Source organism: Salvelinus sp. IW2-2015, linkage group LG15, assembly GCF_002910315.2.
Source record: "Salvelinus sp. IW2-2015 linkage group LG15, ASM291031v2, whole genome shotgun sequence".
Classification (NCBI taxonomy): domain Eukaryota; kingdom Metazoa; phylum Chordata; class Actinopteri; order Salmoniformes; family Salmonidae; genus Salvelinus; species Salvelinus sp. IW2-2015.
In genome coordinates, this window is record NC_036855.1 from 18,373,033 (window position 1) to 18,445,121 (window position 72,089).

The window sequence follows — 72,089 nt, forward strand, 5'->3', positions numbered from 1 at the left end:
CACACACACACACACACACACACACACACACACACACACACACACACACACACACACACACACACACACACACACACACACACACACACACACACACACACACACACACACACACAGGGAAAAAGAGCATAAAAGTGCGGTGATTCATCTACTGTCCTTAACACCATGACAGCTCCTGTCCTCTGAGGTCTGCTCAAACTCCTCCTCCCCCAGGTTTAATGGGACCAGCCATTATGACCCTCAGAGGTTTCCTCTGTGCTGTGGTTTCTGGTTTTATGTCATGCCACAAAAATCCTTCATCCTTAGCTTTGCATTGACCCACAGTGAAATCCTCCAATCCCTCTCTAACACTCACACTCATAACTACAATGACCTATTACTCTGTTCATGTCTGTGATCAGCCTGATCTCATAGACTAGACGTAACATAGTAAATGTAAATCCGGGACACTCAAATTAGTATATGTTCTGTTTGGTATGGTTATATAAGACAAATGGTTATTCAAGGCAAAAACGAAAGTAGGGTGGTTGGTCAGGGTGGAGGGGTGGGCATACAGTATAACATGGACGTCTAACGATCCAAAGGTTATGATTTTGAATCTCATCACAGACAACTTTAGCTAATTAGCTAACTTTCAACTACTTACTACTTTTTAGCTACTTTGTAACTACTTAGCATGTTAGCTAACCCTTCCCCTAACCTTAACCCTTATAGCTGAACCTTCCCCTAACTCTAACTCTAACCTTAACCCTTTAACCTAACTCCTAAACTTAACTCTAACCTTAACCCTAACCCCTAACCCTAACCCCTAGCCTAACTAACTTTAACCAGGTCATTTGTTTTTGATGGAAGAGGGAGGTGCATGGGAGAGATGGTAGAAAAGCAATGATAGACGCTGCCGTCGGTTTTCTGAAAAAAAGTGCCTGATAAACCCAATGCTGACACCACAATGCCCCCTTGCGGTGCATCAAATAATTGCATCGCTCTGACAGCTATTCTGTTCCTTTGAACAAAGAGTGTTACCCCTTTACTATTAATGTGTATTGCTCTGTGGGGGAGTAATCTGTTTATGACTGATAATAGCACGTAACACAGGGATGAGGAGAAAACAATCATTTGGATCCTACACAACACATTGTTGTTGTACCTAAATAATTCCGCAAGAGGGCGACATATATTAATTTCTTAAAACCCTCTAACCTCTACTGCGCACCTCCAAAAAAAACTATAGTGACGTCATATACGCCTTCTGTCCATGACGTAGCCGACTAACTAAAAGTCGGCGTCTGCAAAAATGCTCTTTTATCATAACTCAACTTGAAAGTAGCCAAACCAAAACAGTCAATGACATGCTTTTCGAGATATAAAATTAGCTATGGTGGAAGAAAAGGTAAGTGAAATATTGGGGAAGGTAGAACATATTTTACAGTAAGTTTAAAGTTGTTATCACCAATTTGGTATGATAGGCCTTTGGCAATCCAAGCTTTTGGGTTCGTACTCAAGGCTACTTGGTTTAGGCCTGGCTATAGCCTAGGGATACACTCCAATAATATCTCCCTTCTCCTGAAATGTACACTCTCGTTCGCTTCTTCCTACAAATCTAAAATCATTGTATTGGTGGAGGCATGGGCTAGAGAGGAATATGCTACCAAATAGCACCTTATTCCCTAATGTAGGCCTACTTTTAAGTAGTGCACTATAAGGAATAGATCAATCAACTGGCTCACTATTTCGGTTGGGTACCGAAATAAATCCACAAGAGGGCGACACGAAATTAGACTAGGTTTATTTCTGTTTTGACCTGAGTCGCAGTGCTTAGTGAAAAGATTTCAATGTGGGCCTAGCTGTATCGAAAACGGTTGACGGGGAAATTGTGTAATCTGATCTGATCAATATATTTCCCCCCCAATATTAATGAGAGAATGGGAATGTGCAATTAGCCCCTGATGTCGTAAAGGTCTAACATTCCTTGACGTGGTATGTAGTTCTTAATTAGTCAGTGGCTGCAATAGTGTCCTCAGTAAACTCAACATGAGTGAAAACAACACAGACAAGAACAAGTTTTTCGAGATAAAAAATACTGTGTGCTATTATGGATGAAGAAAAGGTAGGTTAAATGACACAAAATATTTGGGAATGTAAATAAGGAAAACGTCATAACGCAGGCTATTGCAAAACAAATGTATAATTCTCTCTAAGTCAATCACCAGTTTAGCTCTGATATGGCTGTAGCTCTATGATGTCCTTTGCAAGAATCTAATCTGACATTGACATGAAATTCATATGTCCTTCAGGTAGTACAGAGAGATTATGATGTTCCCCAGAGGGAGGGGAGGAAGGTTGTTGAGGAAGAACCAGTGGCCCAGCTCAAGAAGGAGCCCAAGAAGACAGGAAAGGTAAAATGGCAGGAGTGACAGGGCAACTACTAGACTAGTAACACTCAATTGTCACAATAGCTGCATTGACCTGATGTAACATGTCTATTATTTGTGATCTGGAATCTATCCTATTATATTCTATCCAAGGCGAAGAGGAAAAGTAGTGCCAAGAAGTCAGGGGAGCAGGGCACCGATACGGATGCAGGTCATACATTTTTCCTCTGTAGTATGTTGGTTCTCTAAACCTGCATATCATAGATAAAGGCCATGTTAGAAACTGGAGTCAAACTGGAGTCAGTAAGAAATGTTCCATGGATAGTTTTATTGAATAGTACTATTGTAGCAATTTTATCGAAGGATTGTATTAAGAGAAAAGCGTCTGACTTATCTTGAATTCTCCTATACGGTAATAACATATTTAGGATTGAGGAATAAACACCTGGACAGAGGATCTGTTATTGAGCTCTTGGAGAAGAATGCTCTTAAGGCTGCATTCGGCCCAGGCAACAAAGATGAGATGGAGGACTGCTACCCAATCCTCATCTCATTCATGCGCAATCTTACTGATGAGTATGTTAGGCCCATGTTTTGATCTAGCCTCACATATTTCACATGTCTAAACTCTTGTGCAGAAGGAAATAAAAAGTAACTTAAACTAAAACACATTTATTTTTTATTTTCTAGGCAGTGGCAAGTGATCTACAAAGGATTTAAAAAACCTGTAAGTTTCTCCATCAGCCTTTGACCTTTGATTTGGGAATGTTCTGTTGCATCAAGAGAGAGGAATTAACCATAGCTCTATTCTGCTATTACATTCATTAATCTGTCATACTTCATCCAACTTTGAATTCAGTCACAGATAAGAAAAACGATGTTGATAAAATGCATTCTGTTCAATCTAGAATACTTTACATCAGAGTTTCATTGCCAAACCTGCTGTGCTCTGTTTTGTTTGTGCAATGCAGATGACAAAGGAACAGCTTGCAAAATTGTGCAAGACCATTGTCAACTTCATTGCACAGACCACCCTGCAGATCCTGCTGCCGGCCCTGGCCCGCATTCTAGGGGTGACAGGCTTTTATGACAACGCTGACTCACTCAAGAGGGGCAACAGTGCAAGATCCTTCACTGCCTTTGAGCAGAAAAGACTGGAGCTCATCCAGGAAGTTAAATATTTGGCGAAGGAGATGTGTAACTGTGGCGGCAGGGCTCTCCGACCAAGGTCTAGCACACCCTCTTCCAAGAGGTACTGTATGTTCCCAATAATGTGTGTGTGTGCAGTTAATCCTAACCCTCAAACTGATGAACAATCATTTCTCCATTTAAATATTTTCCGGCTTTCTAGCAGGTGTGTTTTGCAATATCTAATGCATATAAATTACATTTAGAATACTCAATTATAATGCTTGTTAGATTTGTTAGCAGTAAGAGATCGATTTGCCAACTTCAGACAGCAATTTACATGCTTTGCTTGTTCATTTTAAAGTTCCCAGACCTCACTGAAAGTCCACCTGGGAATGCCAGAGGACAGTATCATCAGCAGTGTCCAGGAGCAACTCTCTGACCATGAGATTTTGGCCTCTTGTCCACCTGAGCTGACCGTTGGTCTTATCAAGGAGGTGCTTGAACAGCTCAACTTGGCCCTCTCTTTGACCATCAGTAGAACCATTTCAGGGCGGTCGTCCCCCATTGCCTCTGGTACTCAGGCCGCTGAACAGATGATTAACATGGTCCAGAAGTTTTTCTATGATCACACTGCTCCAGAGGACCAGTTAGATGTTGATTCCTACATTCCATCTGCAACAGAAGAGGTGATCACTGTTATTGCAGACATGGTGGATGAATTGACAGGAGAAGATGCAGACTCGGTTAAGCTGCTTCAAGAAGTGGCTGTGAAAGTTAAAATGTTGGCATCTGGCAGTGACCTTGCAGTGGAGCACCTGGACGATGAAGACTCTTCTTTTCCAAAGGAGCTGAACTCGTGTATATCTTGCAAGGCATTGGTGAAAAACCTTGACATTCTGTCAAGTGACAAGTTCAAGACCAAAGCCTCAAAGGCTGTGAGCGAGATTCTAGTGAGATGGTTCCCCAGGGGAACCTCTGGTTTGGTTCAACATTCCCATTCATTTACTGCCACTCCCAGCTTGATGAATGTGTCTGACCCTGACACGATCCATCATTCCGTGGCCACTGTGCTCATACATACCAATATGGATTCGGAGGCGCCAAATATAATTGATAGCTTTGTTGAAGATGTCAAAGGCATTGTGAAGCAAGCTGAATTAGATAAGCCAACAAGCACCCAGAGAGATCCGCAAGTGGGACACTGTATGCCAAAGCGAAAACCATTTCACACGTCTCGTAGACTCTACGACAGGCTCCAGGCAAAGATAAAAGAATTATTTCACAGAACGGGTGGAGCTGCATTCCAAAGGGAAGAACTTCTGGAGCACACTGACTCTAGTGTTCTGCCTGGTTCAATCCTGAACTCATCTTCAGCAAGTAGGAGTGAATCACCCATAGCAGAATGCAGTTCATCTGCTGTCCCTAGTCGACATGATTCATCTGGCTCTGGAGAAGAGAAACCATTTGAAACCAGAGCAGATTGTACTCATGGTCAGAACTCTCCTCTACTCAGTAAGAGTGAGGCCATACTGCAAGAGGTCAACTCAACTGGACGTGGTGCTCTCCGCAAATGCCAGAGTGAGAACTCCCAACCTTTACTGGTTCTCTGTGATCCAAACCTGGAGCCCTGCACCAAAGAGGTCTTATCTCAGATTGTGACTGTGTATAGGTCCGAGATGGCAGATTTGGAATCAACGTCCAGTGTTGTAGAGAGTTCCTCTTACAACTCCTTTGAAGTCTGTGACTTTTTGGATGGTATCATGTCTTACCTAGAAGACATGCCTGTGTCCAGTTCCTCATCATTGGAGGGAGTAAGTGTTACTCCAGCCTCAGTCATTGAGCAGCTTTCGAGTGAAGTGTTTCAGAAGAAGGCAACCAACAAAGTCAGAAAAATACTGACCAAATCTGTCAATCTCTTCCCCAGCGAAGTCGGTTCAAGCCAGACAGATTCTCAGATGTCGCCAGCATTATCCACCATTTCCTCGAAGCATACAGATTCAGTTGCTTTTGAAATTGTTGGATCAATTGCAAATGATATGAAGAGCATTTTCCTGCTCACAGAGTCTCCTACTACTCTATGGCAGGCAGACTCTATGCTTCAACTGAGTGATGAGAAATCCTCAGAAGCCACTAAGGCTGCAGCTGTAAGCCCCCAGACTGGTGTGGAAGTATCTGAGAAGAAAATCTGGATAACTGCAAAGACTATTTACCACAATGTGAAGGCAAAGATGAGGAATTATTTCTCATTGCAAAGACAAGCCAAAGCAACGAAGGCTCAAGCCAAAAAGACCCTCAGCCATATTCTGGTTTCCATTCAGAAAGAACTTTGGAAATCTGACCAAATGGTGGCTGCAGGACAGCTTTCACAAATAGATAAAGTGGTTGGAACTATGCTGGAGAACATTGAGAAGATAAGCAGCGAATGTGGCGAGGAATTGGTCTATCAAGAATCACTGCGGTCTTCCTCCTCGTTGTCATTCTCAACTGCCAAATCACAGAAGACAGAGTGGGAATTTGCACTCCCTGGCACTCCCATTCCTTCTGAGTTACCCGAGAGTACTGCTCAGCCCATTGTAAGATGCTCAGTCATTGACATGAGTGAATCTACTAAGCTAAAAACATTGGTGTGTGATGCCAGAACAAGCATGTTTGCCATAGCAGATACCATCATGAAGAAGGTATATCCAGAGGCAGAAGGGCAGGTTACATCTCACTCTGATCTAACAGATGCAATAGCTAGACTGGAGGAGCTCATATCTCAGGGTAGGATTGGTGCTCTCTCCCGTGATCTCAGTCACCAAGTCAACCGCATCATTTCTGATAGCAACTTGACCCCTCTTGTACTGACAGTGGCGGCTGGAAAGAGCGCATCTGATACCGTCCTTTCGAAGCTGAAGAGGAATGACAAGGTGGGGAAGCCCACAACTTACGAGCTGGTTCAGCTGTTTGTAGAGGAGTCTGTTAAGTGCCTCCTGCTTCCTAGTTTTGTGCCCTATTTAACTTCAATGAGTTTGGCTCAGGGACCCAAGGTGTTGGCTAGAGTGTCTGAAGATAGAATTTCATGCTCTTCTTCTTCATCAGTATTAAGTGACACAGTCAGTCTCTTTACCAAAGTTATGGTAAGCCAGGTCATGGACTCTGTGGTTTCTGATGCACAAAGTAGAGGATCCTCTCCAACTGAATCTCTCCAAACATCTGAAACCACTATATCTGATGTAGGCAATCTATTGAGTGGCATGTCCTCCCCTCGGTTGTCTCCTGGCGTCATTATGGCAACAAGCGAGACCTCCAATGCAGCACAAATCTTTAAGGCCAACATTGATGGAGAGGAGGTGGATACCACCAGTCATTCTGGTGTAGCTCAAAACATTGTCAGGGACAATATGTCAACCAGCCCAGACATGGTCAAAGATGTCCCACTTCCAACCCCATCCTCTGATAACTTGGGCAGTGATGATGACTTCACCGGCCTCATCAGCATGTTAGTGGTGAGAATTCTAATAAACATCCAAAACTCAACAGAAGATTACCCAGTTGATGTCACACGCAAGTCACAAGACCTGATCCCCAAAGTTATGGATGTCTTCTGTGCATGGTCAGGCTGCTCTGAGACACAAGCCTATCCAGAGAACCTGAGGATTCATAAAGTCTACAGAGCCGTCTACAAAAATCTGTTGGAGGAGTTTGGCTCGGAGAAAATCCTCCAACAGGCCATGTCGACTCAGGACTCTTCATTTGATAGGATTCTTGTCAAGTCTTTGAGTGAAGCGCTTCTCCACAGATGTAATGAGGCATTGAGGGCAGCCTCAAGAACATCAGTCAAAACCACCGGGCCTAAGGCTCTTCCGCTGGCTGAGGATGTGAGGGCTAGCAGCGGGAAATTATCTTTCCTACAAAGGCTGGTCAGGCTGACAAGCAACTTAAAGGTACAGCAAACATATTTAAATGAACAGTTGTGGGAGATAATGTGAGTAAACAATGCTATTCAGTGTAAAAAATATAAAACATTCCATTCATTCCAAAACCAATCATAAATGTTGTTGTGCTGGTGTGGTAGGCGTGATTGTTATCATCATGAGGTTGTTCAGCTGTGACATTTTTTTTAACATGTTTTTCTATTTAAATACTTAGCTATTCAAGAAGGGGAACAAGAAGGATTCCCACCGCTCTGAATCAGAACAAGTACAGACCACTGCTGAAGATGGCATGCGTAAGTTCACACAACAGGACATTGATATTGTTGTACAAAGAAATGCCATTTCAAAATAACCTTACAAAGGTTATATACGCAGTCAGTAGTCATCTCTTATGTAAAAGTAATTATATTCTCCTCAAGCTGTTGGTTCTCATTTATCAGTGTCAGTTATGTTTGAGTTGTAACATACATGACATCATTTCTAAATTAAAGTGCATGTCAACTCTCTCTCTTCTGTAGTGCCCAGCATAGTGCCACATGCTGCCATGTCTGCACTGCCAAAGGATCTCCCCGCCAGCTCCCAACAGGAGACGCCTCACAAACGTCCACTTCTTGTTAGGATGTTTTCTGCCATCTCCAAAGGCCTGTTCAAGCCCTTCAAACAGTCCTTAAAGACCAAGTAACTTAAGACAATTTATTAAACGTCATTCATTGCATTAAATTGGCCTTTGTCTTCTTATGTGCTCCCGTTAACAAACCAGATTACAATACTGGTCTTTTAAATGTTAGCAGTGATAGCAACATTAACTATAGTGGTGTTTATAGCCCTTCTACACAAAGTCTGACTCTGACACTGTGTGACATGCCCTCTGATCCAGTGATCCAGGATCTTCTGAGTGGCTTTAGGCCTGAATCTCTGCCCTCCTGCCCAAATAAATGTTTTCTCTTCTGACATATCTGCCACTGTCAGCAGCCAGCAGGGGAAACAGACAGCGCTGTTGAGAGCTTTCTTTTATCCCTCATGACTAAAACACTGAGAAAGGCTTTTATATATTGCAGCATATTCCACCTTTTGATTTAACCTATTATACAGTAGTAGTACCCATTATTTCCCAACGGTTATGTCACAGGAAGGGTGTTATAAAAAGTAAACTTACAATGCAACCCGGAAAGTATTCAGACCCCTTGACTTTTTCCACATTGTTACATTACAGCCTTATTCTAAAATTGATACAATTAGTTTTTCTCCTCATTAATCTACACAAAACACCTCATGACAAAGCAAAAAGTTTAGAACATTTCAGCAAATTTATTAAGAATAAAAAGAGAACTTTGCTATGGGACTCGAAATTGAGCTCATGTGCATCCTGTTTCCATTGATCATCCTTGAGATGTTTCTACAACTTGTTTGGAGTCCACCTGTGGTAAATTCAATTGATTGGACATGATTTGGAAAGGCACACAGATCTGGGGGAAGGGTATCAACAAATGTCTGCAGCATTGAAGGTCCCCAAGAACACAGTGGCCTCCATTCTTAAGGAACAAGTTTGGAACCACCAAGACTTCCTGGGAAAGATGAACGGAGCAAAGTACAGAGATCCTTGATGAAAATCTGCTCCAGAGGTTCACCTTCCAACAGGACAGCGACCCTAAGCACACAACCAAGACAATACAGGAGTGGATTCGGGACAAGTCTCTGAATGTCCATGAATGGCCCAGCCAGAGCCTGGACTTGAACCCGATCGAACATCTCTGGAGACCTGAAAATAGCTGTGCAGCGACGCTCCCCATCCAATCTGACAGAACTTGAGAGGATCTGCAGAGAAAAGTGGGAGAAACTCCCCAAATACAGGTGTACCAAGCTTGTAGCATCATACCCAAGAAGACTCGAGGCTGTAATCGCTGCCAAAGGTGCTTCAACAAAGTACTGAGTAAAGGGTCTGAATATTTGTAAATGTGATATCAGTATTTTATTGTTGTACATTTAAAAAAAAATAATCTACAAACCTGTTTTTGCTTTCTTATTATGGGTTATTATCTGTAGATTGAGGGGGGGGAAACTAATCAATTTTAGAATAAGGCTGTAACGTAACAATGTGGAAAAAGTCAAGGGGTCTGAATACTTTCCGAATGCACTGTATGTAATGAAAATATTAGCTGGTTGCCACTATAGATAGCTAGGTTATCCAGTGCAGTGGTAATACTGCCTGCCTTGGGAGATAACGTAGGATGCGTGCTTACCCGGGTGCCAGAGACACAATCACAAGCTTTCTTCAGACTACATAGCTCAAACTTACAACATAAAGATATTATCATTACTTAGGTCAGACCAGATATTGTGTATAAAAACAAAACACTTTATTACAATTAAGCTGAAAAAATCCAATGAAAACACAACTACTTTACAAGTACAAATGTTTTCCTTTTTCATTGTTATTTACAGTTTTTCTTCTTCAACATCAATAAAAAAACGGCATATTTATGAGAAAACACAAGATACTAAAGTACATGTTTACAGTGTATTTGTTACATAAACATAATCGACTGAAGGAACATGCATTATTATCCATTAAATATCTGAAGGTTACAAAAAAAACTACATGTTACATTCAGATGATTTCATGTGTGTTTTCAGTGGTCGTTATAACTGGGATACAATCACGATTGGGGCAGTTTTGGACCTGGCAAGCTCCCTCTTATACAAACAATTTAAGGAGCTAACTTTTAGGGACACTTCTGTCAATGTTAAATTGATACATTGAACAAGGTTGTGTGTTTCTATAGGTAGAAATGCATTCACTAATGACTCATGGCTTTGATGTCTGTGAATAACTTTCACAGGACTGAAGTCCTCCCACCTTTATCATTCTGGTAGGCAATGCACCTGTACTACTGAGATGTAGTCTCATATGCATTACTTTATCAAGATACCTTTTTTTAACTAGAAGGGTGTTTTCTATATCTACCAACTATGAAATTAGACATCATAAACGGTAAGCATGAGAATAATATCATCAAGGCGGACAGGGACAATGTATGAATACACAAAACATTATTCAAATGGACATTCCCCAAATGAGCTATGCACCAGCCCATTGCCACAGGATATCTATGGAGTAACATTAACATATTCATCAATTTAAAAAAGGCATGAATATTATTTTTCTGCTTTTCTGATCTTATATTAGATGTTGGTCCAGGGGGGAGGTTTCCTCCAGGGGAGACCTTCTGAAACAGTCGAAGGAAACAGCCGACAGTTACAGAACTGTGTTGAAGATAGATGATACTCTTAAAAGACATGTAATTCCTTTACATGGAGCAGTTCCTTAAACCAGGTTAGATTCAACACAGCCACCTCAGACTGGACTCCACCACTCCTTCATAACGCTGGATCTCTTCATAACACTGCTCRTCAGTCACTGAGTGCATTTACACTGATGAGATGTCCTGCTTAGCCTAGCTGAGAGGGGAGCTCTAACTAGTCCTGTGGGCACCTAGCTGCTGCCCCCGCTGGGCTTGGCCTGGGTCTTGCCCCTCATGGCCCCTCCGCGAGCCTGGCCCTTAGCTGGCTGCTGCTGTACTGGGGACTCTGCTGCAGTGGAAACTGGGGCCTGTTGGGCCAGGCTGTGAGGAGGGGGGGTCTGTATCTGAGGCGAGGCAGCTGCAGTCACCACCTGCTGCTGGAGGAGCTTCTGCTGAACCACCTGGGCTGTGGCTGTGCCTGCTGGAATCATCTGGACCTGGGGCTGGGCTGAGGATGTAGTCTGGGTCAGGGCCACCGTCTGGGGCTGGATCTGTTGGGAGACAGGAAGAGGGTCACATTAAATCAAACAGAAGACGACATGTTATAAAGTGTAAGTTGATCGCTCGTGGTTGTAATCTTTATTTGTACGAGCATAAGATTCAACAACTGAGACAAACCGAACAAGTGCCACAGGCATGTGACTAACAGAAACTGAAAAATGTGTCCCTGAACAAAAGGGGGGGGGGGGGGGGAGGAGCAAAATCAAAAGTAACAGTCAGCATCTGGTGTGGCCACCAGCTGCATTAAGTACTGCAGTGCATCTCCTCCTCATGGACTGCACCAGACTTGCCAGTTCTTCCTGTGAGATGTTACCCCACTCCTCCACCAAGGCACCTGCAAGAGGGGGGGGGGTTGGCCCTAGCCCTCACCATCCGATCCCAGACGTGAGATTGAGATCCGGGCTCTTCGCTGGCCATGGCAGAACACTGACATTTCTGTCTTGTAGGAAATCAGCCATAATGCTCATTCTGTGCGTGGTGGCATTGTCATGCTGCAGGGTCATGTCAGGATGAGCCTGCAGGAAGGGTACCACGAGGGAGGAGGATGTCTTCCCTGTAACGCACAGCGTTGAGATTGCCTGCAATGACAACAAGCTGAGTTGGATGATGCTGTGACACACCGCCCCAGACCATGACGGACCCTCCACCTCCAAATCGATCCCGCTCCAGAGTACAGGCCTCTGAAACGCTCATTCTTTCGACGATAAACGCAAATCCGACCATCACCTCTGGTGAGACAAAACCGCGACTTGTCAGTGAAGAACACTTTTTGCCAGTCCTGTCTAGTCCAGCGAAGGTGGGTTTGTGCCCATAGGCGACGTTGTTGCCGGTGTTGTCTGGTGAGGACCTGCCTTTACAACAGGCCTACAAGCCCCCAGTCCAGCCTCTCTCAGCCTATTATTCAGTCTGAGCACTGATGGAGGGATTGTGCGTTCCTGGTGTAACTCGGCAGTTGTTGTTGCCATACTGTACCTGTCCCGCAGGTGTGATGTTTGCATGTACCGATCTTGTGCAGGTGTTGTTACACGTGGTCTGCCACTGCGAGGACAATCAGCTGTCCATCTTGTCTCCCTGTAGCGCTGTCTTAGGCGTCTCACAGTACAGACATTGCAATTTATTGCCCTGGCCACATCTGCAGTCCTCATGCCTCCTTGCAGCATGCCTAAGGCACGTTCACGCAGATGAGCAGGGACCCTGGGTATCTTTCTTTTGGTGATTATCAGAGTCAGTAGAAAGGCCTCTTTGGTGTTCTAAGTTTTCATAGTGACCTGAATTGCTTGCCGTCTGTAGCTGTTTGTGTCTTAACGACCGTTCCACAGGTGCATGTTCATTAATTGTTTATGGTTCATTGAACAAGCATGGGAAACAGTGTTTAAACCCTTTACAATGAAGATGTGAGAGGTTATTTGAATTTTTACGAATTATCTTTGAAAGACAGGGTCCTGAAAAAGGGACGTCTCTTTTTTTGCTGAGTTTGTATGTTTGTTTTCTTGCATGTATATATTATTTATTTTTTCCTCCCAATTTCGTGGTATCCAAATTGGTAGTTACAGTCTTGTCCCATCGCTGCAACTCCCGTATGGACTTGAGAGAGGCAAAGATCGAGAGCCACGTGTCCCCCACACGACTTGCCAAGCTGCACTGCTTCTTGACACACTGCTCGCTTAACCCGGAAGCCAGCCGCACCAATGTGTCGAAGGAAACACCGTACAAGGAGTCGCTAGAGTGCGATGGGACAAGGACATCCCAGGCGGCCAAACCCTCCTGTAACCCGGACGACGCTGGGCCAATTGTGCGCCGCCTCATGGGTCTCCCGGTCTCGGCACAGCCAGGAATCAAACCCGGATCTGTAGTGACGCCTCTAGCACTGCGATGCAGTGCCTTAGACCGCTGTGCCACTTGGGAGGCCCAGAGAGGGGTAAAGATAAAGATTTTGCAAAAAGGCAGTCTCTTCTGCGTGTCTGGTAGAGGTACTCTAACCTACCATTTTCCTATCAGCAGGGTTAATACCAGCCTGGCACCCCAACAAAATCTTTATCTTTACCCCTCTTTAACAATACCGCTACAATGTTACCAGACTATGCTGCCCTCTTGGTACCTCTATTCACTGTCATAACATTTCACAACAGTTTATGGGAAATTACCTAAATGTCACAACGCACAAATTAATTGTGCAATTTAACCAAGCTGACTTGTATTCAAGTCATGAAGAAGTGAATAGTCATGAAAGGTTAGACACAGGAAGCAGAACCTGTCGTCTCTCATTCCATACTCCTCATAAAAATCCTGCATGATACTGCCCTTCTGTGTGGGTTAGTGCTCTTACCTGCTGTGGAGATACGATCTGCTGGATGTTGGCCACAGTGGATTGCCCCTGCACTATCTGGGGGAGCTTAGCCACCTAATATACAAGGGAAAGCAGTTAGCATTCCTCACACCTCTGGATAATAGCTCTATACATTTAAGACCCAGTGCCTGAAGGCCAGTGGGTTGGAGTATCTGAGTAGGAAGACGCGAGTGTCTACCTGGATTTGCTGGGCCCCAGTGGGTTTCCCAGCCTGGGCGATGGAAGCAGTGAAGAACTGGGTCTTGATGCTAGGCTGTAGCTGGGTGGTGGCAGCATAGGTGACCTTCTGCTGCTGGGTAGTCGGTACTGTCATCTGCTGGGTGCCCAGCTGATGGAGGACACAGACCACAACTAGACTGAAGATTGATTCTTCTGACAATAATTCATGGCGCACATTTTCTTCGTAATCAGATTTCCAACTATGGATAGACTGGGTTGTAGTTTCAAGAGCACCACTTTCGGTTGAGATTTGAAATGCACCTCTGACCAGCCCATACCCTTACAGTAACAACAAGAGAACACCAGCTCTTTACTTGTAAATGTGTGTGTGGTTGCGTAGACTGTGATGGTTCGGTTTTCCCCCAGAGCCCCACCTTCTGCTGCACAGAGGCTTGTCCTGGCTGTGGCTGCACTGCTTTCTGCAGGGCTGCGGCAGCCTGCACGGCTGCCTGCTGCTTCTTCATCTGGAGCAGCTGCTGAACCTGCATCTGGGGGAACGGGGGCGTCAACACTGGCCCACCTACAAGAGAGTAAGCAAGATCAGGGACAGGACAATCTCAGGACATGTAACCGAACAGAGGGAGTGTGAGGGTATGTGTGTGTTATCATTGGTAAAGAATGCATGTTTGTGCTAAGAGGAGCCGATTATGAATGTTTCAGTCTAATTAGTTGCTGAGAATAGGAGGGTTTTCCCACCTGTTTTCTGGGCCTGTCCAATGGCTACACTGATGCCAGCCATAGTGACGGGCAGGGTGGTGACGCCAGCGGAAGAGACCACYGCGGGCACAGAGACCACGGGGGGCTTGGTGAGGGTCACCTGGGCTGTCTGCCCTGGCTGGGCCTGGATCTGACCCTGGGRGGGCAGCCGTGTCTGGACACAGGTAAAGACACACTGTCATAAACACTTTCAATGGATCATTAATTATGCTCAAACTGGGTTACCTCTAGTAGATCATTATTCAAAATGGACACATCTCAGCAAAGGCCTTTACCAGTCTGAAAGTAGTAAAGATCAGCACAACACAGTGGTGCATAATTCCCTAGGCCAGGCTATATACTATAGAAAAAAACAAGAGAAGGTGATAAAGTTGGTCCTTACCAGTCTGGCCACCTGTAAGTTAGCTACGGTGGTGCCAGCCAGCACGGCTCCGGCTCTGGGACCGGCAGCTATAGCGGCAAGCTGGGGGTTGGCCTGGGCTGCGGCTGGCTGCACCTGGACAGGCTGCTGGCCGGCTCCTGCCTGCTGCTGGGCCATCTGCAGCTTCTGCTTGTGTATCTTCAGAAGCTCCTACAGCCAAGGAGAGAGTTAAAGGGTCAGTTCACTGACTGTCTGTACTGATTAATCATTGGAGGGTTGGCTGAAATGCATGGTTTCTTTATTTTTACAAGACAAAACGGCTAAGTAGTATTAGTCACAGAGTGTGAGTAGTGGGTGAGCATCAGAAGAAGCTAATTCTAGGAGGCCATAGAGTAAATGAAAGGGTTCTCTGTACAGTACCTGGGGTTTTCCCACAGCCTTGATGCCTTGTGGCGAGGTAGCCTGCTGTTGTTGCTGCTGGAGCTGCTGCTGTCGGAGCATGTGGAGGTGGGCCTGGGTGATGGGCTTGCCCTGGGGTAGCTGCATGCCTGTGGCTGGGGACAGAGAGCGAGAGAGGAGTCGTATCACAAAACCAGTGGACATGGCACTTCATTAACTAAGTAGTATGTTGTTATGTCTGTTGTATGCGTTCAGTGTAGAAACAACCGACATGTTATGTTATTTGATAGGTTACTATAAAGCACTTAAATGATAAATGTTGCTGTCAAAAGCGCTATATAAATACATTTAATTGATTGGGTGTTCAGTGTGAACAATGTGTGCAGTACCTGGTGTGACCAGGGAGCGGGTCTGGGACTGCACTGGGGTCAGAGTGGTGGTCACCACCGCAGAGGCAGTCACCGGGGTAACGGCCCTGACACCCTGACCCGTAGCTATGGCAACCACCTCCCCAGGGGCGGCAGTGGCAGGTACGGCTCTCTGCTGGGAGTGGACCACCTGTGCACCTACTGCACTGGCAGGCTGAAGGACGGACAAGAGCACAGGGCCTCATGATACCTAAACCAGACCAACACCTCCTAAGACCATTCACTCTGTCAGCAAGACTTCTGAATACTGTACCCTCAAACAATGGTCATTGTGTGTTATAATACAAAAACTGGGAAAGAGTAGAGTGACGCAATGGCAGAGGTAATAAATAGTGACTTACAGACAGGGTTCCTGGTATGACTTGACCTGGTGATACCAGCCGTTTGTTGGCCTGGAACGGACTTGGAGGAACTCCAGCCACTGTGTTCACAATCAGGTTCCCCCCTACGGTGGCTGAAAGGATTTAAGAAATGACTATTACTTACTGACTTTATTGTCCCCATGGGGAAATTTTGTTGCAGTGTCATGTACACATGTAAACTGGCGTTTAAATACAAAACAAAATTGACAATACAACTTTCATAACAGTTACATACCATATACATTTTTTTTTTTAAAGACTAGCCTGCTGGCCTTGCTGAGCAGACAGGAACATTAGTCCGAGCTATTTAGGAGGGATATCACACCTGGCACAAATGATTGTCTAGTTCTGTACAGAGGGGAGTAGTTCAAAGTCCGGGTACAGGGGGTGGATTGGGTCTAAAAATMATTTTGTGAGCCTTGGAGGGCCCTGACCTTAAAATTCTCCCCCAGGCCTGTCCGTTTGTCTCCAAGTACCTTGCTTGCTGTGGTGATAATCCTTCTCAGCATATTTCTCTGGCTGACAGTGGCATTGCCAAACCAACAAACAATTGGATTACAGACTAAATGTTTTGTAATGATCAATGTGTGTGCCATGAAAACCCACCAGCTTGAATGGTTGTTCCCACAGCAGCATTCTTTATGGCTCCAGCCTGAAAAACACAACATTCTTTAAAAATATATATTTCTAAATTATGCAATTTTACTCATTAGACAGCTCTTTTTTTTACCACAAAGAACAACTTGGTTTGACATAAATTCCAACGTTTTCCCCATTCTCACCAGGACAGCGGTGTTGGGTACAGCCATAGCGCCAGCCACTGCAGGGGCCTGGAGGACCCCCGGGGCCTGGGCTTGGCCTGCAGCGGGAGCCCCAGCCTGGGGTTGGGCAGCACCGGCCACGGCCTGGGGAGCTCCTGCCTGCTGAGCTAGCTGCTGAGCCCTCTGCTGCTCGGCTAGGGCCTGACAGGACACACACAGAAGATCAGAGTGCATACCACCATGACAACAGACCTGACTGTCACACTGCAAACTTAGCCATTAATCAAAATCCAGAGAGAATATACAGTAAACCGTACACACCTTCTTCTCCTTGGCAATCCTCTCAGCACGTTGAGATGCCACCTGAATGGGAGGGAGGGGCTTGTCGTAGCTGATCCCACTTTCTGCCAGGACGGAGGCATGTTTGGGGTTCTTCTGGAATGGGTTCATCCCCAGACTGAAGAAGCAAACATTGAATTAATAGTTTAAACACTGAGCATGTTTATCATAAGGCTGATGACACAACATGTATTATTTCAAGGTACAGAGGAAAGATKATGTTGAGTGCTTACAGGGGTTTGATGGGGGGACTCCTCTTGCTGGCGATGATCTTCATGAGCTCAAAGCGGCTGTTGTAGAGCTGGATGTGTGTAGCGTTGTCATCCTGGGTGTAGATCTGACAGGTGCGCAGCGGCCGGCTGTTCTTAGACTGGTGGAGGAAAAAGGAGGGACGCTGGTCAATCAAGAGGCCTCTGAGCATCAAACATTACGACCGTTGTAACCTGCAAGAGTTTGGCAATGTACCTTGTATATGCTCTTTGTTTTCTTCTTAGGATTCGCCTCATACACCAACTACAATGAATAACAAAATCAGTATGGTTGAATTATCTGAATGCTCAAACAACATGAGATCTTGGTGCCACTCAGGGCTTTACTAACTCATGTCTGCTCACCTTGCCCTCCTCCCGGGGGATGATGACATTCTCATAGCGGTTGCGACACTGCTTGGGCGAGCGGTAGATACGGCTGCAGGAGTTGACCACGTCGCTGACCAGGTCCCAGTTGGGGGTGTGGGCCGGAGAAACGATGGTTAGATTCAGAGGGAGCTCCAGGAGCTGTTTCATAGCCTGCCACGCACAGAGAGAGAGGGGACACTTGCATCACTAACAGAATAAATGACTGGACTATGTTGATTACAAATAGCTTAGCTTCTAAGTATTCTTCAGTTCACCTCATCTGATCTGAGAGTATCTAGCAAACATACAGTATGACAGACATTTCTTTAGACCAACCACAGTATTGGGTAAAACAAGCCATCCCAGTAGCAGCCAGCCTAGTACCTGTAGCAGGGCCCAGTCTTCACTGATAAGCCACTCTGGGTTGTCCTGTCCGGCCTCCATGGCAGGTTTGACCAGCGAGGGCAGAGGCTTAGCGAAGGGTGCCTGCTGCTTCAGGGAGAAGTTCTTCTTTTGGTCTTTGCCCTCGCGGCGGACCTTGAGCATGCTGGCCTTCTCGAAGAGGGAGCGAGGAGGAATCACCGTCTCCCCATGACCCTTCTTCTTCTTCCTGCCAGCTGCTGGGCAGAAAACACAGAACAGAGCTCACAAGTGCATCACTACACACAATGTACCATACTTTGTTTGTTACAAGAATACAAAGCCTTACCTGAGGGGTCCATCTTGAGTCTCTTGTGCTCCTTGCGGATGTAGACAGGAGGCAGTTTGGACTCAGGCATGGGAGCAGAGTCGTACATCAGACAGATCACAGAGTCGATATAGATGTCGTTGTCATCCTGCGGTGGGGTAGGTGGAGTCCACAGCTGCAACCAGAGCCATAAGTTAACATACAGCTGACAGGCTCATGGAAAATACGGGACTACATCATGATATACCTCAGGACAAGTAGATACGATACGGTCATGTAGATATTATGTGACTGACTTACCGGCATGATTTCCGATTGGCCATCTTCGCCATCAAACACATACTCCTGTTGAAACAGAGACAAGACTTTAGCTCACATCCCCACTGATTTACAATGGAAACCCTACAACAGGCTCTGTTCTCTTATTTGAATACTGTCACCACCATGGGCTACTGTCACCACCATGGGTGCATTCCTTATGGAAACAGTTTACTGTTTAAGAACCAAACAGAGCAAAACAAGTTTGTATTGGACAAATTCAGTTAGGTCACTCAGTTTTGTTTGTTTCCGTTTAAGAAATATTTTGTAACAGAGTCAGCATAATGAATACACCCCTGAGAGAGTGAAAGCCTACCATATTGTAAGCATCCTCTCTGGTGTAGGTGAACAGGTCCTCCTCTTCCTCAATGATCATCCTCTCCTCGTCTTGAGCCTTCAGTTTCTGGAGGTGCTGCATCTCCCAGCCTCTCTTCGCACACAACAGTCGCTCCTGAAAATTACATTAGGTATTATTAAAGTTATAAAAAACTTTGGTAATTGTGGTCTTGTGCTACTTTGAGAACGCAACGTCTAACAAGCTAGTAGTACCTCCGGATATCTGAGAGGAGAGTTTGAGTCTTACTTTGACAACAAGTTCATCTTCACTGACATGAAGATACTCCAGGAACTGCAGGGCATATTTTTCTATTGGTGTTAACTAATGGAGGAAATGATGAAGACAATCCAGTATTAGTTCAAACTGATGTATTAGCTCCCTGGTATGTAGTCTACAACATACTGTAAGAAGGCACTTCATGACTGTTTATCACCTGGTCCATTACAGCATTAAGCTCCTCCAGCTGAGAGGGCTCCTCTTTGACCTGCAGCTCCTTCTCCGGGTCCTCCTCCTCCTGCTGCTCTGGTGGCGGGGCGTCCAGGCTGATGCTGTGGAGTGCCTGGATGTAGGGCCTAGCCACGCGTGGAGAGATGGCCTCAGAGGGAGACGGCTCCTGGTGCAGAACCACAAACTCCTCAACCTTCTCCCCTGAGCCGGCCTCCACCTCAAAGAGGTCCTGGATGGTCCGCTGGACACACAGACACAGCGTATTTAATAACCAAATATAGTATGGTTTTCAGTCAGAGGAGGGCTGGGGTCTGGTTGGTTTGTGGGTAAAGATCTTACCTGTGTGAGGAATGCCAGGGTGTAGTCAGTCCCTTGGGCAGCCACCTCTCGGATCAGATCCTTTGTGCCGTTCTTTAGCAGCTTCTCTTCAATGGAGTTCCCGCTCTCCAGTCTGGGATATAAAGACACCAAGTTAACAACCTCACAATGACTTACATTTCAGCAGCAACAACAGTATGCGTTTCTTCATATCCTAATATGGTATGTAGAGTTAAGACGATTAAGAAGAGTTAAGAGAGTTAAGAAGAAGGCACAAGATGTATTTTTCTTGTGTTTTACCTGTAGATGTGGATGTCCTTGGATCGTCCGATCTTGTCGCACCACTCCTGGGTGCGGGCGTCCATGCTGGGGTTGAGGTCTGTGTCGTAGAATATGATGGTGTCTGCGTCGAACACGGTCCCCACGGCTGAGCAGCAGCGGTTGGTCAGGATGCTGCAGAACACCTGTCTGTTCCTGTTGAACGTCTTTATATGTTCCTAATGGAAGGGGGATATCGTGAGAAACATATTAGAGAGATTAGTCCCAAGGAAAGGGCTTTAGAGTCATCTTCTCAATCAATTGGTCAACATTTTAAAATGTTTTTTACCACATACAGTGCCTTCGGAAAGTATTCAGACCCCTTGACTTTTTCTAATTTTGTTAGGTTACAACCTTATTCTAAAATAGATTTTTAATTGCTTCAATCTGCACACAATATCCCGTAAGGACAAAACAAAAACAGGATTTTTATGACGCTACAAGTTTGGCACACCTATATTCCCATTCTTCTCTACAGATCCTCTCAAGCTCTGTTAGGTTGGAAGCGTTGCTGCACAGCTATTTTCAGGGCTCTCCAGAGATGTTCGATCGGTTTCATGTCCAGGCTCTGGCTGGGCCATTCAAGGACATTGAGACTTGTCCCAAAGCAGTGTGCTCAGGGTCGTTGTCCTATTAGAAGGATATCTGCTCCGTTCATCTTTGCCTTGATCCTGACTAGTCTCCCAGTCCCTGCCGCTGAAAAACATCCCCACAGCATGATGCTGCCACCATCATTCTTCACCGTAGGGATGATGCCAGGTTTCCTCCAGATGTGACACTTGGCATTTTGCCCAAAAAAGTTCAATCTTGGTTTCATCAGACCAGAGAATCTTGTTTCTCATGGTCAGAGTCCTTTAGGTGCTTTTTGACAAACTCCAAGTGGGCTGTCATGTGCCTTTTACTCAGGATTTGCTTCCATCTGGCCACTCTACAATAAAGACCTGATTTTTAGAGTGCTGTAGAGATGATTGTCCCAAGTTCTCCCATATACACAGAGGAACGCTAGAGGTCGGTCAGAGTGATCATCGGGTTCTTGCTCAGTTTGGCCGGCCAGCTCTAGAAAGAGTCTTGGTGGTTCTAAACATCTTCCATTTAAGAATGATGGAGACCACTGTGTTCTTGGYGACCTTCAATGCTGCAGAAATGTTTTGGTACTCTTACCGAGATCTGTGCCTCGACACAATCCTTTCTCGGAGAGCTACGGACAATTCCTTAGACCTCACGGCTTGGTTTTTTCTGACATGCACTGTCAACTGGGGGACCTTTTATAGACAGGTGTATGCCTTTCCAAATCATGTCAAATCAATTGAATTTACCACAGGTGGACTCCAAGTTGTAGAAACATCTCATGGATGATCAGGTGCATCCTGTTTCCATTGACCTCAATTTCGAGTCTAATAGCAAAGGGTCTGAATACATATGTAAATAAGGTATTCGTTTATTTTTTATAAATTAGCCAACATTTCTATTATGAGGACCCATGTGTAGAATGATGAGGATTATTTATTTATTTAATCCATTTTAAAATAAGGTTGTAACGTAACAAAATGTGGAAAAAGTCAAGGTGTCTGAATAATTTCCGAAGGCACTGTAATCAAATCAACCATATTCACTGAGCTTGTCTGGTGGTTTAAGCGTACTGTTTGATGAAATAGCCTAATTAAGACACACAAATGACTAGAGGGAGTTCAACCGCAATTGATTTGATTGTACCGGTCAAGCTCAGATTTGGTGCGCTGTATATATATATATWTTTTTTTTTAAATGACAGCAAGCAACTGCACCCGTTGTCTCCCTCTCCTCCCTGCTGCAGAGACCACCACAGTGTTTATCGCGCTGTCTGTGTTGCTGAAGCTGCAACATAATTATAGCCACTTCTGACTGAAAAGATACGTTACCAAAATCCCTCATTTGATTAGGAAAAACATTCCCTATTCCCTCAACCATTGCTCTCTTTACGTGTCATATGTATGCATTGCATGCACGTCACCAAAAGGTCCTGACCTATAGAATATCATAATCACGTCAATAAATTGGTGTTAACAAACTCCAAATACCATAACAGCAAAACGGATGCAGAGGACGTGACAAACTCAAAACGGGGGAATGTTTACTGGTTGCTCAGGAGGTAAAGGGGAAGTCCGATGTCATTAATAAATGTCATTAGTTGTGGGAAATACTGGAGATCAAGAAAAAGAAGGTAAGGAGCAGGCGCTGTTTGCATATCATGTGTGCCAAACAGCTGRTGTTAGATTACAGTAAGACAGCCTTTTGTAACAACGTAAACAATAAAATTATAAGCGTACCAGAGAATCTGTTGTAATGTTTTTTTGTTAAGCCTTTATTACAAAAAAGACTAAACTGTCACATTCACTCATGAATGCAATTTCCGAAATGGAAAGGTTGATTTATTGTTTACGATAATTATTCAGGTTATTTTAAAACTAAAATGCTTGATTGCATTTCAAATCATGAATGACTGGTATGCTGGTATGCTAGTCTATAGAAGTAAGTTATGGTATTAAGACTAAACAGGATGTGCTCTTAGGCCTACAGCTCGATGGTGGTTATACAAGGCTGCTATTCTAAGCCTAATAAAGATAATGACATTACTTATTATTATAATGATGATCATAATAATAGTAATTATAACAATAAGGAGCTCGAGAAAAATGTGGGTTATTATATTCTGACAATTTGGAACACTGTAAACACTAAATTAATTATAAATAATACCAGAGGCTGTTCTAACAAGAAACAAATGTATAAAGCCTTTACTAGAGCAAAGATTAAAAACAGCCGAATATATGAAATTGTTTATCCAACATGTGGTTACGTGAATCTTGGTGCCCACGGAATCAGTAGGCTATTAAATAGTCAACAAGCAGGATCTGTCWTATTTCTGTAGATATACACTACATGAACAAAAGTATGTGGACACCTGCTCGTCGAACAACTCATTCCAAAATCATGGCCATTAATAAGGAGTTGGTCCCCTCTTTACTGCTTTAACAGCCTCCACTCTTCTGGGGAGGCTTTCCACTAGATGTTGGAACATGCTTCCATTTAGCCACAAGAGCATTAGTGAAGTCGGGCACTGATGTTGGGCGATTAGGCCTGGCTCGCAGTCGGCGTTCCAATTCATCCCAAAGATGTTCAATGGGGTTAAGGTCAGGGCTCTGTGTAGGCCAGTCAAGTTCTTTTACACCAATCTCGACAAACCATTTCTGTATGGACCTCGCGTTGTGCACAGGGGCATTGTCATGCTGAAACAGGAAAGGGCCTTCCCCAAACTGTTGCCACAAAGTTGGAAGCACAGAATCATCTAGAATGTCATTGTATGATGTAGCGTTAAGATTTCCCTTCACTGGAACTAAAGGGCCTTGCCCAAACCATGAAAAACAGCCCCAGACCATTATTCCTCCTCTACCAAACTTTAGTTGGCACTATGCCTTCAAGCAGTGTTACGGGATTTTTGTGTTTAATGACTAAAATATGTATACATTTGGCTTAGAATTATAACTCATAAATGTTGAATGTTATGTGTTCCTTGTTTAGAAAGAATGGGCTTATCTTCAGACAGGCTAGAATGAATTGTTAAAGGAATTTTGATTCCTGTTTATTAACCAATTCAATTAAAACACTCTGCCCATAAATAAGAATTTGTAAGATAATTATCAGCATAAAATGGACAGATACCAGTCTTAAAATCAATCAATCAATAGCGTTTATTCTCGAGAGTACTGATCATAATACATTTTACATCAGGTTATATAATAAAGATGTCATAGGTTTTAATGTCCAACCTCCTCTCGGATACAATGGCAATACAGTTCGAGTTCTCATTACTGTCTGCCACCTGTTCAACTATCTACAACCAACTCAAGGTCTTTCCCCTCCCTGGGTAGAGACATCATTCTAGCCTGTCTGAAGATAAACCCATTCTTTCTAAACAAGGAACACATAACATTCAACATTTATGAGTTATAATTSTAAGCCAAATGTATACATATTTTAGTCATTAAACACAAAAATCCCGTAACAAGCAGGTAGCGGCAGGTAGCCTAGTAGCCTAGAGGTTAGAGCGTTGGACTAGTAACCAGAAGGTTGCAAGATCGAATCCCTGAGCTGACAAGGTAAAAATCTGTCGTTCTGCCCCTGAACAAGGCAGTTAAACCCACTGTTCCTAGGCCGTCATTGAAACTATCTAGGCAATTTATCTAGGCAAGTCAGTTAAGGACAAATCCTTAGTTTCAATGTATATATATATATWTTTTTTTAAAGGTAGCGTTCTCCTGGCATTCGCCAAACCCAGATTCGTCCTTGGACTGGCAGATGGTGAATCGTGATTCATCACTCCAGAGAACACATGTCCACTACTCCAGAGTCCAATGGCGGCGAGCTTTACACCACTCCAGCCGACACTTGGCATTGCGCATAGTGATTTTAGGCTTGTGTGCGGCTGATCAGCCATGGAAACCCATTTCATGAAGCTCCCGACAGTGTTATTGTGCTGACGTTGCTTCCAGAGGCAGTGCTGCAACCGAGAACAGACAATTTTTACACGCTTCAGCACTGGGCGGTCCCGTTCTGTGAGCTTGTGTGGCCTACAACTTTGCGGCTGAGCCGTTGTTGCTCCTAGACGTTTCCACTTCACAATAAAAGCACTTACAGTTTACTAGGGCAGCTATAGCAGGGCAGAAATGGACAAACTGACTTGTTGGAAAGGTGGCATCCTATTATGACGGTGCCACGTTTAAGGTCACAGAGCTCTTCAGTAAGGCCATTCTACTGCCAATGTTTGTCTTTGGAGATTGCATGGCTGTGTGCTCGATTTTATACACCTGTCAGCAACAGGTGTGGTTGAAATAGCCGAATCCACTCATTTGAAGGGGTGTCCACAAACTTTCGTATATATAGTGTATATGGATGATTTATAAAAAGCCAGGGCTCATTTAACAGTTAGGATGTTGATCATAACCCTAATTAAGTTGGGGTTTCCTCTCTCCTCTCTTTTCTTAGACAATAAGGCAAGGGCTGTTTTCTCGTCTCCTCATTCTGCTGCTGCCTCCGCCGCATTGTTCTCAACACAAATATGCTGGTTAACTTTGCCATTATGTACATAGCAACATGGTCTAGGAAAAGGCGCCAATTCAACAGTGCACTGATGTGTTTCAGAACCGCGGACAGCGACCAACGTGGAAGAAAGCAATTGTCCTTACAAAACCACATCCAATTTCAGTAGCACATGTCTTAGAGTGACGGACTGTGCCATCCACACGGCCTCCACAATGGATTAGTCCACTCAGATAGGCGCGAATCAGACAGGTGTCTAGTACACCATGTATGTATGTATGTATGTATTCGACTAAAGAAATCTTGGTCTACCAGTCAACTAAATGATTCAGAGGGGTTGGGTTAAATGCCGAAGACACATTTCAGTTGAATGCAATCAGTTGTACGACTGACTAGATATTCCCCTTTCCCCTAAATGGGGTCAGCCCTAAACCAAACACTTCCAGTATAGTTCACTCAGCTCACAGACAAGAGAGAGGGAAGGAGAATTAAACAAAAGAGGTCAGTTAGATAAGAGACAGACACGTCTGAATGGACAGACAGAAAATTAAATATCAAGTGTAGAAGAGTAAAAAGTACAGCACCAAAAAAGCCCCAAAGCCCCATAGGTTCTCTAGAGCTGCCACTTTGTGCCTTTTTAAGGCCCTTGGAGGAACAACATCCAGTGGGGAGGGAAACGAGCGTAGGACTCTGTCCCCTTATAGCGCCAGAACACTGCACTGAATCATGAGGTTCCGGTGTTAGATAGGGCGAAACAGAGAGGCAGGGCTGTCGCTGAGTGAGTGAACCAGACAGACTGACAGAAGTCAGTGTTTCAACATACTATAACACAGGTACCAAAACAGGTGCAGTTGATGACTATTTCCTTGGTACAACAGGGTTTTACCTGGCGTTCCTCTGTGATCAGGCTCTCGTCAACACGGATGTATGTGAGCTGCCGATGGTCCAGGAAGGCCTCCAGGATGTCCAGCATCTTCACCATCTGTGTGAAGATGAGGACGCGGCGATTCTCCGACCTCAGCTTCTGGAGCAGAATGGCCAGGGCCTCAAGTTTACCTTCGGAGCAAATTGTTTTTAATTTCTGTGTAGTTCGAAAGATGTGTGCAGCCCAAGCAGACAATGGACTACCATAAAGCCCTGGCACACAGCTAAATATATAATTGTCTGCTGAGCTCACCCGAGTCCATCTGCATGAGCTGCAGGTCAGGGAACTGGAGCAGGTGTCCAGAGGCCAGGCTGTGGATCTCTGTGCTGTGGGGGGCGGCGGCCTCCTGGAGCCTGCGACTGATCGACTTCTGCTCCAGGCTGTAGGGAGCTGGGGGATTGGCTGCATACAGGTAAGGGGGACGAGCTACTGCGGCAGGGACAACACATGATAACCTACAGAGAGAGGAGTGTTTTCAATGACTTGTATTTCTAATTTCTTAAAAGGCTATATGAACTCAAMTGTGATTATGTCTGTCATGATATTAAAACGTTTAATCCGACAGTGACGTGAGGTGATTGACCACCATGGGTAGTTGGGTACCTGCTGACTAGGCTGCTGCTGGCATCCTGGCGGTTTGTGGAGGAGAGCAGGGCAGACTGGAGGTGTGTTGTGGTGGCCACAGGAGTCCTCTGGGCCCTGAGGCAGCTGTCTCTGCCCACCCATCTCCAGCCCCCGGGGCTCAGGGCAGAGTGAGGAGCCCCTGGGGTCACAGAGCAGACCTGGCGCAGGTCAGCCCCGTACAGAACACTGCGGTCACAACGCCTCTCGTTGGCACTGAACAGGCGGCTCAGACGCTCCTTCAGATGACGACCCCTCTCCTCTGACGACACCTGTACACCACACAGAAAATAACGGCATCATAATCACATTTCATCCCTTCGGTGAGAATATATGGGTTAGGAGACTACAGAAATATAAGTATGCTTTCATTTCATGTTCTTCTGTGTTCTACCAGTGCCTGTTCTACCTACCTGAGGGGCAATAGGAGCAGCAGGAGCAGGCTGGGCGCTCACCCCCAAGGCATTTGATGTCATCCCTGAAGCTTAAAAGTAAAAGGGAGAAAGACTAAGACCATTACAACACAATCACTTTGTTAGAAGTGTAAGCCATGACAGCAGACACGGAGTGCATACTACCGTGCTCTGAGCACGCAAATTGTAGCACGGGAGGGTCAAAGTGAGTCCAAATCAAAGTAAGCGAAATGAAGCACGGAGATCACTTCTTGAACGCGCTCTCCGTTTGTACATATTTTGAAACATGCATCGATGCAAGCTTGCAGAGATATGACGCAACCATATATAAACGTACGGAAAATATCCACTTTAAACCTTACAATTTCACTCTGTGATAAGAGTCACTGACTCAAAGCCACAAGAGGGTAGAACATATTTCAAACGTTGCTTGTMGGGGGGGGGGGGGGGGGTAGTTGCAGAAACATTGGAATGGTTTAGTCTGCTCCTCAATAGTTGGACTTCCATTATTTGAGCTGAAGCGAGAGAAAATACACTGACTTCGGAATTAAATGTTGCCTATTCACATCTCATATGTTGCCTGAATACAATAGTGTATGTTGATACGTTAATAAATACATGCATGTTTACCTGCCTACGTACCATAGATCGCAAGCCCATAATAAGTCAATAGGGCTAACCGGCTAGCTACTACTGTTATCCAGCCAGATAGAAACAAAGAATTGTTAGCTAGCTACCCACAAAGAAATGACATCTATCTCGCATAATACTAGTTTGAGGTCATTTTTGCCTGTTCAAATATCTGGTTAGCTACATTATTATGATTCACATATAGCTGGCTGATAGTTATGAAGTAAAACGTTTGCTTTGTGTATATTTCCATTGTCCTGGCTGGGAGACAGTTCCGTGAATGAGTAAGTTCAGAGTAAGTCAAATAGGGCTAACTGGATAGCTAGCTAGCCATGAAGAATTGGTATCTACCCAACAAATGATTTTACATTACCTTGCATAACAATTGTTTTCGGTAATTTTTTGCCTGTTTAACTAGCTGGCTAGCTTATTACGATTTACATATCTAGCTGATAATTCTGAAGTAAAACGTTTGCTTGGTGTTTATCTTGTTTTGTCTATTGTTGCCATTGTCCTGGCTGGAAGAAGGTTCAGTGAACGGGGAGGTAAAGCATGAGTTAATACAGTAGGAGGAGTGCGTGTGCTTCTCAAATGTAATGTTTTATGCGTTCTCCACACTCATCCTCACAAGAACGTACTCTAGAGAATGTCGGAGAATGCACTCTGAGCATGAGAGTGTGGAACACGGTAGTATGCAAATTGAAAAACACCCATAGTGATGTAATTTCTTGAGGCACTATCTGCGCTATTCACAGTTGAAGGTGGCAGGCTTACCTTGTTGGGCGGGGCCGGCTGGGGGTGGGGTGCCAGATCTGGTGGAGGAGTTGGAGATAGGTGCAGCCTGAGGTACCGTCTGCATGACCATGGAGCCCTGGGGCCGGAGGATCTGCTGACCAGGGGCCGACACTATCTGCAGGATGTTGCCTGTACCATCACACAGGCAACACAGAATCCATTAAACAGATATAAACATTTAGTTTTAATCACTCTCGTACTGTGGTCCCCAAACTTTTGTGCTAACTACAGCTCAGATTTGTATATATATATTTTTTAATTAGATAACTTAAACGTAAGCCTCTGCAAAATTAACCTATTAAAACAGTTCTGTAGCAATGACATTAGTAGTAGACTATAGGCACAATACAGTATCACTGCATATTGGCTATGCTTGAATTGCCCTGCCAATGTTGTTCTTCTTAGACCATTTTGAAATTATACTTCAAAACTTGAGGTATATGATCACACTGGTAATGTTGTATTACTTGTGAGGCATAGCTGAGTGAGCATAAATTGAAATAATGTGCTTAAAAAAAAAACTGATTGTGCATGCAGGTGGTCAGTCTCAGCAGAGGAAGAGCATCAGAGGGTCTGCCTTTCACCGTGGTSCTGTCCCTCAGCTCTCCCCCCTCTGCTAAGAGTGAGACTGACCAAAAAAGGGAACACCGTCTTTGAGCAGATGCCCAAAATTGAGTCACACCACATAATCTCTGCCCCATGCAGGATTCCTGTTGTTACTCCTATGAGCAGAACAAGTGAAACATTAAAACACACACAGCCACTAATAAGAACAACGCAGGSCTACAGATACACTTTGCTCCTCATTCATTGAAGCTGCAGTGCTGGTTGCAGCACGAGTGGAGAAGCGCATTTCATGGCTTATAAAAGTGTAAAAAAWAWATATATATATTTAAGTGCTGACAGCCGAATAAAAGGCCTATAGGTGCACTTGATTTTCTCTCCGGGCACGCCGAGAAGGCGAAGATTGTACCTTCAGACACACGAAAAGGTTCAAAATGCGAACACTTCACCTACCCGGCGCGCAGGGCAGTTGAAACAAGTGCACCTATTGTCAACTGTGCGAGACAGAAAAAAGTAGGAATACAACGCTGTTTATTTTCATAGAAATGTTTGGTGATATAGACTATAAAATGCTATAAGATCGACCAGGCGATCGGCCCTTTGGTGACCACTGCTTTAGTAAGAATGTCTATACATGTAACATTGGTTATCCAACTCTGTACTTCTATGATGTGGACTCTACCAAATACATGGTCGAGTTAAAAGAAGGAGTATCATTTAAAATAGCATCTTCGTTGTAAGTGATTACAATATAGCGAAGGACATTCTGACAAAAAGGGCAGGGAGAAAAAGAGAAGTCATAGGGAGAGTATGAAATGTTGGGTGTACATTACCGAGTGTACCTTGGAGCTGCAAGGGCTGCCCTGTGGTGAGCTGTCGGAGCTGGCTAGGGGACAGGGTGAACTTGTTACCCTGGAACTGCAGAGTGACGGGGGTCTCAGGCTGGGAGATTCGGTTCTGGCTGCCTGCTATGGACGCCAGCTGGGCTATCTTCAACACATCTCCACCTTCAGCAGGAGGAAAGACAAACACACACACACCTCTAATCAAATAACACCACAGACCAAAAGAGTACTGCTGTATGACTGCGTCACCAAAAATACATTTCAGTTAGTTGAAGGGTGAGAGAGACTAGACATGCAATACCAGGGTGGGTTAATAAGTGGGATGAGCGTAGGTAGCTGCCCTCCACAACATGTGAACCATTGCAGTAGGTAATCTCTAGCCAACCCGGAGTGGGAAAACAAACAAAACAGTGATTTTCAGGTGAGACAGAGAACCTGCAACAAACAAGTATTCAGTTAAAGCAGTGGCTTGCACTTAACTGCCTTTTCAACTACTACAACACACCTATTACAGGCATGCAGACAGATAACGCACCTTTATCCTCAATTATTGCCAACAAATAGCATTCTACCTAGAATAGTTTTATGCGCTATAATGTGTGTGTTGTGTGTTGAGTTGCTATTGAAAAGGTTTCTGTGTTTTCACACTGGGGGTAGGGAGTGGCCTGAGGTCAGCGGTGTGTGGGACCATTTCAACATGCTTAGCAGTACACAAACCCTCAGGGTCAAAAGAAACCATAACACAAAAAAATCTAACAAGAGGAAACAAAGCTTTGGGATCTCTTCCTGCAGCTGGGCTGGCAAGAAGCAAAAGATTAGTAAAATGGGAGAACCGATATTTAGGTGGAGGAAAATATAGTTTTAAATGGTTAAACCAGTCTTGTGTGGTCTGTCATGGCAGCAGACGTTGGGTTGTGGACATGCAGGTTTCAGACTGAGGAAGATTGAGGCTGTTTGGGGATGCTGCTGGCATGGCTCTAGTTCTCATTTATAAAGTGCTATTTTCTTCACTCAGTGATTCTCTGCAGTAAAATAGGACAATGGAAATGCCATAGCTGTAAACCTGAAGATGTTTTTTTACCTCAAAATATATCAAAAGGTAAAAAGGTTTTTGTTATATTAAACACTGTTAATAACATAATAATTTTCTAATACTATAATTATATAGATTTTACAGATAGTTCACATTTTTTTCTAACTCTGTATTTAGACCAAACAAGTGTTGTTTCTTTAAAAGCAAAGACACTAACACCAAGCAGCAGTGTCCCAGAGAGAGAGAGGCCTGTTGTCAGAGCAGCCCTTTCCGTTGTGCCAAAAGTGGAGGGAGACATTGAAGGGAGGTGAGGGAAGGGGAGGAGGCCACTTACTAGGCAACCGTGCCTGGGCCTGAGACGTTAGAACCAGTCTCTGGGGAACCAGGCTGGGCTGGATGGCATGGGTGGGGCCTAGGGCCGGCCTGGGGACCTGGGCAATACCAGGCAGAGTGGGTTGGGCTGCGCCACACAGAGCCTGGCCCTGGGCCACAGGGGGGGCAGCCCCCACCACATGCTGGCCAGGGGCGGAGCTCCCAGAGGATGCTACAGCAGACCCAGTGGTGCCGGTGGTAGGAGAGGTAGTCTGAGCTTTCTGAATAGCCGTCCTGGCCACTGTGAAGTACAAGGGGGTTTGGGATGGGCTAACGTGTCAGTTAATTCAACAGCACAACTCGAGGGTGGTGGTCCAGCAGTAAGTTTTGGTTTATACCCGTCTCGTATTGATTGATTTAGAGTCAAAAGAGGATGTCAATAAAATCAAATCTTCACCTTGGACTTCTCCATTTTAGGATAKATTTAGAGTAGTAAAATGTTGCTTTGGATTTTGCTCTGAAATGATGCTGATGACCATCTTTTAGTTACACATGCATAAACCACACAATTTGAAAATGAAATGGCGGTATTGACACACGCAGGCTATGCATAATTAGTTTAATTAACTTCTCTGAAAAGCAGTTTTTAGTGTCATTACCAACTCATATCACACTCATGCTTTACAAAACATTACATGGTAACATCATGAGATTATCTGTGTGAAACACACTACACAAATACTGTAAATAATGAACTGTAATTGTTTGATTACCTTCATTAAGTTATTCAACTTAAAAACAGCATGGAACACGTGTAAACCCCAGTGCATACCAAAGTGTAGCATTGTCAAGGGGTCTATAGGGAGGTCTTACCCTGTGTGGTGGTAGTGGTGGTGGCCCTGGCTGGCTGAGGGGCAGTAGAAGTAGTAGTGGCGGTGGTGGTGTGCGGGGTGATAGTGGTGGCTGGAGGACGCTGCTGACCCACAGTATTGGTCATGGGCACCAGACGGCCCTCTGGCTTAGTGCCATACTGCACTGGCTGGAACAACCTGTCAATCAAATCATAGACTCAATAAAGATCAAAGGTCATGCAGCACAGCCTAGCGCTACTGATGCAACACGATAGAATAGAATTAGTAAATGTGATTTCCCATTTTTGTGAGTAACAMAATGGAATCATCCATGTCATGTGTTTTAAGGTTTCCATGGGATGTGAAGGGTAGAGCACAGACCTCATGGGTTTGATCTTGCAGGGCTTGGGTCTGGCCGGTGGGTCCGGGGCACTGTGGATCTCCTCAATCAGCTGACGGGTGACTTTGAGTTTGGGTAGAACCTCCTCCGTCTCGTAGCGCGTCAGTCTGTTCTCATTACTGATCAGGTCGAACAGGGACAAGTCCAGGCTCTAGAAAAAGACAAAGGGAACACAAGTGTGTTTTGATAAACTAATGTAATCAATTTTATTCCACGTCACTCAGGTGAGCATTACTAATGAAATAGAATAAACTGGACTAAACCTCCAGGTGTTTTAGCTGTGTGTGGTACTGGTACCCTCCTAGTCGTACCGTGCGTTGGTCCTCCTGCAGGGCTCCCAGCACCAGGGAAGGGGTGTTGTACTGCAGAGAGGAACACACGTAGGAGCTGCTGGTCTCCCTGATGTTTACCAGGTCTGGGTGGTTACAGATCCTCTGCAGCTGCATCAGCACCTGCAGCACACTCACAAAATGACCAGTCTTCAATGCCTCCTGGGCTCTAAGGGCAGACAGAAGACAGAGCACAAGACATTCAGAAAGAGGGTAAGTGAATTTAACATTGAGCAACAGTGCTCTGATAACAAAATAATAGGGCTGGGAATTGCCAGGTGTCTCACGAAACAATATCACAATACTTAGGTGCCAATACCGATTCTATATGTATTGCGATTCGATACTGCGATTTTACTGCGATTTGATGTTCCAAAAAAATTGCTCACTATAGGTCTGCTGCACAGGGACAAGAGAGCATGAGAACACAAGTTCTGATCAGTCAGGGAAATAAGTGTTGAAAACTTGCTGGCTCACTATTTAAAAAGGAGAACGAGCTAGAAGACGAAAAATACCAGTTTGACGCAGGTACAGCTGACTAGCTCAACTACAGTAGCAAAAAAATATTTTTATAATATGTATATACACTGCTCAAAAAAATAAAGGGAACACTTAAACAACAATGTAACTCCAAGTCAATCACACTTCTGTGAAATCAAACTGTCCACTTAGGAAGCAACACTGATTGACAATAAATTTCACATGCTGTTGTGCAAATGGAATAGACAAAAGGTGGAAATTATAGGCAATTAGCAAGACACCCCCAATAAAGGAGTGGTTCTGCAGGTGGTGACCACAGACCACTTCTCAGTTCCTATGCTTCCTGGCTGATGTTTTGGTCACTTTTGAATGCTGGCGGTGCTTTCACTCTAGTGGTAGCATGAGACGGAGTCTACAACCCACACAAGTGGCTCAGGTAGTGCAGCTCATCCAGGATGGCACATCAATGCGAGCTGTGGCAAGAAGGTTTGCTGTGTCTGTCAGCGTAGTGTCCAGAGCATGGAGGCGCTACCTGGAGACAGGCCAGTACATCAGGAGACGTGGAGGAGGCCGTAGGAGGGCAACAACCCAGCAGCAGGACCGCTACCTCCGCCTTTGAGCAGGAGGAGCACTGCCAGAGCCCTGCAAAATGACCTCCAGCAGGCCACAAATGTGCATGTGTCTGCTCAAACGGTCAGAAACAGACTCCATGAGGGTGGTATGAGGGCCCGACGTCCACAGGTGGGGGTTGTGCTTACAGCCCAACACCGTGCAGGACGTTTGGCATTTYCCAGAGAACACCAAGATTGGCAAATTCGCCACTGGCGCCCTGTGCTCTTCACAGATGAATGCAGGTTCCCACTGAGCACATGTGACAGACGTGACAGTCTGGAGACGCCGTGGAGAACGTTCTGCTGCCTGTTTTTGTTTTTTGATTGATACTTGTCCGAGTATAGAACTAAATACTATACTAATTAACATACATTAGGCAGAGGTTATGTGGTGTCTGGAGGGCCGACTCACCCTGGCTGAGTGAGGATATCTTCATACATGCTCTTCTGTCTGCTAGAAAGGCGACACTTGAGGATGTGTTCATACTTCTTAGGAAGCTGCTTCTCCACATCCCTCTTACAGCGCCTCAGGATGAAGGGTTGGATCATCTGCAGAGGAGAAAGAATGTCAGATTGAATGGTATCTAGGTGTGAACAGCTCTGGTAAATGGGAATCCTATTGATGACCAGTGGCACTGATAAACGCTTAAAATTGGAAAGCAGTGACTGTACAAGTAACATGATATATATATATACACACATATGTATGACGTCAGAGCTCTGGCTCTGCGCTTTGCAGCACTGTATGGGTTTTGACTGATAGCTGTTCTGAACTTAAGCATCTCTGTCGCCTGGTCGSTCGCCCGCCCGATCCCTCCCGCTAATTGGGCAACTTTTGCAGACTTTTTGTTTTTCTGGGTGAGGGAAATGCTGTAAATTAAGAGGACTATGTATTTTGAAAGATGAGACGTTGAGGATTCTAATAAATACCGCTTTGATGTCATACAAGCCAGCAAAACACTTGTGAGTCCAAATGTGCACTTCACATATCCATATCATAAAACTCATGTCACATACAGTACGCCAATGTTTATGAACACTATGTTTGGTTGTTCTGAACAGAATAAGCCGGTTTGTCTATTGTGAAGAAAATCTGCTGTTGCACTGTGAAAGCTCAATACTGTTATATCGTATTTTATAACTTAGCTAGTCATGTTGGCAATATAACAGTCTGAAATTATGCCCACCTAAGCCAGATTGTGAATTATAATGGACCGTTTTTGGATTGCGTAAACAACTAATTGTGTGAGGGCAGGGACGCAGGTTCAAAAAAGTGTGCCTGCTCTAGTTCTTATAGTTGAAGACTCTTCCAGTCCTAAAATGGAAAGTGAAACTGCTTAGGAACTGTACACATTTTGGAAAGGTGTGTGGCTACTTGGAGACACCAGTTAGTCCTCTCACTCAAACCCGTGTAATTTGTTGGTCATATGTCACACCTACCCCACATTTTCCAGGAATAGTCTTATGTAACTGAATGTATCCAGAGTATTTTCAGATTGTTATCAACAAATGCGGTAAAAAGTACAGTAAATGTAAAATTTACATGACACTGTTGATTTTATGTTTGGATTTAGTCTTGTGTCAGGTGAACTGCTGTGAACACCTTTGATCTAATAATTTCCCCATAATCACCAAACTGTTCCCTTTCAATTGCTACCATGCTTATGCAGATACTTTTCATATTTCTTCTAGAAGAAACATTTCAATTTAGCCCTATGCATATAGGACAATCTCCACGAGGGTAAAGGGTTAAGCAAAGATATCTTCTTTAATGACCAGAAACACTTATTAGGAATGAAAGAACCTTCAGATACACAATCACTTCACACCACAACTGAAAGCGCCATCACATTGATGGATATCCATCACTACTGACTGACAAACTCTCAACACACAAGCATTAGGAAGAAGAGGGGTTTGGTTGTAACCCTACACTTACCCTGTGTAGGCGGATGACCAGTTTGTGGCAGTAGTCCTGGTTCTGGTCTGTGCCTGGCTTGACAGGGAAGTCTGTGTAGGGTCTGGTGATTCCTGGCAGGAGGAAGTGGATCATGGTCCACAGCTCCTTCAGTGTGTTCTGGAGTGGAGTGTTGATCAGGAGGATCCTCTGCTGACTGGAATACAAACCACACCAACACATCATTTGATTTTGTTTCTCTTGCTCTAACAATTTAAAAGGTCAAACCACATTTAAGAGTTTAGCCTTCTAAACTGTCTAAACAAACATTCATTTCATGCTAAGCTGAGACCAAAAAGCCTTCAGCAGACAAGTCTGTGTGGGAGTGTAACCATGGTGCCACCCTACAATAAGAGTTGTTACCTCTTGAGCGCAAAGATGGTTTCCCAGTGTTTCTCTGACATGTTCTTAATGAGCTGCACCTCATCCAGGACCAGGTGTTTCCACCTCCTCCTCAGGAAATGGCTCTGGTCCTTCTGCAGCAGCTTGTAGGACGTCAAACACACATGGAAGCTGTTGGTCTCCGCCCACCACTGGAGACATACCAACAACACAAGTTATGGACAGACAGAAACACAAACTGGTAAACCAGGGCAATTTAAATAACAGCAGAAGCCAAAAAGTGGTTGAGAAGAACATTTCAATCTTTATGGCATTCTATTCATGAGAAGTGTGCATTATTTATTGTCACATTTGGTGCTGCTGTCCTGCTCAAAGTCTCTCTGCTTGAATGGACTCAATATCATGGGGCTGTCTATTGAAAAAGGTCCTATTGAAACAGATCATTACTAGTTACCATTCTCTTTGCTCTGCGTTCCTGTCTGTTGCCAAGGTAGAGGAGGATCTTGAGGCCGGGACACCAGCGTTTAAACTCCATCTCCCAGCTCAGGATCTTACATGTCCTCACCACAACCAGATGGGGGCCCCAGATGCCTGAAAAATACAAATAAATTAAGTCTATATGAATGTTCACATGCATAAAAATACCTACATGTTTACATAAATAAACAAAAGATAAGCATTGAGTATAGTCTTCAACAGTAGGTTACCCTCTTGACAGGCTAGATGTGCCAGGTAGGCCACAGTCTGCACAGTCTTGCCCAGCCCGGTCTCGTCTGCTAAGATGCCGTTGAGGTGTTTCTTGTGGAGACTGGCTAGCCAGTCCACTCCGATCTGCTGGTACTCACGCAGTGATCCGTGCAGCAGGAAAGGAGCCTGGCTGCGGCCCTAAGATGCATAGCAAAGTGTCATAATGATTCCCTGTTTGTACATGTTAACCCACTAACTGTCCTCTTAAATACATATTTAATATATTACATTTCTCCCCCATTTATCTTTCCAAACTCCTCTCATTGAAAAACTGGTTAAATGACACCCAACAGTGAACGACTGGTTCAGTGAGAGATGTGATGACTCACAGAAGTGGTGGTCCTGGCACTGCCCTTGGGTAGGATGAGTTCTGTGGCGGCTGCCACCTCTGCTATGTCCTTCTTGGGCTTCCCGTCAGCACCAGGGGGGCTGGTCTTCTCAGAACCTCGATACTGGTCCACACTAAGCAGGGAGTCTATCACTACAGCCTCGTGGGGGGTGTCCAGAGAGGACGCCATCTCTGAGGGAACAATGACTACATCAGCACCACTGAGGGAACACCACCAGTCTACAAATCATTTTGATTTGAAACTAATAATCTTGGCATAGCAATGAGCATGAGCCACATAGCTAGACTTGTACACAGAGATGAAGTATATATGTAGAGTTTAYGTGCACCTTCAGTCTCATCCCTGCCATCCTCATCACTCTGTGGGGAAGGCTGGGGCCAGTCAAAGTTGTCAGCGTAGGCACCAGCATACTGTTTCATCAAAGCATCCAGCGGCATCTCAGCTGAGAACGATACAAGACACAGAAGGCTCAATAGACAAAAGACTAAGAGGCGCGTTTAAACCCTACATGACTTCATGAGTAATAAAAAAAACCCGAAGGAAATGGGAAGAAATCGATCACTAGCTATATAGTAAGAGAAAACAGTGCATCGTTCTGACCATCTTTAGCCAGATCTCCCAACTCTGCCTTCTGATCAGCTGTCACCTCCATGGCTTCCTGCTCCTCTATGGTGCTCTCCTCATCCTGAACTGAGAGAGAGAGAGAGAGAACAAAGCCATAGACAAGATACAACATTGTACACAACTGTTCAATGCAACAGTACACCTCAAATGATAAACCAGTAAAAATCTCTGGACACATAGTTTTGCACACATACCTTCTTCTGCCAATGAAGTGCTGGACTTTCGCTTCCTTGTTGACATATTGGGCTCCTGTGAATGAGCTGAATTTTGAATACATGTCCCTGCAAAACCCTGACTATGTGTCTGGACATTCTGGACAACCAGAGTGAGTCTGTACAGCCACCTACCTCTTTTTCAGCTTTCACTGCGTTTGACAGAGCAGGTTTAACATCTTGTCCTGCGACGCAAAGAATAACCAATATATTCAAAACGACATTATGAAATTTTGATTGTTTGACATCAATTTCAAAAAGCTCTTGAATAAAGTCTCACCTTTACTCGTTGCTCTCTGCAGGCTGAGCGTTTTCAGTCTTTTCTCATAAATCTGGAAACGCAGTTTAATTTCCACAACCTGAGAGAAACCAAATGGAACAGATGAAGAGGGACAGACTCGATGACACTTCAGGTCTAAGGACAACAATGGAAAAGTTTCCACATTAAGAGAAATGTACCTGCTCAATGTTGGACCAGAAGAACTCCACCTCTCTGGCGATGGTGCTAGCAATGTGACGGAGACGCAGATCTTCCTCTTTCTTGGATCCCTCTTCCATCTTCTTCTGCTCGTCATGGTAACGGGAACAGGTGCGAACCAGCTGGGGAATATGCAATTATGATGAAGTAGTACTGAAACAATGTACAAGTACATAAGAATCACAGACATTACTTCAGTAAAAGTACAATAAGAGAACTCAGCCAGCATACCTTCTTGGCAGCAGCCATCTTCCACCTCCTCTCCTGGGCAAAGTCAGCTGCCATCCACTGCATCTCCTCCAGTAGGTAGTCCCAGTGGGATTTGGGCCGAGAGGACTCCATGAGCTTGGGCAGCCTGCTGGCTGACCACTGGCCCTCTTTCCTCAGCTCAGAGATACGCTGGTGCACCTGGCTCTCCTGGGGGGGAATCAGAGAGAGGACACTTTATGAGCAGCCGGAAAACAAAAGCACTTGCAGAGTGATGGGTTACTTTTGAGAAACCTCTCACCAGTTTGGCCTGTTCAGCTTGTTTGTCATGTGAACTCCCTTCTGATGACTGCATACCCGAGCCCTGACCAAAGCCTCCCATTTTGACTGTGGAGGTGCCGTTGGGGCCAGCCAGTTTGGACTGTGTGGCAGGATTGATGTTGGACCCAGAGGGGCGGAGGGGGCCAATTGTGTGGGGGGAGGGGAGTGAGTTGGGGGCGTTGAGGGGGGCAGGAGACATTGAGGGGTTGGACAGGGAGTTGGTCATTATTCTTTGGCCAGGTTGGTTGGAGTCTGCTCCAGGACGAGTGAGGGCCACAGTCTGATCAAGGGAGGAGAGAGAGAGAAGACAAAAAGTTGATCTACAAACCTATGAAAACAACCAAAAACATGCAATGTTTGGAAGCTATCCTCTAGACTCACAGCCTGTGCTGGCTGCAGCATGAGCTGGGGCTGCTGAGGCTGCATTTGGAGGTGAAGACCAGACTGCATCTGCTGCTGGAGCTGGGCCTGGAGCTGTGTGTGGGGGTTGACTGGAGCCATGATGGAGCCAGCCCCCTGCACCTTCACCTGGAGCTGATTGGCGGCCTGGGCTGAGCTCTCCACAAGTAGGGGCTGCTGAGAGAGAGCCATGGGCAGGACTGCCATGGGGAGGGCGCCCTGGGGCAGGCGGCCTGGCAGCTGGGGGGGAGGAGTGTGCAGGCTGGCAGCGTTCTGCACCGGAGGCCCTTTGGACGGGTCATACTGTGGCTGGTTCTGCTTCTGCCCAGGGATCTGGACTGTCTGCGGGTTGGGGGGCATCCCGCCTGGAGCACAGTAACCAAGTCATAGGGAACACAAAGGGATGGAGTGGAGAAAGGATAACAACATGTGGCTGTGAGTTAGTGTTGCTCTGTGGTTCCTCTATCCAAGTGTTGTCATGTCATACCAATCCTGCTCTGAATGAAGCAGGATTGCTTGAAGGCCTGTTAAAAGATAAACTATACACGGTGCATATAGAGGGACTGAGCAGTAGTCAGGCCAGAGGGCCACTTGTACCTCATACGTAAGCCATTATTTTTCAGTACTGACTGAACGTGATCATCAGATTCTAAAAGGAAAGTGTTTACAGCTCCATCTATTGTAACAGCTACCCAGAACGTATGAATTGGATGTACGTTATGAGTCAACAGTAGTGTAGTTCTTACTGTTGAGGAAGAGTGAAAACTAAAATTATACAGCACAATGATTACAGAAGAAACAAATCAATGTGATCATCTACATGTTCTTCAAATAAAATACTAAGTTTGTTAATGCAAAAATAAAAACATTTTCTGTAAAATGTTAAGAGAATGTGATTAAAACAGCTAAACTAATCATGCATAAACACCTTCAGCAGAGGGACTGAGAAGAAAGGTTTCCAAATCAAATGAAATAGAAAATACAGAAGAAAAATAAATAAACGCGCAATCACAAAAACACCTGATGTTTAACATGCATGAAGCAATGTAGTTCTTTTGTGGAACACAGAACATAGCAAAGCAGAGAAGTGAGCAGGACACACATGGGATCTTGCAGACAGCAGGCCTGGGCTGAGCATAGCTGTGGACCCTGACTAAGCAGCACTTGTCTTACCCCTCCCTGACCATCACTCACATCATCACCTAGACCACATCAACACCTGGACCTGACAGACACACCCACACCACGCCAACCTGTGACATATCATGACTGCACCAAACCTCATCTACCCGGCTCCCCTTCTTCCTACTACGACTGAGGGAAAGAGGCCAAGTCAGAATGATATGCCATGGAAACAGATGGGGGAAACCAAAAGGATGAGCATGATGGAACAAGTAAACAACAGATGCTCTTGATGACTGAACATAGGATTGAGATGCATTGTGAATCCATGTTGACAATGCAAGGACAGACAACGGAGGGGGACAGGGGTGCGGGATACGGATGGATGAGAATGATGACGAGTATAAAAAAGGAGGAACGAAAAAGCAATCATTAAAATGAGCAAACATGCCCCACTGAAAAGAGATGAATTTTTTCCAGGGTTCCTCCTTTCTCACTTTCCGTGATCCGCTTGCGAAATAGCCAAAGCTCCAACGGCACAGGAAAGTCCGTCCAAACAGACGCTCGAGAAGAACACATTTGACAATAGAAACGGATGGAGACGGATGATCAATAAAACATAAAAGTCAAATCATAAGACATGGCATCTTCCCATTGAGGCTACTCCTTTCTTCAGACTTTTTTTTCTCTTCTTCCCCATTTTATCCCTTGTTCTAGAGAGAGAGCGTGCTGGGAGAGCTATGCCTGAACTTCCTGAGGCCTGCTGGGGTGTCTGTCCAGAGGATGGATGAAGATCGCTTTGTTGATGCTGCTTTGAGGTTTCGTTGGAGACAATGGGACGCTGTTGGAATTCAGTTTGTCTCATAGGATTGATGACACGTCCAGCAGCATTGAACAGAACACATAACGGCCTGGTAGTAGCACTCCTACCTTGCGCTGTCGGCATAAGCTGCTGGAGTGGAACGCCAGGTGATCCTAAAACACCAGGATGCTGGAAAATCATTCCATGGCGACCAACTTCAATCCGGGACCTCTTAGCCTGATCTGGGATTTAAAACACACAATACCCTCATAACGAGAAAAAGACACTCTGCAAACAGCAATTACTTTCTGTACACCATACAGACCACCTCTCCTTCCTCGGGTTAAGACTTCTACACACAGCGCTAGTAGAAGATGCCAAATATCTAAAAGCAGAAGCAATTTAAGGGAAGAAAAGAACGAAATAACAAAAAGAAAGAAAAGGGAGAGTAAACAAACCAACAAAAGAGCCACAGGAGTGTGCTGTCCTTGCCTTACCTGCTTGTGCCATTGCCTGTTGCCTCTTAAAGGCATCCATGTCCCCTGGGTTTGTCATGCTGCCAGATGCTCCCAGGTGCACCTGAGGAGACATATCCAAGGGTTAACAAGAGCTTGGATACAAGAGATCAAAAAGGGTCTTCCAAGAAATAAAAAAGGAAACATTTAAAACAGACAACAATAAATCCGTTCCATCCGCTCTGTTTAGAGGTTGCAGTCATTTGGTGCCCCATTCTTCACCTGAAACTGCTGCTGGGAAGAGAATGCTGCTGAAACATTGGGTGGAAGCTGTGTAGCTATGGCAACTGGTGTTCCGGCCTGTCCATCCTTTCCAGTTACAACCTTGACCTGGTAGTGGCACAGAGATTTGAACTAAATTCATATAGCCTATATACAGGATAAGAAGTAGAGACATTCTGAATGTATGACATGATAAATCAATCAATTCTGTAACAGTACCTCATCATTGATGACCTCAGACTGCTCCTCCTCTTCCTCTTCCTCCTCAAGGTCTAGGTCATTCTGTCTCAGGTAAGTGAAAAGCGGGACACAGGGCTTCTTCTTGAAAGCCAAATAGTCCATCATGTTCCCCTGGAGGTGCTGCAGGAAGAACAGCTCAATCAGGTAGTCTTTGAAGACTTCCTTCAGACCCTCCATCTTCTTAGTGTGGTGCTCCAGACACTGCTTCCTCAGCTGGGCCACTTCTGGGTTGGAGGGTGCAATCTCCTCCAGCTTTTTGGGTATCTGTTTCTTGATGGACCCCAAGCACATGCCGGTAGGGGTGAGAGGGGTATTGGGGATGCCTTGGGAAGGGTTAATGAGGGAAGGGCTGGAGGGAGGAATGGTGGAGGGCATACTGAAAGACACTGTGGCAGCTGTCCCCACTCCAGTTACCATACCCTGTGAAGTCTTCTCAAATATCATGGGACGCGCCAGCTGCCCCTGGATGATACTGCTGATTTGAGGTGGGAGGTTGGAGGTGGTTATGTGGCCTGGGCTCCCCAGTGTGGGCAAAACAGTCCCACTGGCCACAGGACTCTGAGGTCCGAGGTGGTGGATGGTGCCTCCCGTCTGTGAGTGGGGCTGGGACAGACTGCGTTCACGCACAGAGCCTGGCACCCCTGGGGAGGCCAGCTGCACCTGCCCAGCTGTGGTTGGAGTTAGCTGCGTCAGCCCTGTACCCTCTTGGTAAACAAAGTGCCCACTTCCAGGTGGGCTGCCAAGACTGATTTGTCTCACAAGCATGCCAGCATCAACAAAGCGTGTTGGGCTCTGTCCACACAAACCCAGTCCTGTAACAGGTGCCCCTGGTCGCTGGAGGGGGACTGGGCTGTGCTGAGTGGGACTTTGTGGTTGCATGGATTGTGGCAGAGGTGAGGTGACCTGGATATAGGACGGGGCAGGCTCAAACCTCCACTGCGGGGCCGTGTGCTGGAAGCCGGGAGAGCCTGGGTTCTGGAGGGGGAGCGGGGTGAGGGTGATCTGTTGGTTGCCCGTCACCATTTGACTGACATTTTGTAAGGTGATGTTCATGTTCTGGCCTGTGACAGGGCTGCGGCTCATTATTATCTGGTAGTTGGGGGACTGGGGGCCTGAAGGGCTGGCTGCAGATGCAAACGTGGTCACAGTTGATTGTGGATGGTTGGCTGTTGCCTGCTGTTGAGTAACTGCCATGGTCTGCTGCTTCTGGTGATCTTCTGCTTCAGATCCAGTGGTGGACTTGGATCTCTGAAGTTGCCGTTGCACATTCTGTGGTCCACTCCCATGGTGCATTGCGTAACACTGTTACTGTATGGGAAACAATACCTGTAGAGGATAGACATTCAAATCATGTAATCGATATTGGTGAAATTTTATATTCCATCTTAAAATGGACATATTCTTTGTAACAATGACAATCAGTCACAATTTCGAACATAACTTCATGATACTGAAACGTTAAAAAATATATATATTTTGAAAGCCATTAGTGAATGGCTTGGCCAAATGTCATGATGAGTTTCATCACACACACGCTAGCTAACTAGACATTCACTGTTAGGCGAGAGACGCAGATCAGCATCTTGAGTGACAGCTATAGAGCTAGTTAGCTAACCATTGTTGTTGGCAGAATTTGACAGGCAATGTAGCAATCCTATTGAGCTAACGTTAACTAGGTAATGTTAATAGTTAGCTACCTGTCTAGCTTATTTCGTGTTATGTCATTAACTTGCTAACACCACCGTCATAACCAGCCGCACTGATTAATAAACCATAACGTTACGGCTGTAACTACAGCTTTTCAAATTAGCTGTAGCCAGCTAGCTACATTATGCTAATTTTGCACGGCCTTGTCCTACTAGCTAGCTAGCTAGCTCAGATATGATATCGCTAGCTAACATTAGGGTTTAGTATGATATTAGCCAATGCAACTCAACGCTGTCCATGTATGGATGAAATATGTACGGTGCTTAGAATATATTTTTGGAGAAGTCAACTAAACGTCCATATACTTAGCACGCGTAAGGCCGAAATGCCGCTCCTTCCCTCCGATAGTAGCGTGCTAGCTAATATGTTAGCCGCAGGGTAAATAGACATCACCGGATCTTGTTACTTACAGCAAATACAACTCCCGCGGTAGTCTCATCAATCAAAACGTATTCTTTAAAACAAAGACAATAATTATGTAGTGTAAATACTGCTATACAGCAATATTACATTTCATGCATTGGACATATTTAATTCTGAAACATGGCGGTGGCCACCTTATTTTTTTTCTATCTATTCATTGAAGAACCGGAAGCAGTTCCGTTTCAAAGGAAGTGAACAACCCTGGAGTCGAGCTGATTGACAAGAATGTAAACCAACCCCTCAACATACAATAGAGTAGAGATGATTTCTAGTACCTCTATGGGCGCATTGCCCTTAACCACAAATAGCTTAGTCTAAGGAACTTGAAATAACCTAGCTATAGCCAATTGATTCTCTCATGCTACTTTATTATATTAATTGTTTATATTTTTTCCCCCTAAAACCAACTGCAAAACATTTCTTTGCACTATAAAGATGCGTCAAACTCAATACATACAGTCATGAACTAGGACCATTCAAAATATTGTAGTAGGCTTAACTTCCATCTCCACCTACCAATGCCTCACATCAAAACATGCCTCCTCTGTACTGTAGATCTGGATTTGGGCAAATGTTCTGTTGAGCAGCTGGCAAGTGTAGAGTACAACAGAAACATCATATGAAACTGATTGTGGTAGCTTGGTTTTGGTGAACAAGAACAACATACAGGTCAAAAGAATTACTCAATATATTTACAAAGACATTTAAAAGGTGCCTCATTTTTATTTCAGAAAGCTGATATCATTGTCTTTCATAAATAGGTACATTCAAATGTATAGCCACAGGCAGTAATATAAAAACTAAAGATTAAAGCCAACCACAAAAAAAGCCCAGAATTACACAAAATCGTACTAAAAATACAATAATAATTACTCTATCCAGTGATGCCTGATAAATCCAGTAGATAACAGTAGCATACTACTGGCCTGGCAGAACATACTGTAGCATGACACACAACCACAACACACAATGCTCTCAGAGTGGAGTCAGACAAAACCACCCACAATCCTCTTCTTCTCCCTTGTGGTACTAAACATGTTTGGTGCTAGTCTGTGGGTTGAGAGAAGCTATATCAGTGGTCTTGTCACTGAGCATGTTCCGTTCAAAGTGCTTTTGTGTATCAACAGCGAGGAGCTCCATTTTCACAGAGGACAGAGGGACACCACTAACAAAGCTCAGAAGCTTCAGCTAATATTGTAGCTATAGTCCAAAGACCTCAAGCTCAATCACACTGTGCAGTCTGCCGAGCAGAGAGGATGCGTCTCTCAATACACTGTTTGCCTGAGACCAACACAATGGGAGAAACACAGAGCAAGAGACATTAATACTTAATATCTTCAAAGAAATGTGTGTGCACGTGTGTGCGTGCGTGTGTATCTATAAGCTACTTAAATTTACTTATGTTGTTGATGTCTGCCTGCTCTGTGATGGTAAGGAACTCTCCATGAGCAGCAGGGCCTTGTGGTATCTCTGGATGGGCACCTGGCCAAGGTGGAACATCTCATCTAGCGCTGCTGACTGCACCTGGACACCAGAAACACAAACACTCAGCTATTAACATTGCTCTTACAACATTATAACCCCATCAGAAATACTGCTGTTAAAGTAGTACAGTAAACTTATATTTACAGTATCTACTATCCATCGTATATCCTACCCTATGTCCAATGATTCTACTATATAAAACTGAAGACCACTATAGAAAGACTGAGAGCACATAAAGGACAAGACAGGGACTTATTGTACTGTCCAGTGAAAGAGGAGGCATTACCATTGTCACGGTGTGACTGTAGATTAGTTTCACTACAGTGATGTAAAGTAATTAAGTAAAAATTCTTTAAAGTACTACCTAAGTAATTTTTTGGGTTATCTGTACTTTACTATTTTTATTTTTACTTTTACTTTTACTTCACTACATTTCTAAAGAAAATATTGTACTTTTAACTCCATATATTTTCCCTGACAACCAAAAGTCCTCGTTACATTTTGATAGTCAAATTCACAGACTTATCAAGAGAACGCGTGGTCATCCCTACTGCCTCTGGCTTGGCGGACTCACTAAGCACAAACGTATCTTTTGTAAATAATCGCTGAGTGTTGGAGTGTTTCCCTGGCTATCCGTAAATAAAAAAAATAAAAAAATGTTTTGCTTAATAAAAGGAATTGTAAGTGTTTTATACTTTTACTTTTGATACTTAAGTATATTTAAAACCAAATACTTTTAGACTTTTACTCAAGTAGTATTTTACTGGCTGACTTTCACTTGAGTAACTTTCTATTAAGGTATGTATACTTTACTCAAGTACGACAATTGGGTACTTTTTCCACCACTGTTTCTCTGCAGTGATGTTGTTGTGGTCGTCCATCAGTCTCTGCTTGTTGAGGAGGAAGCTCTGCAGGCGGGCGTTGAGGGACCGACAGGACGTCACACTGCTCTTATACATTTCTTTCAGCTTCTACACCACTACATAAAGGAAAAATGACTTTAATTCAATACACTTTTTAAAGCATATATAACATGATCATTAACAGGACTATTTGTTTTTCACGTATCAGTTAGTAGAGGAACATGTGGTCCCATGTCTCACCCTGCTTGACTGTAGATGAGGGAAAGAGACTGCCTTCTCTGATGTGCTCCATAGCAGTGTGTAATGCAGACTAAATCAATTCTGCAGCCTTCATGTATAGTACCAACTGCTCTGTATAGCTGTGATACACACATCGAAAATACCAATGTTAACAAACAAAAAAATATCTTGAAGTACTAAAAATACACCATTACGCTGTGATTTTTAAATATAGGTTCTAAGTGATGTATAAGTTAACAGGCCTAAGCAGCAACTTCAAGATTAGGGAATCAATAACAGAGATGCATCCCCTCACCTCCACTCCTGGCTTAGAAGACTGATCTGATCAGCCACCAGGCTTTGCTGCAAGAAGGACACAGGAATGTCTTCACTGGTCTCACTCTCAAGTCCAGTGTCTTTAGAACTGGCGATTGTCATTTTGATTTATTTTACCTTTATTTAACTAGGCAAGTCAGTTAAGAGAAAATTCTTATTTACAATGACGGCCTAGGAACAGTGGGCAAAACMACAGATTTCTACCTTATCAGCTCGGGGATTCGATCTAGCAACCTTTCGGTTACTGGCCCAATGCTCTAACCACTAGGCTACATGCCGTGCCCAATGTGATGAATACGATGGGAGACAGAGAGCTGGTTTCAAGCGCAGGGCGCAGCAGGTGTTTATTTGTAAAGGACCACAGGAGGTGGCAGGTAGCTGGGTCCAGGGGCAGGCAGACAGTATTGTGGCAACAGTTTAGTTTCTGGCAATGTGCAAACTGTGTATGTGTCCAAAATCTATTACCAATAACTCAATGAGGAATACATTGATGTACAAAMACCTAATATAATATGAAGGAGTGTTAATGTGCTTACCCCCATCAGTATCTCCTCTGGGCGCTCTGGTTGATCAAAAGCTACGTCCCTGTCTGAGCTAGCTGCCATGGGGTTGGTTAAGTGCTGGTAGATAGGTACATCTTTATGGGTTCCTCTGCTGAATGACCAGGCTGGGCTGATATAGCGGGGCGATCTCACTGCTAGGCCATGGACGTTGATCACGAACCTCCAATACAAATGTATGGTTATACACCCACTGACTTACAGTCAGGAACTTTTTCAAAACATTGACTTTTCTTGTCAAGCGTCAACCAGGTTATAGATAACACTTGTCAAGATATATTAAGACCTTAACCAATCCATGAAAAGAGTTGGCAGTAGCACAATTACATAATGTCGAACCCCATGACCAATAACAGGCTTAACTTCTTATGGCTGCAGGGGCAGTATTGAGTAGCTTGGATGAAAGGTGCACGGAGTTGCCCAGAGTAAACGGCCTGCTCCTCAGTCATAGTTGCTAATATATGCATATTATTAGTATTGGATAGAAAACACTGAAGTTTCMAAAACTGTTTGAATTATGTCTGTGAGTATAACAGAACTCATATGGCAGGCAAAAACCTGAGAAAAAATCCAAACAGGAAGTGGGAGTTATGAGGTTGGTCGATTTTCAACCAAGATCCCATTGAAATCACAGCGAGATATGGATGAGTTTGCACTTCCTACGGCTTCCACTAGATGTCAACAGTCTGTAAACCTTGGCTGATGCCTCTACTGTGAAGGGGGGCCGAATGAGAGGGGAATTAGTCAGGTCTGCCATGACCTGACCATTCTTTGACCATGCGCGTTCACATGAGAGGGAGCTCTGTTCCATCGCTCATCTGAAGTCAATGTAATTCTCCGGTTGGAATGTTATTCAAGATTTATGTTAAAAACATTCTAAAGATTGATTCAACACATCGTTTGTCATGTTTCTACGGACTGTTACGGAACTTTTGAACATTTCGTCAGGTTTTAGTGAACGCGCTTCCCTGGCGTTGGATTTGTTTACCAAACACGCTACAAAAATAGCTATTTGGACATAAATTATGGACATTACCGAAAAAAAGCCAAACATTTCTRGTGGAAGTGGGAGTCCTGGGAGTGCATTCCGACAAAGATCAGCAAAGGTAAGTGAAGATTTATAATGCTTTTTATGAGTTTTGTTGACTGCACAATTTGGCGGGTAACTGGATGGCTTGCTTTTGTGGCTGAACGCTGTTCTCAGATGATTGAATATTGTGTTTTGCCGTAAAACTTTTTGAAATCTGACACAGCGGTTGCATTAAGAACAAGTGTATCTTTAATTCTATGTAAAACATGTATCTTTCATCAAAGTTTATGATGAGTATTTCTGTTATTTGACGTGGCTCTCAATTTCTCCGGATATTTTGGAGGCATTTCTGAACATGGCGCCAATGTAAACGGAGGTTTTTGGATATAAATATGAACATGAAGTCCTATGACTGTCATCTGATGAAGATCATCAAAGGTTAGTGTTTAATTTGATCTCTATTTGTGCTTTTTGTGACTCCTCTCTTTGGCTGGAAAAATGGCTGAATTTTTCTGTGAGTTGGTGGTGACCTAACATAATCGTTTGTGGTGCTTTCGCTGAAAAGCCTATTTGAAATCGGACACTTTGGTGGGATTAACAACAAGATTACCTTTAAAATGGTATAAAATACATGTATGTTGGAGGAATTTTAATTATGAGATTTCTGTTGTTTGAATTTGGCGCCCTGCACTTTCACTGACTGTTGTCATATCGATCCGGTTACCGGGATTGCAGCCATATAAACAATTAGAAACAAACAATACATTTTTCCAAAGCTCAAAATCCAATCCTCTTGGCTTGCTCATAGCGCCCTGGTACCTGTGGTGTCCATGGGCCTCTCAGCGTTACTTCCTCCATCAAGCAGATTAACTCCAAAAGCAGCCTTCAGCAGCATGTCAGACAGACGGCCTGTACTCAAAGACCTGGAGATAGGACACACACACTTACACCCTCCCTCAGAGGAGCTCAGCGGACACATTTAATTATTACATCAGTCATAGATAGAGCCTACTATAACATTTATGGATATCAGATGACCAATATCTGTAGAGCTGGTTCCCACCTTTTGAAGGGGCCCTTCCTCTTCCCTGTGGCCCTGCTGATGTGGCTCAGGTCTGATACTGTCTGTATGCGTGTGGGCATGGTGGATAAGTCCTCAAAGCTGGTGGGCTGGGGGAATTCATGTGGAGGGGTGGCCTAAGTAGGAACCAGAAAGATAACATGACAATTCTGTATTACAGAGTCACTACTTCATGAGCTGGCAGAAGAGACCACTAAATGTGACATTGTTTTACGGCTGACCTGTGGGCTCTGTTGTCCTGTATGGATGCTGAAAGGACCAGTCTGCTCTGGGATAGTGCCCACTGGGAGAAGAGAAGTAAATAAGAACATGTTATGGTGCGAGGCAAAAGAATGTTGCAATGTCAGTATTGTACTAATGCAGTAATGGAGGTCTGAGGGGATTCCTACTGTACCTTGTGGAGAGGGCTGGTAGGGCCCCTTCAGCTGACAGCCTGCGATGGCTGAGCGCTGCCCCCCCTGTGCCTGATGGGAGAGGAGGGGAAGCTCTAGTCTTCCTACTCCCTGGGGAACCCCTACTACTACTATCAACACAGCACAGGCTGGCCCTGAAACAGATGAACAACATCAATGTCCAGAATACATACACCCCCACAGTAGAAGTGACCCACTAAGGGAGAGAAAAAGAAAGACAGAGAGAGAGGGAGAGAAATGTAGATGGACAGAGAAAAGACACAGAGAAGTGATTGAGAGAGATGTACCTGATTGAGCCATGCAGGCCAGCAGGGTGTATTTTCTGCTCCATGTGCTGGTAGTTGTGGATCTGTGTTGGGACAGGAATGGGCACAGACTGGCTGTAGTTACTCCCACTGAACTATGCAGGCCTGCTGCACAGACAGAGAGGAAAGGGTACACCTCAGTGATTCTGTTAGGGTTTGAGGGGGAAACAAGCACAGCAAATGTCTTTAAGAACACAACTTGTTGCCTCATAAATTGTTATTTCTTTTAGATCAGGACTGGTCCCTCTTCCTTTTTCCCATGATGTTTGTAGTATGACAATCATGAGAGGATGTTGTCATTTGATACCCCTCAGTAACACAGAGTGGGTGTTCTATACTAAAGGCTGGTCAGATTAAAGGAGGGTGAGCTGGACAAATGCTGTGAAACTTCTGATAGCCCAGGTTTACTCCCCCTCAGACAGCCCTGCTCTTACCTAAAAGGATTAAGGGGGCAGAGGGGTGGAGAGGAGGGTAGTGTCCTGCCTGGACTCCCAAGACCCCCAGGAGCCAGCAGAGAGCTCCTGTATCATCAAGACAAAGGAACAGGACAGAGTCAGTGAATCTTACCCTCCATCTGTCTACCTGATATCATAAGGGCTTCTCATAACCATCTCCATTGTACAGGTTTCTACAGTAGGACTATACATTTCCTTGTATTAAATACAACAGAGTCATACAGTACATGCCCAAAAGTATGTTGACACCTGCTTGTCAAAAATCTAATTCCAAAATCATGGGCATTAATATGGAGTCGGTCCCCCCTTTACTGCTAAAACAGTCTCCACTCTTCTGGGAAGGCATTCCACTAGACGTTGGAACTAGAGGTCGACCGATTAATCGGAATGGACGATTAATTAGGGACGATTTCAAGTTTTCATAACAATCAGTAATCTGCATTTTTGGACACCGATCATGGCCGATTACATTGCACTCCACGAGGAGACTGTGTGGCAGCATTAAACGTATCTTATAAAAAACAATAAATCTTAACATAATCACCAGTTAACTACACATGGTTGATGATATTACTAGTTTATCTAGCTTGTCCTGCGTTGCATATAAGCGATGGTGTGCCTGTTAATTTATCATTGAATCGGAGCCTACTTCGCCAAACGGTTATTTAACAAGTGCATTCGCGAAAAAAGCACTGTCGTTGCACCAATGTCTACCTAACCATAAACATCAACGCCTTTCTTAAAATCAATACACAAGTATATATTTTTAAACCTGCATATTTAGTTCATATTGCCTGCTAACATGAATTTCTTTTAACTAGGGAAATTGTGTCACTTCTCTTGCGTTCTGTGCAACAGAGTCAGGCTATATGCAGCAGTTTGGGCCGCCTGGGTCGTTGCGAACTGTGTGAAGACCAACTTCGCCAAACGGGGGATGATTGAACAAAAGCACATTTGCGAAAAAAGCACAATCGTTGCACGAATGTACCTAACCATAAACATAAATGCCTTTCTTAAAATCATAAGACAGAGGTATATTTTTTTAAACCTGCATATTTAGTTAAAAGAAATCCAGATTAGCAGGCAATATTAATAAACTAGGGAAATTGTGTCACTTCTCTTGCTTTCATTGCATGCAGAGTCAGGGTATATGCAACAGTTTGGGCCGCCTGGCTCGTTGCGAACTAATTATGACATAACATTGAAGGTTGTGCAATGTAACACGAATATTTAGATTTATGGATGRCACCCGTTAGATAAAATACGTAAGGGTTTCGTATTTCACTGAAAGAATAAACGTTTGGTTTTCGAAATTATAGTTTCCGGATTCGACCATATTAATGACATAAGGCTTGTATTTCTGTGTGTTATTATGTTATAGTTAAGTCTATGATTTGATATTTGATAGAGCAGTCTGACTGAGCGGTGGTAGGCAGCAGCAGGCTCGTAAGCATTCATTCAAACAGCACTTTCGTGCATTTGCCAGCAGCTCTTCCCTGTGCTTCAAGCATTGAGGTGTTTATGACTTCAAGCCTATCAACTCCCGAGATCAGGCTGGTGTAACCGATGTGAAATGGCTAGCTAGTTAGCGGGATTCGCGCTAATAGCGTTTCAATCGGTGACGTCACTCGCTCTGAGACTTGAAATAGTTGTTCCCCTTGCTCTGCAAGGGCCGCGGCTTTTGTGGAGCGATGGGTAACGATGCTTCAAGGGTGGCTGTTGTCGATGTGTTCCTGGTTCGAGCCCAGGTAGGGGCGAGGAGAGGGACGGAAGCTATACTGTTACACTGGCAATACTAAAGTGCCCATAAGAACATCCAATAGTCAAAGGTATATGAAATACAAATGGTATAGAGAGAAATAGTCCTATCATAACTACAACCTAAAACTTCTTACCTGGGAATATTGAAGACTCAAGTTAAAAGAAACCACCAGTTTTCATATGTTCCCATGTTCTGAGCAAGGAACTTAAACGTTAGCTTTTTTACATGGCACATATTGCACTTTTACTTTCTTCTCCAACACTTTGTTTTTGCATTATTTAAACCAAATTGAACATGTTTCATTATTTATTTGAGGCTAAATTGATTTTATTGATGTATTATATTAAGTTAAAATAAAAGTGTTAATTCAGTATTGTTGTAATTGTCATTACTACAAAAAATATATAAAATTGGCCGATTAATCGGCATCGACTTTTTTTGGTCCTCCAATAATCGGTATCGGTATCGGCGTTGAAAAATCATAATCGGCCGACCTCTAGTTGGAACATTGATGCGGGGATTTGCTTSCATTCAACCACAAGAGCATTAGTGAGGTCGGGCATTCCAATTCATCCCAAAGGTGTTCGATGGAGTTGAGGTCAGGGCCCTGTGCAGGCCAGTCAAGTTCTTCCACACCGATCTCGACAGACCATTTCTGTATGGACCTCGCTTTTTGCATGGGGGCATTGTCATGCTGAAACAGGAAAGGTCCTTCCCAAACTGTTGCCACAAAGCTGGAAGCACAGAATTGTCTACAATGTCAGTGTACGCTGTAGCATTAAGATTTCCCTTCACTGGAACTAAGGGGCCTAACCCGAACAATGAAAAACAGCTCCAGACCATTATTCCTCCTCCACCAAACTTTACAGTTGGCACTATGCATTGGGGCAGGTAGCGTTCTCCTGGCATCCACCAAACCCAGATTCGTCCGTCGGTCTGCCAGTTGGTGAAGAGTGATTCATCACTCCAGAGAACGCGCTTCCAATGCTCCAGAGTCCAATGGTGGTAAGCTTTATACCACTCCAGCCGACACTTGGCATTGTGCATGGTGATCCTAGGCTTGTGTGCGGCTTCTCGGCCATAGAAGCTCCCGACGAACAGTTCTTGTGCTGATGTTGCTTCCAAAGGCAGTTTGAAACTCAGTAGTTAGTGTTGCAACCAACGACAGACGATTTTTACGCACTACACGCTTTAGCATTCGGCAATCCCCTTCTTTTAGCCTTGTGTGGCCTATAACTTCACGGCGGAGCAGTTGTTGCTCCTAGACGTTTCCACTTCACAATAACAGCACTTACAGTTTACCGGGGTAGCTCTAGCAGGGTAGAAATTTGACGAACTGACTTGCTGGAAAGGTGGCATCCTATGACGGGGCCACATTGAAAGTCACTGAGCACTTCTACTCCCAATGTTTGTTTATGGAGATTGCATGGCTGTGTGCTAGATTGTATACACCTGATAGCAACAGGTGTGGCTGAAATAGTCAAATCCACTAATTTGAAGGTGTGTCCACATAATTTTGGCCATGTAGTGTATCATTCTCCTGTACTCAACTCACCCACTATACCCCAGGCTGCCCTGGACAGGTGACCCGTCTGCCATCTCACTTGTGATCTCAACTGGAGGGAGTAAAACAGGAGTCAGGGACATATCAGTCTATTACTATCATAACTATTACTATCAAACTCATATCAAGAACACAGTGCTGGTAATGTAAGTCAACTAATGAGAGATAGGGTGAGATAGGGTGTTTACTGGGGAATTGGTCAGGCATAATGACAAAGTTGTCCGTCTCGGAGGATGTGTTCCTGCAGTTGTGGAGGGCTGTGTCCCCGGAAGGGGAGGGCTGAGCCTTGGCCTGGAGTCTCTGCAGCTCTGCATCAGAATGCTGAAGGGGAAAAGAGTGGAAAATATCTAATATTAGACCCTAAGTGACTGGTTTTGGTGGCGGATCATTTCCCCTTCATATTGTAAAGCATTGGGCTGAACACTTGGAAAAGTGCTATATAAATCCTATTCATCATCGTTATCATTCCCCAGAGAGGAGGGGGGACTCACTTGAGGGGAGCAGGCCAGGTGGAAGGTGGAGGAGCTGCGAGAGGAGCTGGCAGACCCATAGCTGGTGTAGGAAGGCATYGGCACCGGAGAGGCTGGAATGATGAAGGACACGGTCAGTGTGGTGCTAATCCCAACTACATACTGGGGGTCATGAAATTGCATTGGTACTCTGTTTAAGTACTAGATAACTTGAGGTGCACATTATAACTCATTCATAATTCACACCTGCCTAAAACGCAGCTCTAATCCAACGATTAATTTGCCTGTATGGCCTATAGGTATACTCACATTTCTTTGTGGATGAAGTTGAAAAAACTCATCTGTGTGGGTAGATGATCACAAATAAATGGAAATAAGACTTTGACAATGAGTGCACTGACTTCATTTCCATTCCAGTGAAAAATAGGTAATGTCAGACTTCAGATAGCAGTGTAAATATAACTGAGTGAGAGAGTAAGTAAGGCTAAGCAAAGTCCATGTGTTCCTTCTGGTTCCTTTGTAGCAGGCCCAGGAGCAGGTGTCTGAGGGGGACTGACGTCTTCCGTGGGATGCTGGAAAAGACACAGGGTTAAGTATATCCCTTTGGTAAAAGGTCACTTTGAAAAAACTGAACCAGCTCTGTGTTCAACAAGGATACAGAATAATGTCAACTCATTGGGTTGTTTTGTGTTTGTATGTATTGAGTGTTGAGACGATGATGTTTGTGAGTGAGTTTATATTTACTAAGCAATATCTTGGGTTGTTATGACACCCTGAACTGTAATGTGGTTGTGTTTTACTAGCATTAAGAGCATTAAGACACTGTAAGTTATGATACTGTATGAGTGTGGCCCTGTGCGTCTGRATATATTAGATCTAATAGATTAGGTCTAATAGCCTCATCGCAGACCATGGCAGAAATCAGCTAAAGAGGGGTAGGAACTCGAAACCCGGTGTAAATCAGTGAAGCCTCGCAACACGTCAAAACAATCAAATTCCTTGGGTGGAGCTCCTAAGATGCTCACCAGATTAGTGCCGTAGTGCGTGAGGACTAAAAATGTCAACAAAGCAAGCACTGGTGACAAAACATTTTAGAACTTTTGTAGCACGCTGATTTTCACAGCATTTCTTTGTTATTTTGAGATGATTTAAAGCTGCAGCAATAGGGGAGGAATGGTCTACAATGCTGGCCATATCAATATTTAAAATGTTGACGTTTCTGAAGTGATATTTGGCTGTAAAGGCTAGCATGAGGGACAAGAAGTAGCAAGGCACAATGTTTGTTTTCAGAAAAGTCAGCTAACCTTGTAAGCTACCAAGGACTAACTAACTAGCTACATACCATCTAGTTACATTTCTCTCACGATCATAAAGCCATTAACATTTMAATAAAAACAGCATATTATTGACCTAAAAGGTTAGCTGTGTTAGCCCAGTCCCTATCACAGCGACTGGGATACATAGACCAACCATGTACTGTCTATCTATGGGAACAACTGCAAATAATTTTGCAAGCAACATTGCCAAAATGAATAAAATWAAATTAAAATAACCTCATAAAATGTTATCTGTAATAATCATCTCCAGTAGCGTAATTGCCATCTCTTTATTTTCATACTGTACCTAAATTACAAGGGTTGGATTTGCACTAAACAATTTTTTATGTCAGCACTTAAAAGGCATGACAGATGCCCATAAGTCCAGTAATGCCATCATACTGTAGGCCTATGGCTGCATTGGTTATGCATGTCATATGATAAGCTGCAAAGTGGATTCACATAGCTGATATACTGAGAGAGAGTGACAATAAAATAAAACTGATTGGAGGTCTTACAACTACTGTCAAAGAAAATAAAATGTTAGAGAATACAAAACAGAGACCCAGACACATTACAGACAGAACCCCTTCCCCTCTTTATTGCAGGATTGTGAAATAAACTCAGCAAAAAAAGAAACGTCCTCTCACTGTCAACTGCGTTTATTTTCAGCAAACTTAACATGTGTAAATATTTGTATGAACATAACAAGATTCAACAACTGAGACATAAACTGAACAAGTTCCACAGACATGTGACTAACAGAAATTGAATAATGTGTCCCTGAACAAAGGGGGGGGGGGCAAAATCAAAAGTAACAGTCAGTATCTGGTGTGGCCACCAGCTGCATTAAGTATTGCAGTGCATCTCCTCCTCATGGACTGCACCAGATTTGCCAGTTCTTGCTGTGAGATGTTACCCCACTCTTCCACCAAGGCACCTGCAAGTTCCCAGACATTTCTGTGGGGAATGGCACTAGCCCTCACCCTCCGATCCAACAGGTCCCAGATGTGCTCAATGGGATTGAGATCCAGGCTCTTCGCTGGCCATGGCAAAACACTGACATTCCTGTCTTGCAGGAAATCCCGCACAGAACGAGCAGTGTGGCTGGTGGCATTGTCATGCTGGAGGGTCATGTCAGGATGAGCCTGCAGGAAGGGTACCACATGAGGGAGGAGGATGTCTTCCCTGTAACGCACAGCGTTGAGATTGCCTGCCATGACAACAAGTTCAGTCCGATGATGCTGTGACACACCGCCCCAGACCATGACGGACCCTCAACCTCCAAATCGATCCCGCTCCAGAGTACAGGCCTCGGTGTAATTCTCATTCCTTCGACGATAAACGCGAATCCGACCATCACCCCTGGTGAAACAAAACCACAACTCATCAGAGTAGAGCACTTTTTGCCATTCCTGTCTGGTCCAGCGACGGTGGGTTTGTTCCCATAGGCGACGTTGTTGCCGGTGAGGACCTGCCTTACAACAGGCCTACAAGTCCTCAGTCCAGCCTCTATCAGCCTATTGCGGACAGTCTGAGCACTGATGGAGGGATTGTGCGTTCCTGGTGTAACTCGGCAGTTGTTGTTGCCATCCTGTACCTGTCCCACAGGTGTGATGTTCGGATGTAACGATCCTGTGCAGGTGTTACACGTGGTCTGCCACTGCGAGGATGATCAGCTGTCCGTCCTGTCTCCCTGTAGCGCTGTTTTAGGCGTCTCACAGTACGGACATTGCATGCCTAAGGCACGTTCACGCAGATGAGCAGGGATCCTGGGCATCTTTCTTTTGGTGTTTTTCAGAGTCAGTAGAAAGGCCTCTTTAGTGTCCTGGGTTTTCATAACTGTGACCTTAATTGCCTACCGTCTGTAAGCTGTTAGTGTCTTAACGACCGTTCCACAAGTGCATGTTCATTAATTGTTTATGGTTCATTGAACAAGCATGGGAAACAGTGTTTAAACACTTTACAATGAAGATCTGTGAATATTATTTTGATTTATACTAATTATCTTTGAAAGACAGTTTCTTTTTTTGCTGAGTTTATGATTAATAAACATTGACAGTAGTTCATTAAACACTTAACTTTAAAGAATGAACAATGAATCACTTCAAAATGTACAAATAAGCTATCTTGTGTGTAAAGATTAGACATCTTAGTCTAAAACAGTGTTTCCTAACCCTGGTCCTCCAGTACCCCAACAGTACACATTTTCATTGTAGCTCTGGACAAACACACCTGACTCAGGGTTACAATAAAAATGTGTACTGTTGGGGGTACTGGAGGACCAGGGTGGGGAAACACTGGTCTAAACAACAATAGATCATTGAGTAGTAACAAGTAGGATATTTGTAAGGGCTTTCGTCGGTGGAAGAAGGAGAGGACCAAAGAGCAGCGTGATTAGTGTTCATCTTAATTTAATGATAATAAAAAACTGAACACTACAAATTACAAAACAACAAAAGTGAAAACCGAAACAGTTCTATCTGGTGCAGACACAAAGACTGAAGACAACCACCCACAAAACCCAACACAAAACAGGCTACCTAAATATGGTTCCCAATCAGAGACAACACAAAACACCTGCCTCTGATTGAGAACCATATCAGGCCAAACACAGAAATAGGAGAAACATAGAAATACAAAACTAGACTGGCCACCCCAACTCACGCCCTGACCATACTAAATAAAGACACAACAAAGGAAATAAAGGTCAGAACGTGACAGTACCAGTAACGTGACGGGCAGCTCCGGACTGAAGGGCAGCTCCGGACTGAAGGGCAGCTCATGACTGAAGGGCAGCTCATGACAGGGGCAGCTCAGGCAGCTCCTGACTGGCGGGCGGCTCAGGCAGCTCCTGACTGGCAGGCGGCTCTGGCAGCTCCTGACTGGCGGGCGGCTCTGCTGCTCCTGAATGGCGGGCGGGCTCTGGCAGCTACGACTGGCGGGCGGCTCTGGCAGCTCCTGACTGGCGGGCGGCTCTGGCAGCTCCTGACTGGCGGGTGGCTCTGGCAGCTCCTGATATATTTTTTGTATTTTTGTTGTGGTCTAGTACTGTCTTTTTGCCATCTACTTTAACTGCGGACTGCTCATAATTTGACATATCAACCAGGATCCAGGGGCATGGCAATTTGTGACTTGTTTTGGTATTCAGTGGCTATATTGGAGGGGGAGTGGTTTCACCACTCAACAAGTTGTACAGGAAGGTGTGCTCTCCATCTCTGCTAGGAAATTAGCAATTAGTGTTAGTTCTTCAGTCTCCCCTGGTTTCTCAGCGGCCGCTGTAAGAGGCGGTTTTGTCGCAAAAATCAAGACTGTCTCTGAAACCAAGATGGTTCTGCCGATTTGTTCGAGGAAGGAAAGAAAGGAAGGCTCCACACCGCTCTCTCACTTTGAGTATCTTACATATTTTATAAAATTTTATTTACTTCCTTGAATAGGTTTTTCCAACTGCCTCAGTTTTTTGGGTCCTTACAAAAAACGAAATAATGGGCAATCTTCACAATATTTTTGGTGGCAGCCAGCAGCCATGTGGACAAATGGAGACATGGAAAAAAAGTATGTTTGTCATCAGAGCGGTTTAGAACGTGTTGTGACGTTTGACTTTGCCAGCGTAATCCACTTTCAATTTCAATAAATATAAATTGCAGACTGTCGCCCACACGTGATGACTTGAAAACTAGCACTTGAAGCTAGCATATGCAACAACTACCCTGACAGAAAACAGTGACGCACATAACACACAGCACCCCTTCTACTCTTGAAATGTCACATCCAATCAAAATCTTGCCACTGGGAGCCAGCAGACCATTCAAACTGTTTTTGCAATACACAATTCTCCAGACCTCCAAGGGAGGCATGACAATGATGTGATTTTGGAGGTATGGCAACGCACTTGACAGGAAGGGTAGAATGGAGAGTGGGGGGAGTAATGAGGGGTCCAGAAAGTTCTCAGCTTGGCAATGGCAGTCAAACAGACACCTGTTAGCTGTGTGTGTGTTCCTGCAGACCTGGCACCAAGATAAAGTGACTAAGGGGGCAGTTGAAACTGGCAAGGGGGCAACATTTTTGGGGGTTCTTGCATTGGAATTATATTGAATTCTGCTTATATAAGGCTAAACCACAAGAAACCTAACGTTTAAATGCCAAGACCCCGGGATCATTGAGTGCTTTAAGTGACAACACCATTTTGGTAACGAATAGATAGGCTATTTGTAATAGGTGAATTAGCCTATGTGAATGCAGCCGTACACATAGCTGTCTTACCAAAATCATGCAAACTAAATGCTAAAAGTAGTAGCCAAGTTAGAATACAAACACAACTGCGAATGCAAACGAATGAATGCCAACAGAGCAAAACAGCGGTACCAAGTAATAGTCCTAGTAAACAAAATATCAGATCGATAAAGGCATGACACAATGTATATTTAGGCTAGTTACAGTAACAGTAAACAAACAGAGAAAACAAAAGGCGAATGGAGAGCCAATTAACCAAAATACCCTACAGCCTACTACAGTGAGATGCAMCCATGCACTGCTGTCTTGCCAAATAAATAAGCCTATAGGCCAGCTTCAAACATGGAAAATCAGGCCGCTCATGAGTTCAAGCAACACATTGTAATATGGCACAATACACTTCTGTGGATCAAATTAGACCCACATAATCAATTAAGCAATGCCAGCCTACCATAAACACGTTTCCAATACGTACAGTTCAATTTACAACCACGAAAACCAATAAGGTACCAAGAACCATAATAGAATGTATCTATTTCCGATATGGGCTACCGATATGTAGCTATACCCAGGGGCTTCATTTGGGTTCTTGCATTGGAATTATATTGAATTCTGCTTATATGACGCTATACCACAATAAACATAAGTTCCATGATGTGACTAGACCCAGCCTCAGCTACATCCACCATCCATAGCATGACTAGACCCAGCCTCAGCTAAACCACCATCCATAGCATGACTAGGCCCAGCCTCTTCTGCCTGCGTCTCATGGCTCCCTGCACCTTGACCTCAATTWCCCCCACTGGCGCTTGTACTCTCACCTTGTCTACGGTCTTTATGTGGGCACGTAAAGCTCTTATGCCCCAAATGTCCACAATCAAAGCACCGTAGACTATCTGTGCTGGCAAACCCTGCGTAGAGCCCCTCCCCATGCCTTACTTTAAAATGCACATTGTGGTGGAAATTCTACCTTTAACTAATAATGAGGAGAGTCAAAGTCAATAATCAATCATTGTATTATTTTGATTAAAAACGTCTGGTCGCACCACCCACTCAGGTGAAATGGAATGAGAGCCTCCTGTACAATGCCTTATATAGTCATGCTACCCCATGCAAGCATCTGTAAAACACGTGACCTTATATGTGTGTGTGTGTGTGTGTGTGTGTGTGTGCGTGTGTGAGGGGAGACAACTGAGTGAAAAGGTTACCTCAGTCTGTCGCAACTGAGTGAGCACAATAGGGGCCAGAATGACAGGAAGTCACTCTAGACATACTTCCTCTAACAGTAGCTCAACGGTTCCCCCAAGATTGCGTTGGGGTGCCTTTGACTGTCGGCCCAGATGATGTATGGTCGTACTGGTCTCTCTCTCACACACACACACACACACACACACACACACACACACACACACACACACACACACACACACACACACACACACACACACACACACACACACACACACACACACACACACACACACACACACACACACACACACACACACACACACACAACCAACACACACACACACACACACCCACACACACACACACACACACACACACACACACACACACACACACACACACACACAAAACATGTATCTTTCACCCAGAAACAGGCTCCAAACAGAACAATAGCTTTATCATTGGTTTGCAGGATATAACCTTTACTCTGTCTCCAGTTAACTTAAGAGGAACCAGTCCGTTTCTGTCAAGTATTGGCTGAGTGCCCAGACATCATGGGGTCATTCTATACACACAGAACACTTAGAACAGGCCTCTATTAATGCGCACACACACTTTTCTATCTTATATGAGTTAGTTTCTTTAACAAACTCAAGCCCAATGCCTAGGCTTAAAGACGGATATTTTAGTACAAAAGCATTAGTAAGGTTTAACAGAAAATGCCCTCACAATATTGAACTGTTGTTCATTGTTATTCAGAAACATGAACATTTGCCTCCGGAACGAAACAACATGCTTCACGTCATCTGCCTGAAAACCACTAGCAAATTCACCAAACCAACTCAGTTCTTTCTGGATTTGATCATCCATAATAAACGGAGGCAAATTTGCAACTACCACTCTAGTCGAAAGACTCGAAAGGGGAGAAATCGGCACCAACACATTCCTTACAAATATTCCGCCAGCCTACCCACCAAATTCACTCTTTTCATGAACACAACCACAGCTTTATTCATTCTAGATGCTTCATCAGGATTCTGGCAAGTGAAGCTAGATGATGCAAGCACAGATAGGACACATGGAAGTTAATTTCCTTAGGCATTAAAACTTCTTTGTGATAGGGGGCAGCATTTTCACTTTTGGATGAATAGCGTGCCCAGAGTGAAGTGCCTCCTACTCTGTCCCAGATGCTAATATATGCATATTATTATTACTATTGGATAGAAAACACTCTGAAGTTTCTAAAACAGTTTGAATGATGTCTGTGAGTATAACAGAACCCATATGGCAGGCAAAAACCTAGGAGAAAATCCAAACAGGAAGTGAGAATTCTGAGGCTGGTCGATGTTCGGCTCATCGGCTATTCAAATCCCTGTAAGATATGGATATGTTTGTCTTCCACTAGATGTCAACAGTCTGTAGAACATTGAATGAAGCCTCTACTGTGATGTGGGACCGGATGGGTGTTTCAGTCAGTGGTCTGGCAGAGTGCCAGTTCTTGGTCACGCGCATTCCAAATGATATCGCCTTGCGTTCCATTATTTCTGTAGACACAAAGAAATTCTCCAGTTGAAACGTTATTGAATATTTATGATAACAACATCCTGTACTTAGTTTGACAAGTTTATTCGACCTGTAATATAACTTTTAGAAGTTTTCGTCCAACGTTCGCCTGCATCTGCGCGAGCGTTTGGACATGTGTACTAAACATGCTAGCAAAAGTAGCTACTTGGACATAAGTAATGGACATTATCGAACAAAACAACGATTTATTGTGGAACTAGGATTCCTGGGAGTGCATTCTGATGAAGATCATCAAAGGTAAGGGAATATTTATGATGTAATTTCGTATTTCTGTTGACTCCAAKATGGCGGAGAAATGTTGTTACATCTGAGCGCCGTCTCAGATTATTGCAGTCTCAGATTATTGCATGGTGTGCTTTTTCCGTAAAGTTAAAAAAAAATCTGACACAGCGGTTGCATTAAGAACAAGTGTATTTTTACATTCTTGTAAAACATGTATCTTTCATCAAAGTTTATGATGAGTATTTCTGTTATTTGACGTGGCTCTCTGCAATTTCTCTGGATATTTTGGAGGCATTTCTGAACATGGCGCCAATGTAAACCGAGATTTGTGGATATAGATATGCACATTATCGAACAAAACATACATGTATTGTGTAACATGATGTCCTATGAGTGTCATCTGATGAAGATCATCAAAGGTTAGTGATTAATTTTAACTATATTAACTATAACTATATTTCCGCTTTTTGTTAATGATAGTGTTGAACATGATTTTTGAATGACTACTACTATTTCTGTGTTCAATAATATGTATGTATGTGTTCAATAATAGTGTTGAACATGATTTTTGAATGACTACTACTATTTCTTTACCCCACACATACAATTATCTGTAAGGTCCCTCAGTCGAGCAGTGAATTTCAAACATCGATTCAAATATAAAGACCAGGGAGGTTTTCCAATGCCTCGCAAAGAAGGGCACCTATTAGTAGATGGGTAAAAAAAAAAAAATCTGACGTTGTATATCCCTTTGAGTACGGTGAAGTTATTAATTACACTTTGGATGGTGTATCAATACACCCAGTCACTACAAAGATACAGGAGTCATTCCTAACTCAGGGGAAGAAAAACCTCTCAGGGATTTCACCATCAGGCCAATGGTGACTTTAAAAAAAAGTTAGATTTAAAAAAGAATGTAAAAACAAAATTTCCTATCAATGGCTATGATAGGAAAAAACTGAGGATGGATCAGCAACACTGTAGTTACTCCACAATACTAGCATAATTGACAGAGTGAAAAGAAGGAAGCCTGTACACAATACAAATATTCCAAAACATGCATCCTGTTTGCAAAAAATGTGGCAAWWWWTWTTTTTTTTTGTCTTGAATACAAGTGTTATGTTCAGGGCAAATGCAACACATTGCTGAGTATGGGTATGCTTGTAATCATTAAGGACTGGGGAGTTTTTTAGGATTAAAAAATGGAATGGAATGGCACAGGCAAAATCCTGGAGGAAAAGCTGGTTCTGATGTTTTCCACATTGACACTGGGAGGTGAATTCACCTTTCAGCAGGACAATAACCTAAACCTCAAGGCCAAATATACACTGGAGTTGCTTACCAAGAAGACAGTGAATGTTTCTGAGTGGCTGAGTTACAGTTTGACTTAAATATACTTGAAAATCTATGACAAGACCTTAATGGTTGTCTAGCAATGATCAACAACCAATTTGACAGAGCTTGAAAAATGTTGAAAATAATAAGGTGTAGATGTTGCACAATCCAGGAGTGGAAAGCTCTTACAGACTTACCCGGAAAGACTCGCAGCTCTAATAGCTGCCAAAGGTGCTTTGACAAAGTACTGACTCAGGGGTGTGAATACACATGTAAATGAGATGTTTTTCATTTTCAATACATTTACAAAAATGTCTAAACATGTTTTCATTAAAAAAATATGGGGTATTYTGTGMAAATGAGTGGGGGGGTGGGGGGGGGGAGGGAAATATATTTAATCCATTTTGTGTTCAGGCTGTAACACAACAAAATGTGAAATAAGTCAAGGGGTATGAATACTTTCTGAAGGCACTGTAGAGTTGAAATGTATTCAATTTTGAGTTTGCATCCCAATATTACACTTCATATACAGTTGAAGTCGGAAGTTTACATACACTTAGGTTGGAGTCATTGAAACTCATTCTTAAACCACTCCACAATTTCTTGTTAACAAACTATAGTTTTGGCAAGTCGGTTAGGACATCTACTTTGGCAATGACACAAGTAATTTTTCCAACAATTACTTACAGACAGAATATTTCACTTACAATTCACTGTATCACAATTCCAGTGGGTCAAAAGTATACATACACTAAGTTGACTGTGCCTTTAAACAGCTTGGAAAAATCCAGAAAATTATGTCATGGCTTCAGAAGCTTCTGATAGGCTAATTGACATCATTTGAGTCAATTGGAGGTGTACCTGTGGATGTATTTCAAGGCCTACCTTCAAACTCAGTGTCTCTTTGCTTGAAATCATGGGAAAATCAAAAGAAATCAGCCAAGACTTCAGAAAAGAAAAAGAATTGTAGACCTCCACAAGTCTGGTTCATCCTTGGGAGCAATCCAAATGCCTGAAGGTACCGCGTTCATCTGTACAAACAACAGTACGCAAGAATAAACACCATGGGACCACGCAGCCGTCATACCGCTCAGGAAGGAGATGCGTTATGTCTCCCAGAGATGAACGTACTTTGGTGCGAAATGTGCAACTCAATCCCAGAACAACAGCACTGGACCTTGTGAAGATGCTGGAGGAATCAGGTACAAAAGTATCTACATCCACAGTAAAATGACTCTTAAATCGACATAACCTGAAAGGCCGCTCAGCAAGGAAGAAGCCACTGCTCCAAAACCGCCATAAAAAAGCCAGACTACGGTTTGCAACTGCACATGGGGACAAAGATCGTACTTTTTGGAGAAATGTCCTCTGTCTGATGAAGCAAAAACAGAACTGTTTGGCCATAATGACCATCGTTATGTTTGGAGGAAGAAAGGTGAGGCTTGCAAGCCAAAGAACACCATCCCAACCGTGAAACACGGGGGTGGCAGCATCATGTTGTGGGGCTGTTTTGCTGCAGGAGGGACTGGTGCACTTCACAAAATAGATGGCATCATGAGGCAGGAAAATTATGTGGATATATTGAAGCAATATCTCAAGACATCAGTCAGGAAGTTAAAGCCTGGTCGCAAAAGGGATTTTCCTAATGGACAATGATTAAAGCATACTTCCAAAGTTGTGGCAAAATGGCTTAAGGACAACAAAGTCAAGGTTTTGGAGTGGCCATCACAAAGCCCTGACCTCAATCCTATAGAAAATTTGTGGGCAGAACTGAAAAAGCGTGTGCGAGCAAGGAGGGAGGCCTACAAACCTGACTCAGTTACACCAGCTCTGTCAGGAGGAATGGGCCAAAATTCACCCAGCTTGTGGAAGGCTACCTAAAACGTTTGACCCAAGTTAAACAATTTAAGGCAATGCTACCAAATACTAATTGAGTTTATGTAAACTTCTGACACACTGGGAATGTAATGAAAGAAATAAAAGCTAAAATAAATCATTCTCTCTACTATTATTCTTACATTTTACATTCTTAAAATAAAGTGGTGATCCTAACTGACCTAAGACAGGGAATTTTTACTAGGATTAAATGTCAGGAATTGTGAAAAACTGAGTTTAAATGTATTTGGTTAAGGTGTATGTAAACTTCCGACTTCAACTGTACATCACAGAAGACTGAAATATGTGACCCGTTTCAAGAAGCTACTAAATGTGTATGTCGCTTGTCACTACTTCACATGGGAGGCATTTTTTTTAAATGCGATTTGGGGCAGAAATGCCTTCTGGAACATGTGAACTTTCATGTCCCATAATAACAAACGTGTATGCAATCATTTAAAAAATGAATACAATTGTTAAGTTAGAAGCCTAGCTGGTTTAGCCACGGAAAAAGACAGGAATCTTCCCGCTAGCCATAATTGGCTGAGATAATGGGTGGCCTGTACATGCTGAGAGATGAGTTCGGATTGGTCTGCCATGTAGCACGATTCTATCTTTCTTTTTTTTAAAGACTTAACGTTAGCATGGAGAACTGCAAAGTGTTGCAACTGCTCTTAACAACATTGCAACCCAGAATTTAGCAGGCGCTATCGTCAAAGATCAGTATGAAAAAGTTGTGATGGACTATTTTCTGCACAAGGTCAGTGTGAACCGGATTGACTTGACACAACAACGGGCCAAACAAGATGTAGCTAGCATCAAAAACCAAATGGAAAAGGCACGCTGCCGTGAAGCTCATTAGGTAGAGCATGGAGCAAGCACCAGGGTTGTGGGTTCGATTCTAATGGGGGACCAGTACGAGAAAAGTATTAAAATGTATGCACTCACTACTGTAAGTCGCTCTGGATAAGAGCATCTGCTAAATGACGAAGAGTCTAGCTACATTTTTAGATACTATTCATTTCTAATTTTGTCAGTCATTTTCATTGCAAGTTAAAGTGTAAGGTTAGCTAGCAAACGTTAGCTTGCTGGCTCACTAGCTAATATTAAGTGTATGGTCTGTGTATTAATATTATTAGCATCTCAGAAACACATGTGCATTGCTAGTTATAGGCTAATGTTAGCTAGCTAGCCAACGTTGAACCTAGTTGGTTAGCTTTAGCTACCTGCAGATTCATACTCCAGCATTTCATTCATAGTAGCTAACTATGACAATCCATTTGTACTGTAGCTATGGGTTGGGATTATTGTTAATTATTTATCTAGCTAGCTAGACTAGCAAGACTCCAATTCGCAAGAGAATGATTACATGACCCATCAAGTTAGCCAGGTGTATCTGGGGGTGATTACAGCCATCTATTGTATTTCCTGAACATGTGTACTTGTCTAGACAATAGTGACCCATCCACTTAGCTAGATGTGCCTGGGGGGTGTTTATAGCATTTCCTTCACATGACCCATCAATTTAGACAAGTGTCTGGGTAAGCATCATTTAATAATGATAAAATATTTATATATTTTTATCTGGACACTTTCAAAGCCAGATTATTATATAGGCCAAGGACTAGATAAAGTGTAGAGTTTTTCGTTATTGTAGGCTACTACTTAAACCACTTTTAGTGTTGAAATCTTTGGTTGTTTACTACACTACCTTATTCACTCTGTTTAGCACATGGCCTCACATGTAAATCCTTAAAGAGATAGGTGGGGCTAGGCTTAAGAGGATGTGAACGATGCTGAATAGGTGTAGACAAAGAGCTCTCCAGTAGGTGTACAAAAAATTCAAGTGCCCTTTTTCTCAAAAGCGGGGTTGATCAACTTTCAAGGCAGAATTACTTTCCCATTGTTCCTCAACTGCAGTGTATGATATACCATTTTGTAGCTCTGAGTCTACACTTTTTTCCAATGTTAAAAACACTATGAAAAATGTTGCTACATATAACTGAATCGAGGCAGTCGGTCACATATAACAAAACCTTTTGACATAAACACAGAATTTTCGGTGGGTTTTTAAAAATAATATTAATTATGAACCATATAACATTCCACCCATGAGGCCACTAGAGGTGATTTGTTTATTTGACTACAGGAAAGGGCTCGATCATGCAAACACATTTCTAATTATTTTGACATGGCATCAGTGAGATTCAAACCTATAATCTTCTGTTCTTTATCCATGGAATTAGTCCACTGCACCACCAGGATGGAGCAGGCATGCCATGTTTTTTTTACACATTCAGAGCTGTTCATCTAGTCTATTCAAACAGACCCTATTTCAAAGAATACAAGCACTCATTTAGATCAGGTGTGGCCAATTAGTGGGCGAGCCAACACACCTAACAAGCATAGAGTTTTGTTGATGCTGAGAACGGAATGTATATGTTTTTAAATAACATTCTTAGAACCTTCTCTGAACGTTATTAAAGTTTGTTTGTGTTTTTTTACCGAAAGTTTTCTTAATGTTCTCGGAACAATTTGAGAACATTAATTTAAATAGAACAGTGAGGAAACCTTTAGGAAACGTTATGCTGAGGTAATGAAATTCCCACAGAATGTTTCTTCACGTTTTTGGTACAATTTGAGGATGACTTTAAATAGAAACATGAGGAACTCTGTAGGAAACGTTATGCTGAAGTAATGAAATTCCCACAAAAGAATGTTGTTTCTTAACGTTCTCTGAACAATTAGAGAACATTCCCAATGTCAAACCAGTTCGAAAACATTACTAGATCATTAACAAAATTGAAATGAAATGTAACCATGTTGGAACTTTTATGAAAAGTTCTGTCAAAGTAATGAAATACRAAGAAAATGTTTTTTGTCAAGTTCCTTAAATGTGCTAATGTTCCAAAACCAAGCAACTATCCTGCACCATTCCCAGAAGGTTGTGGGAAGGTAGTATGCAAAGTACCCATGGGAAAACCACGCGCTCACRAAGCTCTATGAAACACATGGTTCTCAGAATGTTATATGCCAGCTGGGTAACTTCTTACGGGAGTTTCTACTTACAGTAGATAGTGCAGGTGTAACAGTACTTATTATTATTTGTAATTTTTTTTACATACATTAGCTACTGAGGACTGTTGACAGAGGAATTACATTCAATACATTTTTTGTTTCTATTTTTATTCCACAACAGAAATAAGAGAGAAACCTTGAACATGAAGTACTATAGAACAAAACAAATGCAGTCCATATGATAGAATGGTCTGTTCTGAAATACTGAAAGACTAGGAAGTGCTTTTCAATTATTTCATAAAGTAAATCCTATTGTAGGAGACTAAGGGTTGGTACAGTGTCAGAAAAATCAAGACTTTAAACAAGACATCTCCAATCTCAGTGAAACTCAACAAAAATACACTTTGCTGGACTCGTGTTTGTGAAATACATGTGTATGCTATTACTATGTATCCTCAAAGACAAATCATGATAAAAAATCAAATGATCTGTGTAATTTAAAAAGATAAATGGAAAACGAATACAAATTCACAGAACTATGTCTAACGCAATAATTCTCTATTTTATAAAAAAGCATGAAATAATGCAGCTTACAGAGACATGAGGTACATTCGGAAATAGCATTGTCAACTCATCTCAACTCATCATTGTCAGAAGAAACAACAAAGAACTTCAAGAGAGGCAGAGTATCAAACATTGTGAGCATTGAGTGACTTGTGTGCTCTGATGCGTTGCAKATTTTTAAAACTGTAAATGACAAAATCCATAAATAAGTACATTTAACTGTGGGGGTCTTGATTTGATTACACTTTTTACATTAAAGTATTCATCCCTGTATGTATGTATGTGCTAAGGCACGTTTGTTTGGTGCCAGATTCAATGTTTTGCACTTTCTGAACATTAAATATTTCAGAAAAGAAGAACATTGTTATTTATTCTTTCATTGGTTGGTTCAACACATAATGCTTAATGTACCATCCAGCCAGGACCCTGTAATAGAATAACCATCCTGCACAAACCCATTACCAGGCTGTTATAGCCTCCATTGTGACTTTGTCAAAACCATAATTCATTCTGAAAGTAACAATAAAACTTAAAGTTAAAGCTAAACGTATGTTTACATATCACAAAATATACCAATGCAAAACATTGGATAGCCTCTGGTCAAATTGATAATTATTCATGACACATACTTGGGAAGAAACATTTCAAGACATTATACACTGTTGGACACAAACAATCTGAAACAGTTAATGGCATGTTTTAAATTCTCAAGGCCAAGGGCTCTTACAATCTCACAAAGTCCCCTCAGAATTCCCATCCCTACACTCTTAGAAAGAAAAGGTGCTATCTACAACCTAAAAGGGTTCTTCAGCTTTCCCCATAGGTGAACCCTTTGTAGAACCCTCTTTGTTACCAGGTAGAACCCTTTTGGGTTACATGTAGAACCCTTTCCACAGAGTGTTTTACATGGGAACCAAACAGGGTGCTCCTATGGGGACAGCAGAAGAACCCTTTTTCTAAGAATGCATATGCGTCTGGCCAGCTGTCTTTTATTAAAGAAGTTGAAAGGCACAGCCCCTTGAGTCTTTGTCTTCAGGGTGTACCCCTTTGGGGTTACAGCTTTACATCAAATCATTGCATAGTGGAGGAGTAAGGGAGTGGGAGGCTGTGGGCTATGGAAGCTGTAAGAATGGTTAGTCATTGTGTATAGAGCTCTACATGAAGACGCATGACATCCTGACTATGTAGCTACACCACAACACACCCCCTTATCTAAGGCTTTTCCTTTTGAGTCCATGAGAGTGGATCATACATCACATATAACAGTGGGCAACAACACAATACTTAAGCAAGTGTTTGTCAATGAATCTAGTGAACCCAAGGTTGGCATGGCATCCTACTTCCGTTATTATTGGAAGCGAAGTCCTGTAGTTTTACACAGCGGACAGGTCGATCCGATTGGCTGAGTAGGTGCTTTTGTCCCATGTGTTCATCTTTGTGGGGCTCACGCCTCCTC

General features: G+C 43.6%; 3 protein-coding genes and 1 pseudogene across 8 annotated transcripts in view; 1 reads left to right on the forward strand and 3 right to left on the reverse strand.

The window, feature by feature from the left end:
• The first annotated feature begins 2,814 nt into the window (after window positions 1-2,814).
• Window positions 2,815-8,119, forward strand: LOC111973832 (serine-rich adhesin for platelets-like). Its single transcript, XM_024001252.1, has 6 exons — window positions 2,815-2,948; window positions 3,063-3,099; window positions 3,344-3,624; window positions 3,865-7,429; window positions 7,635-7,713; window positions 7,939-8,119. Exons 1-6 carry the CDS (start codon window positions 2,896-2,898, stop codon window positions 8,100-8,102), a joined length of 4,179 nt encoding a protein of 1,392 aa, XP_023857020.1. The 5' UTR covers window positions 2,815-2,895; the 3' UTR covers window positions 8,103-8,119.
• A 1,636-nt stretch (window positions 8,120-9,755) lies between these two features.
• Window positions 9,756-44,909, reverse strand: ep400 (E1A binding protein p400). 6 transcript variants are annotated; one of them, XM_024003091.1, is made up of 52 exons: window positions 44,740-44,909; window positions 42,602-43,948; window positions 42,383-42,490; window positions 42,143-42,224; window positions 41,774-41,887; window positions 39,704-40,086; window positions 39,303-39,602; window positions 39,026-39,211; window positions 38,776-38,916; window positions 38,597-38,675; window positions 38,452-38,501; window positions 38,299-38,353; window positions 38,081-38,170; window positions 37,809-37,922; window positions 37,460-37,650; window positions 37,091-37,268; window positions 36,838-36,974; window positions 36,405-36,574; window positions 36,024-36,198; window positions 34,497-34,633; window positions 32,976-33,162; window positions 32,646-32,815; window positions 32,287-32,462; window positions 30,066-30,230; window positions 28,639-28,788; window positions 27,235-27,305; window positions 26,804-27,093; window positions 26,453-26,655; window positions 26,162-26,331; window positions 20,182-20,378; window positions 19,903-20,014; window positions 19,550-19,804; window positions 19,363-19,437; window positions 19,096-19,230; window positions 18,762-18,806; window positions 18,483-18,636; window positions 18,158-18,393; window positions 17,771-17,944; window positions 17,622-17,669; window positions 17,390-17,526; window positions 17,139-17,274; window positions 16,839-17,018; window positions 16,663-16,708; window positions 16,036-16,148; window positions 15,656-15,848; window positions 15,288-15,421; window positions 14,889-15,077; window positions 14,486-14,660; window positions 14,104-14,309; window positions 13,749-13,898; window positions 13,550-13,624; window positions 9,756-11,213 (listed from the first exon to the last, which is right to left on the reverse strand). In XM_024003091.1, exons 2-52 carry the CDS (start codon window positions 43,913-43,915, stop codon window positions 10,914-10,916), a joined length of 9,051 nt encoding a protein of 3,016 aa, XP_023858859.1. In that variant the 5' UTR covers window positions 43,916-43,948; window positions 44,740-44,909; the 3' UTR covers window positions 9,756-10,913. The 6 variants fall into 6 exon arrangements, with proteins under 6 accessions (XP_023858859.1, XP_070303114.1, XP_023858858.1 ...); XM_070447013.1 differs by having other exon boundaries at window positions 14,164-14,309; window positions 18,158-18,390; window positions 30,057-30,230; XM_024003090.1 differs by having other exon boundaries at window positions 18,158-18,390; window positions 30,057-30,230.
• A 690-nt stretch (window positions 44,910-45,599) lies between these two features.
• Window positions 45,600-55,478, reverse strand: LOC139028856 (serine/threonine-protein kinase ULK1-like; annotated as a pseudogene).
• Window positions 55,479-70,216: 14,738 nt separating this feature from the next.
• Window positions 70,217-72,089, reverse strand: part of LOC111974910 (adhesion G-protein coupled receptor D1-like) — a 76,038-nt gene continuing 74,165 nt past the window's right edge. The window contains exon 26 of the mRNA XM_024002981.1: window positions 70,217-72,089. This exon is cut by the window's right edge and continues 13 nt beyond it. Within this exon, the coding sequence (XP_023858749.1) occupies window positions 72,007-72,089 (83 nt within the window). The 3' untranslated portion in view covers window positions 70,217-72,006.

Excerpts from the sequence above, each read along its gene's own strand:
- LOC111973832 (XM_024001252.1), top strand. The coding sequence starts at position 2,896 with ATGGAGGACTGCTACCCAATCCTCATCTCATTCATGCGCAATCTTACT. Across the intron at positions 2,949-3,062 it reads ATGCGCAATCTTACTGATGA|GCAGTGGCAAGTGATCTACA; the intron begins GTATGTTAGGCC and ends TTTATTTTCTAG. Across the intron at positions 7,430-7,634 it reads GGCTGACAAGCAACTTAAAG|CTATTCAAGAAGGGGAACAA; the intron begins GTACAGCAAACA and ends TTAAATACTTAG.